The sequence below is a fragment of the Sus scrofa genome, chromosome 2 (genome assembly GCF_054392235.1).
Source record: "Sus scrofa isolate SSC_HxYL_T2T_F1_AM1 chromosome 2, Sscrofa_HxYL_maternal_Yorkshire_Landrace_v2.0, whole genome shotgun sequence".
NCBI classification, from domain to species: Eukaryota; Metazoa; Chordata; class Mammalia; order Artiodactyla; family Suidae; genus Sus; species Sus scrofa.
The window spans coordinates 60788725-60859434 of record NC_139384.1 but is presented as its reverse complement, the minus strand read 5'-3'; the positions used below and the strand labels follow the sequence as shown (position 1 = coordinate 60859434).

General features: G+C 44.8%; 4 protein-coding genes across 9 annotated transcripts; 1 reads left to right on the top strand and 3 right to left on the bottom strand.

Annotated features, from left to right (window-relative positions):
- Positions 1-11918: 11918 nt before the first annotated feature.
- Positions 11919-22020, bottom strand: TRIM11 (tripartite motif containing 11). Of its 4 annotated transcripts, none has more exons than XR_014837317.1 (6): positions 21380-22020; positions 18653-18748; positions 16339-17965; positions 14262-14284; positions 14075-14175; positions 11919-13526 (listed from the first exon to the last, which is right to left on the bottom strand). XR_014837317.1 is itself a non-coding variant. In XM_021083380.2 (6 exons), the coding sequence occupies exons 1-6, from the start codon at positions 21785-21787 to the stop codon at positions 12979-12981; spliced, it is 1407 nt and encodes a 468-aa protein (XP_020939039.1). In that variant the 5' UTR covers positions 21788-22020; the 3' UTR covers positions 11919-12978. The 4 variants fall into 4 exon arrangements, 1 of the variants encoding a protein (XP_020939039.1); XM_021083380.2 differs by having other exon boundaries at positions 17735-17965; XR_014837318.1 differs by lacking the exon at positions 14262-14284 and having other exon boundaries at positions 14075-14201; positions 15739-17965.
- A 939-nt stretch (positions 22021-22959) lies between these two features.
- Positions 22960-30191, bottom strand: TRIM17 (tripartite motif containing 17). Of its 3 annotated transcripts, XM_021083381.2 has the most exons (8): positions 30079-30191; positions 29785-29900; positions 27895-28328; positions 26328-26423; positions 25600-25830; positions 24195-24217; positions 24003-24103; positions 23002-23682 (listed from the first exon to the last, which is right to left on the bottom strand). In XM_021083381.2, exons 1-8 carry the CDS (start codon positions 30120-30122, stop codon positions 23135-23137), a joined length of 1593 nt encoding a protein of 530 aa, XP_020939040.2. In that variant the 5' UTR covers positions 30123-30191; the 3' UTR covers positions 23002-23134. The 3 variants fall into 3 exon arrangements, 1 of the variants encoding a protein (XP_020939040.2); XR_014837319.1 differs by lacking the exon at positions 24195-24217 and having other exon boundaries at positions 22960-23682; positions 24003-24120; positions 25595-25830; XR_014837320.1 differs by lacking the exon at positions 24195-24217 and having other exon boundaries at positions 22960-23682; positions 24003-24120; positions 25595-25830; positions 29513-29988; positions 30079-30159.
- Positions 30192-50330: 20139 nt separating this feature from the next.
- On the bottom strand, positions 50331-61389 carry H2AC25 (H2A clustered histone 25). The gene is made up of 2 exons (XM_085012154.1): positions 60762-61389; positions 50331-50699 (listed from the first exon to the last, which is right to left on the bottom strand). Exon 1 carries the CDS (start codon positions 61333-61335, stop codon positions 60943-60945), a length of 393 nt encoding a protein of 130 aa, XP_084868280.1. The 5' UTR covers positions 61336-61389; the 3' UTR covers positions 50331-50699; positions 60762-60942.
- A 229-nt stretch (positions 61390-61618) lies between these two features.
- On the top strand, positions 61619-63209 carry H2BC26 (H2B clustered histone 26). Its single transcript, XM_085012155.1, has one exon. The coding sequence runs from the start codon at positions 61672-61674 to the stop codon at positions 62050-62052; it is 381 nt and encodes a 126-aa protein (XP_084868281.1). The 5' UTR covers positions 61619-61671; the 3' UTR covers positions 62053-63209.
- Positions 63210-70710: the final 7501 nt, after the last annotated feature.

Here is a 70710-nt window from a genome sequence, read left to right as displayed (position 1 = left end):
AAAAATAGAACTACCGTATGATCTAGTTATTCCACTTTGGTGTGTGTATCTAAAGAAAACAACATCACTATGTTGAAGAGATATCTGCACCTCAATATTCATTGCATTATTTATGGTAGCCAAGACATGGAAACAACCTAAGTGGTTTTTGACAGATGAATGGATAAAAAGATGGTGATATGTACACACACACACACACACACACACACTATAAAATACTAATTAGTCATAATAAAGAAATTCCTTCCGTTTGCAACATGGGTGAATCTTGAGGGCATCATGCTAAGTGAAATAAGTCAAATAAAGAAAGACAAATACTATATGATCTCACATGTGGAATCTAAAAAAGCCAAAATCATAGAAAAAGAGATCGGGCTTGTGGTTACCAGTGGTGGTAGGGTGCATGGGGAGTGGAGGTGGAGAAATTAAGCAAAGGTGCTTTAGAGGTACAAACTTCCAGTTATGCGTGGTGGTGATGTAATGTACAACATAGTTACTATAGTTAAATTAACACTGCTATATACTATATTTGAAAGTTTCTAAGAGAGTAGATCCTAAATTTCTTACCACAAGTAAAGAAAAAATTTTTTACTATATGAGGAGTGGTTATAGATGTTAACTAAATACATTGTTGTAATCATTTTGTAATATTTATGTCAAGTAATTTTGTTGTACATCTTATACAGCGGTGTAAGTCAATTACAATTTGTTAAAATTGAAAAAGAAAACGATAAAACATTGCTGAAGGTATTTTAAAATGACACAAATAAGTGAAAAACATCCTATGTTCATTAATTGGAAGACTTAAAATTTTTAAAATATCCATACTACCCAAAGTAATCTGTAGAGTCAACAAAATTCTTATTAAAATCCCAATGAATCCTAAATATCCAAAACAATCTTGAGAAAGAGAAACAAAGCTGGAGGGCTCATATTTCCTAACTTCATAACATATTACAGTAATCAAAACAGTATAGTACCAGCATAATGCTGGACATAGGCCAAAGGAAAAGAATAGAGAGCCCAGAAATAAGTCCTTGCTTATGTGGTCAAATGATGGGTGCCAGGTCAAAGGGGAAAGTATGATCCCTTCACCAAATAGTAGTGGGAACACTGGACCCTTACCTTAAAGGATCTACAAAAAATAACTCAAAATGGAAAAAAGGAATAAACTATATAACTTTTAGAAGGAAACATAGGAAAAAAACTTCATGACAATAAATTTGGAAAAGAATTTATTGGACATGACACCAAAAGCACAGGAAAAAAAAAGTGAAAGTATACAAATGAGACTACATCAAAATTCAAAACTTCTACATAGGAAAGGAAACACATAACAGAGTGAAAAGGCAACCTATATAATGAGAGAAAATATTTGCAAAGAAAAGGGGTTAATATTTAGAATATATAAAGAATTTCTGTGGAGTTCCCATTGTGCCTCAGTGGGTTATGAATCCAACTAGAATCCATGAGGATGTGGATTCCATCCCTGGCCTCACCCAGTGGGTTAAGGATCTGATGTTACTGTGAGCTGTGGTGTCGGCTGCAGATGTGGCTCGGATCTGGTATTGCTGTGGCTGTGACATAGGCTCACAGCTGCAGCCCCAATTACACCTCTAGCCTGGGAACTTCCTTATGCTGTGGGTACAGCCCTGGAAAAGAAAAAATAACTTCTACAACTCAACAACAAATGGTAACCAGAAAAAAAATGGGAAAAAAACTTGAATAGACATTTTTCCAAAGAAGGTATACAAATGATCAGAAAGCATGTGAAAAGATTTTGAACATTACTAAACATCAGGGCAATGCATCAAAACCAGAGTGAGATATCACTTCACACTCACTAGGATGGCCATTATTTAAAACACACACACATAGTATTGGCAAGGATGTGAAGAAATTTGAACCCTTCTGCTTGGCTGGTGGGAATGTAAAATGGTATGGCTCTTATATAAAATGATATGGAGATTCCTCAAAAAATTAAAAATAGAATCACTATATGATCCACATATCCTACTCCTAGGTATATATACAAAATATTTCAACACGGGATTTCAAAGAGACATTTGCACAACCATGTTCACTATAGCATTATTCACAATAGCCAAAAGGTAGAAGAAACCTAAATGTCAATTGATAGGTAAATGGATAAAGAAAATGTTGATATACATTCAATGAAATGTCATTTATCTGTAAAAAGGAAGCAAATCTTGTCATACGCTACAAGGATGAACCTTGAGGACATTATATAAGTGAAATAATGCAGTCAAAAAAGACAAATACTGAGTGAATATTCTTCTATGGTATCTAAAACAGCCAAACTCTGGGAGTTCCTTTTGTGGCTCTTGCTTAACGAATCCGATTAGGAATCATGAGGTTGTGGGTTTGATCCCTGGCCTTGCTCAGTTGGGTTGAGGATCCGGCATTGCCGTGGCTCTGGTGTAGGCCGGCGGCTACAGTTCCGATTAGACCCCTAGCCTGGGAACCTCCATATGCCACAGAAGTGGCCCTAGAAATGGCAAAAAGACAAAATAAATAAATAAATAAATAAACAAAATAAAATAGTCAAACTCTTAGAAACAGAAAGTAAAATGATGGTTGCCAATGGCAGCAGGGAGGAGGAAAAGCAGAATTGTTGTTCTCTTTGTATAGAATTTCAGCTTTGCCAGATGAAAAAAGTTCTAGAGTTCTATTGAATAACAACATTAATAGAGTTAACACTAATAAACTGTACACTTAAAAAGTTTAAGATGGTTAATTATATGTTATATGATTTTACTCCTATTTTTAAAAAAGTTAGTTGGTCCGTTAATACAAAAATAAAAAGATTTTTTTAAAAAAGTATGATGCCAATGATCCATCAAATAATGAATATTAGTAATAAGATAGAAATTATAAACAAGAAACAAATGGAATTTCTGGAGCTAAAAAGTACCTAAACTGAAGTAATAAATTCATTAGAGTGGCTCAATACAGACTCAAGCTGGAAATAGATATAACTAGTGAACTTGAAGATATATTAATGCAGATGATCCAAACTGAAAAAGAAAAAGAAAAAAAATGGTGAACACTGAACAGAGCTTCAGAGACCTGTGAGACACTGTCAAATATCCAACATATATTAAAATGAGAGTCCCAGAAAGTGAAAAGAGAGAAAAATGTTGGAAAATAATGGCCAAAAACTTTCCAGACTTGATGAAAAACATTAATATTCATATCCAGTAATATGAATGAACTCCAAGAAGGATAAACATAAAAATATTCACACCTATGTGCATTATAGTAAAATTGAAAAAGGCCAAAAACAAAGAGAAAATCTTGAAAACAATAAAGGAAAAACTACTCATCACATACAAAGACCCTCAATAAGATTAACAGCTGACTTATCATCAAAACAGTGGAGGGCAGGTGATATTAGATAACATACTTAAAACACCAAAAGAAACAAAAACTGGCTAAGAAATCTATAAATAGCAAAACTATTCTTTAAAAATAAATGTGAAATAATGACATTCCCAGATATATAAAAATTGAGAAAATCTTTTGCTAGCAGACTTGTCTAAAATAAATACTAAAGAAAATTCTTCAGACTGAAAGAAATTTAAAAGAGATGAAAACTCAAATCTATGTAAAGAAATAAACAGCACTGGTAAAGATAATTATAAGTAGGTGTAAAAGACTGTATCAATACATTTTAACTGATTAAAAGACAGTCACATACAGTAAAAATAATAATAAAATTTCATTGTTGGGATTATAAATAATTATAAAATTTAATTTTTGAATTGTAATTATAGCATAATAACTACATATATATATGCAGAGGAATAGAGCTATAACAGAGAAAGGAATTGATACCAGAGAGTAATGTAAGTCAACAGGAATAAAAAAGTACTCAAAATGACAAATATGTAAGTTAATATAAATATTTCTGAATATGTCTCTTTTTTCTTCTGTTCTTTAAAAGCCCTAAGATTTGAGAGTTCCCATTGTGGCTCAGTGGGTTACAAACCCAACCAGTATCCATGAGTATGCAGGTTTGATCCCTGGCTTTGCTCAGTGGGTTAAGGATCTGACATTGCTGTGGCTGTGGCGTAGGCTGGCAGCTGCAACTCTGATTTGACCACTAGCCTGGGAACTTCCATATGCTGCAGGTGGGGTCCCAAAAAAGGAAAAAAAAAAATCCCTAAGATTGTATAAAGCAATGATGATAACATTATATTGCAGCGTTTAAAATTATAGAAGTCATCTATCTGTCTACACACACACACCAGAGGGGAGAGAAAATGAGTAAATGGAACTCCAATAAACAAATGTTTCCATGTCTTACCAGAAAAAAGTAAGTATGATCTGAAGTAAATTGTGATAAATTAAGATGCATATTGTAATCCCCTAAGCAACCACTAAGTACTCCAATTAAAAAAAAAAAAAAGAATTAAAGTGAACCACTGGAAAACATTTATTTCATATAAAAGAAAGTGGTAAAGGAGCTGTAGAATAACACAGTGAATAGAAAATAAATAGCAAAGTGATGGACCTACATCAAACCATATAAAATAATATTAGAGTACATCACATACTCCAATCAAAAGGCAGAGCTTGTCATTGGGAGAAAAAAACAAACAAAACAAATAGATAAGTGGTGTTTACGAGAGACACACTTTGAAATTGAAATGGATTGATTGAAATTAATAGAATGAGAAATGATAAACCTTCTAAACAGTAATAAGAAAGCTGAAGTCATTATACTAATATAGTATAGAATAAAAAGATACTACTCAGCCATAAAAAAGAAAAAATAGTGCCATTTACAGTAACATGGGTGGAACTAGAGACTCATACTAAGTGAAGTAAGTCAGGAAGAGAAAGGCAAACATCAAATATCTGGACTCTAATAAATGGCACAAATGAACCTATCTACAGAAAAGAAACAAACTCATGGACTTAGAGAACAGTCCAAGGCAGGGGAGGAGGGAGTGGGATGGACTGGGAGTTTGGGGTTAGTAGAAGCAAACTATTGCATTTTGAGTGGATAAATGAGATCTGCTTTATAGAACAGGGAACTATATATAGTCGCTTGTGATGGAACACGATGGAAGATAATGTGAGAAAAAGAACGTATATATGTATGTGTGACTTCACTTTGCTGTACAGCAGAAATTGACAGAACAGGAGTTCCCGTCGTGGCGCAGTGGTTAACGAATCCGACTAAGAACCATGAGGTTGCAGGTTCGGTCCCTGGCCTTGCTCAGTGGGTTAAAGGATCCAGCGTTGCCGTGAGCTGTGGTGTAGGTTGCAGACGTGGCTCGGATCCCCCGTTGCTGTGGCTCTGGCATAGGCTGGTGGCTACAGCTCCGATTGGACCCCTAGCCTGGGAACCTCTATATGCCGCAGGAGCAGCCCAAGAAATGGCAAAAAGACAAAAAAAAAAAAAAAAAAGAAATTGACAGAACATTGTAATTCAACTGTAATAGAAAAAATAAAAATCTTACAAAAATTATAAACAAAGAGGGTTATTTCATAATTAAAGGTCAATTAATTCATCAGAAAGGTATAATAAGTATAAATTAAAATCAGAGCCTCAAAACCCATGTAGTAAAAATTGCCAGGATTAAAGGGAGAAATAGACACTTCGACAAAAATAAAGATTTCAATAGCTTCCTTTCAACAAGGAGCAGAATAATTGGCTACAAATTGGAAGTTCCCATGTGGAGGAACACAGCTCACAGAATTCAGGGAAACTATTTACAAGTTTATTATAAAAGGACTTAATGTACAGATGAGTAGGGCTAGGTATGTCGGAAGAGGCACAGAGTTATCATGTCCTCTCTTGGTGCACCACTCTCTATCACCTCCATGTGCTTACTAACCCAGAAGTTCCTCAAACTTCATTTTTTTGGAGATTTTTTTATGGAGGTTTCATCATGTAGCCATGATCAATTATTAAATCCATATCCAGACCCTCTCCCCTCTCTGGAGATTTGGGAATGGGGCTGAACATTCTCTGCTTTTATTTATGTTTGGTCTTTCTGGTGACCAGCCCCCATCCATAGCCCAACAAGACCCACTTACTTAGGACAAAAAATATTGCTATCACCTAGGAACTTCCAAGGGATTTAGGGACTCTGTGTCAGGAACTAGGATCAAAGACCAAGCATTAGAACAAAAAAATGTTATGGTGCTCTTATTACTTAGGAATTTGCAAGGGTTTCTAAGGAGCTGCATGTAGGAACTGGTTTAGAGACCAATATGTATTTTTTTTCCATTAGCTCAAAGCATCTATTCATCACAGTGCCAAATTGTAGTGACTATTTTCTTGTTTCCTGTAATTTTAATGTTCTGGCATTTGCATCTTTACTGACTGGGGAGAAACTGCCCCTTCCAGGGCTAGCCAAGTTTGAGAGATAGCAAGGGCTCACTTGGAAGCACATCTTTCATATGCAAACTAACCAATCCAGAGCCACATCCCCCAATGACCCCTTTTATCTAACTCTCACACACTAAGCCAATATTCCTCTGCCCAAATCAACCCAGGGCCAGGTATCAGACAATTAGAGATAGCCTCTATGCCCCAAAGCCTACTAGAATTATTCAAACTAGCCAATCTAAAACATTTATCCTCTTCTGCTTCACTTTTCCAATAGAAACCCAAATAAAAACTCTAGCTCTCTCCTCCTGCTCCTTTCTGCCTCCTTATCAAAACTGTTACTTCCCCATGTGGTCCTAAGTGGCCTCCTTCTCGTGAGAACTATAAAAGTAGTAAATTCTTTCAATGGTGTTGTCAGTCACCTCCACAAATTAAGATCCTGTTAGTACAATTATTGATACAATAGAACATTCCACTGAATAGCTGCAGAATACACATTTTTTTCAAGTGGACCTGGAACATTCTCCAGGACAGGCAATATGCTGGGACAAAAAAAAAAAAAAAAAAATGAACATCATACTAAGTATATATTCTGACTATAATAGTTTATTCAAAAGTCAACAACAGAAGGAAATTTGAGAAAGTCACAAATATTTGGAAAGTAAACCACATAATTCCAAATAATCCATCAAAGAATTCACAAAGATAATTAGAAAGTGTTTTGAGATGGGAAGAATAACAGATGTAACGGCATGCAGCTACAGCAGTGTGTAAAGGGAAATTTATAGCCAAAAAATGCCTTTGTTGGAACAGAATAATCTGAAGTCAATAATCTAAGCTTCGAAGTTCCCATCCTGGTGCAGTGGAAACAAATTCAACTAGGAATCATGAGGTTGCAGGTTCTATCCCTGGCCTCACTCAGTGGGTTAAGGATCCAGCATTGCCATGAGCTGTGGTGTGGGTGGCAAACGCAGCTAGGATCTGGCATTGCTGTGGCTGTGGAGTAGGCCAGCAGCTATAGCTCCGATTAGATACCTAGCCTGGGAATCTCCATATGCCTTGGGAGTGACCCTAAAAAAAAAAATCTAAGCTTCAATTTTAAGAAAAATAGAAAAAGAGCAACCTGAAGCCAAAGTAAGAAAAGAGAAGGAAATAATAAAGATGAGGGTGGAAATCAATTATAGAGAATATCAAATGAAATAAAAAAATGAAAAAAATAAAAATAATTTTTGACAAAATGTTAGTTTTACTAACCAAGAAAAAAATACACAAATTGCCAAAATAAAAAATGAAAGAGGAAATATTATCAACGTTTTAATAACTAAAAGGATAATAAGGAATACTTTGAACAACTTCATACTAGAGATTTAGATAAAATGGGTAAATTCCTAGAAGGATAAAAATTTCTTACGAAATTAAAAATCTGAACAGGCCCTAACAAATGAAGAAATCGAAATAGTAATTTAAAATCTTTCCTCAAAGATAAGCCTAGAATCAGAGGGCTACAATGGAAAATTCCACAAAACATTGTACAAGGAAACAACAGTAACCTTTCACAAATTCTTTCAGAAAATAATGAAGGAAGGAGTAAAGACACCACAAGAAAACCACATACGAATTCCTTCCTAAGTATGAATGTAAAAATCCTGAACAATTATCAAATAGAATCCAGAAATTTATTTAAAAGGATCAAATGGTATTTATCTCAGAAATGTAAGGTTGGTTTGACATCTGAAAATCAGATATATAATACTTAGAATAGAATAGGTGGGAGGGGTCTCTTTGAGGTGATGGAAATGTTCTAATATTGGATTGTGGTGGCGGATTTAGCAGAAATCACTGAACTGCATACTCGGAGCTGCTGGATTTTATCGTGTGAAAATTATAACACAATAAAGTAGTTACAAAAAAATGAGTGATAGGGAGAGGAAGGTCTGGACTGAGCAGGGCAGTTTCCAGTGCAGGTGCCCCGGGCAGGGAAGTGAGAGAAGGGGTGCCGGGAAAGGCAGGGGGATGTGCAGAACCACCGGGAGCGAGTGATGAGAAGCACACAGACCGCGGGATTCAGAAGGGTATGGAAGTGCAGCACCTGGGACATGAGGCCGCAGCGGGGATGTGAGGACCACCATGGGCCTATGGGGCATGGAGAGGCAGAGGGCCCAGGGGATGTGGTGACGTGCTTGTGGGACGCTAAGGGAGAGCCTGGAGGGAAGTGGGATGGAAGTAGAAAAGTGCTAGGCAGGAGTGGCGCAAGGGAGGAGGTGAGGAGGAGGCGGGGGTGGGGGATGGGCACAGAGGGCCATGCGAGCACAGGAGTTTGGGGATTAGCGGGTTTCCGAGGGCATGAGCAGGGTGTGGGGCGTTGGAAGGCGCCTGGCAATCGCACAGCACAGATAGAACTAGGTGGGACCTAGACCCTTGCAGCTCCAGCAGCATCCTCAGAACTGCCCACTGAGACAGTTCTCAGGGCTTTTAGATACTGGGGGTACAGCTGCGGTAGGGCAGGCGAGGCAGGTGCAGCCAAAGACATCAGTGCAGGGCAGGAGGCCTGGCCCTGCAGGCAGCCGGCCAGGCTCCATTCTGGGAATGATTCCAACATAAGCATTGCTTATTGCTCAATGGAGAAGTTAATGAAAATCACAGAATTGCATGTTTGCAACGAGTGAAGCTAGGGTAGGAAAATTAGACCCCACTAAAGTGCTCCAGGAGATTTAGCTCCTCTCTCCTTTTGTCTCAGGTGTGAAATGGGATGTAACTGCACAGACTTGTTAGATGCGGTAAGTTAATGTGGAGGAAACATGTGAAAAGAGATTCTTTGTCTTTTAACCCAATCTTGTGGATACATTACATGCTCAGGAGAGGCACAGATTGGAAAGCAAAAGGAACTGACCAGCCACATAGACCCAGGAGGGCTGTTTTTATTTTTCAAATATTCTTTTTACCATACTTACCAATACCTTAAGTATTGTAGTAGCCACAACCTGCTCCTTCTGAGTTCTCCATCATGCCATCCTGAGTATTTTTTTTAGCACTGATCAACCCAGAATGCTTTTTATCTTCACTTCTTTCCTGCCTCCTCATTGATCTGCTGAGTCACCTGAGGGGAGGGGTTCTGGGCATTTTAAAACTTGGTAGGCAATACTTGTTTTGGAAACCCCAACAATAGCTGACCACATCCTGCACTGTCCTGGCTTATTCTACTTCCATCCAGCTTTATTTTTCTCCAGAAGGCATAAATAAGAGCTTACCAACTGATGGTGTATGAACCCAACTATTGCTAGTGCAGGAGGTCAACTGCTAGTGTAAATCATCCATTGCTAATGTAGGAGTCACCAACAGGCAGCACTGTCAGCCCAAGAGCTCCTCTAGTGCCAGTGTAGGAGTTAACTAGAGTAGACCACATACTGCTAGTGCAGGGGCTCACCCACTGCTAGTGTAGGATATATCATAGATTGTTACCCATCACTCACAAAGACATCAGAGCATGAGCAGGAGTCTGTGTGTTCATGGTGGTTTCTCAGTGCCTAGAATATTGAGTGGTACCCCTGGGGATGCAGGAGGTAACTAGTGTAAAGTTGAAATTCAGGCTGTGTGCCAACAGGTGTCACTGAAGCTCATTTTCCCTTCAACTGGTGGTGGGTAGCAGAATGTCACCCCAAAACATCATAGTTGGCATAAAGATTATATAACCAAGGAAGACCCTGCAAGGCCTCCCAGGACAGACCCCACCCCCATATCCTCAGCTATAGTTCCTCTCTGATGTAATTAGATAACAGTATATGATACACACTTGCTGAGTTATTTTGCAGATGCTTAAATCCCCACCAGGAATTCCCACTGTGGCTCAGCGGCTAAGAATCCCAGTAGTATCCATGAGGATGCAGGTTTGATCCCTGGTTTTGCTTAGTGGGTTAAGGAATTGGCGTTGCCAAAAGGTGCTACATAGGCTACAGATGCAGCTTAGATCTGGCGTTGCTATGGCTGTGGCATAGGCTGGCAGCTGCAGCTCTGATTCAACCCCTAGCCTGGAAATTTCCATATGCCTCAGGTGTGGCAAAAAATAAACAAACAAACACCCCACAGGATGGAAGAAATTAACTACTAGATGACCATGAGCCCCCAAACCTACTGGCACCTAAAGACTTATGTTAACCACACTGTCACCTCACCATTAACCAATCCAAGGCAGATCCCATTCTTTGACAGCCATCCCTCCCCTCCCCCAATAAATATGGCTTTTAAAAATCACTTGCTAAAACTCTGAGGAGTTTGGGGATTTAGAGACACCCATCCTCCTTGTATTGGCGCCTTTATAAAAAATGCTGCCATTTTTCCTCACCATAACCTGGTGTTGGTAGATTGGCTTTACTGAGCTCAGGCATACAGATCCAAGTTTAGTTCCATTAACAATTAATTTGAGCTGGAGGCAGTTAAGAAGCAAATACAAGCTCCTTGCCTTTTCCCCTCTGTCTAAAAGCAGCACACACATTTACAGAAGTATCCTTTCCTCTCTCCAGAGGAAAGGTTTGGGGACAACTCAATACCCAATCAGTCTGGAGATAGCACAGGGGGATATACATATAACAAACCTTACCAACTAGTCTTAGCTACCATTTGTTTACCTGCATGTTCTGCCACCCTTGGAAGTCTAAAACTGCTTTCCCTGTCCTGTCATTTCTCCATAAACATTGTTCTGTGTTGAAGATGCTATGTAAGCCAGAGATCTAGGCTGCTCCTCTGAGTTACTCATTTTCCCAGGGTTTCTCCTATGCATACCTGAGATATATGTGTCAATACACTTTTTTGTTTTCCTCTTGTCTTTTATCACAGGGTCTCAGCCAAGAAGTCAGAAGGGTTAAGGTTAATTTATTTTTCCTACCCTATACAAAACTGGGTGTCCAGTTTTGTTCTAAAACTGCAGCCAGAGGCATCCCGGTGTCCTGGACACAGGTGTGTACTCACTCAACCCACAAGGCTGTCCCACAGCCTAGTTTCCAATGGCCATTGTGGAAGTTCCAAACCTTAAAGTCCAACTCTTCCTCCAGGCAGGAACCAAGCAGTATGCTCAGATTCTCAAGTGGGCCCAGTTCCTAGGGAAATCATGTGGGAATAATTCCCCAGCCGAAAAAACAGCCAGACCCTGACTTGATTGAAAAAATACTTTCCCCATGTACATAATTTGGAGGAAGTGTTGTTAAAGATATTCAGACATGGTATATATGTAGTAACAATAAGAAAGAAGTCCAAGAATCGAAGAATGAGTCAATAAGTAACCAAGTAAATGTAAAAGCCTGGCTATTGAACACACTGGAACACGGGAAATGTTTATCAGGTAATTTGAAAAAAAGAAAAAAAATTCCCACAGGGCCTGCATGAAATTAACACACATGTTGAGCAAAGAACATGAGGACCACACCTGGGAGTTGCTGCATTTGTGTGGGCAGCAGCTACATCCCTGAACTTGCCTGTGAGCATCTTGCCTTTGTATCCCCTCCCCCAGGGTGGGCCTTCTGGAGAATTTCCCAACCCATCACCTTAAACATAACAGGACTCAGACAACTGTTAGTTTATTTACTATGAGAATGGTCCTTACAATTAATAAAATCTGGGGGTACAGAGACACTGGATCACACCTTCTTAAGAGGGATGAAGAAGGGCCAAACTTACAGCAAAATAAATCCTGGGTCCTGTAAGCCAGAGCTCTCTGTGGCCTTACCCTCTGCCCCAGGAAGGGGTGAGACTCTGGGTCCTGAGCTCAGGGACAGCCCCATGGGCTAGTGAAGAGATGTTTATGAGGGCAACATCAGCCAACTGTTCTCAGCACAGCCCAGACAGAAACTGTGAAGTTGTGTTATTTCTGAGCTTTGCAGTCACCTCCAGGATCCCAGAACCAAATCTCTACACTGGGTACCAGGGAAGGAACTTTATTCAGAAGCCCCAGTTGACCACCCTTGGGGGCAATTGAGGGTGCCTGTGTGTCCTAGTTAGTCAACGCCTTTATTTAGTGACTTGCTCCCAGTTGTCTTCCTTTGGCCTTTCCCCTATCACCTGTCTCCTGAGGACTCTGTTGCCCTCCCACCACTGCCACCCCCCATGAGGCAACCACATTAAGAACCCCTACCAGTTTTATACGACCAGATTCCAAGACAGGCTGGTGGGCTTGGAACCACCTCTTGGACAGAATTTCACAGGATGGCAGCTTTCTTGAGGTTTGCCCCCACACCCAGGGTTTGGGGTCGGGGTGGGGGGCTCAGACTGCAGCCTGAGAAAATTCTGTAGGCCCTGGTGTCTCATTCCAGACTGAGGCTGGATGGAGCTAGAGTACCAGGGCCCTGGGCTCAGGGTTCTGCAAATGGCTTGGGTAAACACATTGGTGAATGGGGTCTAGGGACCTGATGACCTTGGAGGGCCCCCAGGGAGGACACAGCCCAACCCCCACACACTTGCACATGGCTTCCTGGGAGTGGCAGTGACAAGAGTTCAGTTTTGCTATGCATAATCTGAGTGGTACTGCAAGTGCTTTCCACAGCTCAGAGGACAAGCACCCTCCTCTCAGTTTCCAAGTGGCTCGAAGGCTCAGAAGGCAGGACAAGGGGCTAAGAGAGGCCTGCTCACTGGGGAGCCAGCATGTCCCCAGGCCCACCTTTCAGCCTGCAGATGGTCATAGGGGTCGGGCTGCTGGACAGAGGTGAGAAGAGGGCCCTCAGGGTCCCAGAGAAGGGTGTCTCAGGAAAGGTATACAAGAGCGATCCATCATTAGCACTGTAGAAGGACAGATGTCCAGCCTCGTAGTCCAGAAAGATGCCCACACGCCGGGGTGGGTCTCGGAGAGGGGCAAAGGCCCGCTCAGAGGAGTTGTAGTAGCTTCCCAGGAACACGAGGATCCAGAACCCGTTACCAGCAAATAGCTCGCCCTTCTCCTTACGGTTGGCGTTCTCTCTGCAGACGCCCAGGGCCCAGCTGGCCCGCTCCCCAACCTCCACCTCCCAGTAGTGGCGGCCAGAGGTTAGGGGCTCCCGGCCCAGCACACAAGGCCCAGGGTCAAACCGCTCGGGGCTGTCAGGCAGGGCCTGCCGCAGGTCCCCCCGCCGCACGCTCCTCCTGTCCTCTGATAGGACCAGTTCAGGGTTGGCGGTGTCAGGATCCAGGGTCATGTCGCCTGCAGAGAGAGCAGTGGTCAACCCTCGAAGCTATCTTCCCTAGATATGCACACCCTTGCAGTTTGTGAATGATCACAAACTAAACATGCCACCCTCCACTTGAAAAGATTACTTAACCACTTTTAGCTGCACCTTGGAACATTTCAGAAAGCAGTCCACGCTTCCTTGTGATTCATCCTCCTTCAGAGGACAGAAAGAAACCCCAGAAGCTTTCCATGTCCTTTCTTTTAGTCCCCAGGGGGGAATCGTGTGTGTTCCAGTCCAGCTTACATCCCAGGCTCCCCATGCCTGGGGGCCACATGAGTGCTTTCGCACCTGACACCAGAAGGGTGGTCCCACCTCCGCTTTTCCTAAATGCATCAGTGAACAGCTAAGACCTGACCTTTCCCTAGCTGCTTCTCCTGCCCAATGGCCCTGACCCCTCCTGGTTTTTCATCATAAACCTACCACAGACCCCAGTCCACCAGGAGCTCAGGACTAGCACTTCCTATGGACTGGAGACAGAGGGTGGGATCCCCCTAGCCTCAGCATACTACATGGCACTCACCTCGGAACCTCCGCAAGGCCTCCACCAGCCCTGGGACCCTGCACACTGTCCTCATCTCCATAGGCACTATCTCAGGAGGCTGCAGCTTCACATCCTGGACCCTGGAGAGGCAGCACAAGTGTCACCCCTGCAGTGGGCCCACCTGGAACACTGCCCACCTCCCTTAGAGAGGGACCGAAGCTCCTACCTGCGCAGGGTGTCCCTGATGTCCTGTGGGAGAGACACACACAACATTTAGCACCCATCCCCTGGTCCTGGGCCTGCCCTCATCCCAGCCTGACCCTACACCAGAGTGCCCCTAAGCCTCCTAGATGGACATGCACACACACTCATGAAGTCAGAAACAACTATGGAGCTATCCTGTGTGTGGCTCAAATATGGGGATACTGGAGGGAAGCTCTGGGAGCAACCAGCCCTGCAGACCTGGCCCCATTCCCTCTGCATACCTGGAGGGCACAAGGTATCTGGCTGCTAGCTCTCTCACCCACTAGAACCCTAAGCGCCTCAAGTGCCAGGACAGGTAGGGCAGGTCCCAGCCTCCAGGGACTGAAAGCTGTCTCTACCTGAGCCAGAAGCCACAGCTACATCAGCCTAGCACTTCCTGACCCCCAGGCTCTGGGCACCTGGTTGTCTGGTGCCCTCGGCCTCACCTGCTTTTATCTGCCCACCTGTCCTGCAGGTGCTCCCACCCGGCCTGTGCCGGCTGCCCTCCCTCAGGTCCTGATTCACAGCCTAACTTCCTGATGAGGCCTCTCTGACTAGATCTTCCTCTCTCCCATGATGATATGAGAAAGCATTTTTCTCAAATTTCATAGGATGTCTGTGTCCTCCCAAATCCATATGTTCGAGCCGAAGTCCCATGACCTCAGAATGGGGCTGTATTTGGAGATAAGAGTCTTTAGAGTGGTGACCCTAGACATTAAAATGAGGTCACCAGGATGGTGTCCTTTTATTGTAAAAAGATCAGAACATAGAAACATACAGAGGGAAAACTATGTGAGGATTCAGAGAGAAGATGACCATCTACATGCCAAGCAGAGAGGCCTCAGGAGAAAATGATCCTGCCAACACCCTGATTTTGGACTTCCAGCCTCTGGGACTGTGAGACTACAAAAAAATACTTGTTGTTTGAGCCTCCCAGTCCTGTGGTATGTGTTACACAGCCTGAGCTGACTGAGACTCAAACTTTGGAACACTGGATCCTGGCAGCAAGTGGCCGGATCTCTTGTCTTTTTAGAGTAGCACCTGGTGAACAGCAGGGGCCTGGCCCACACTGTCAAGCAAATGAACCTCACATGTGGTCCTTCCAAAGAACTGTTCACCAGCTACTGGACCAGAGCTGAGACACAGAAATAGACAAGACATTGTGCCCAACGAAGATTTCCCTTGAAGCAAGGGATCTTCACACACAGCAGCTGATTCTGGCGGGAAGGGAACACACTAGGCTTCAAAGAAAAATGGAGACATGGGTTTCTAAAGCTTAAAGAGGGTTCATCAGGAGATAGAGGGGACACGGTACAGGCCTGGGAGAGGCACATGCAAAGGACCTGGGGCACCAGAAGCCTGGGGTGGGTTGGGTGCAAAGCAGTTAGCTATTTTACCTAACAGGAAGGGGTGGCCCACTGCTGGCATTGGGAAATGGGAGAGGTGGTTTTGGTTGCCACAATGGCTTGCCTGCTCAGAAACAGCCTGTGTGGGAGTTCCCGTTGTGGCTCAGCAGAAACGGATCCGACTAGTATCCATGAGGATGCAGGTTCAATCCCTGGTCTTGCTCAGTAGGTTAAGGATCTGGCATTGCCATAAGCTGTGGTGTGGATCACAGACGCAGCTTGGATTCCGCACTGCTGTGGCTGTGGTGAAGGCCGGCAGCTGCAGCTCTGACTGGACCCCTAGCTTGGGAATATGTTGCATGTGGGTGTGGCCCTAAAAAAGCAAAAAAAAAAAAAAAAAAAGAAAAAAGAAAAGAAACAGCCTGTGTGCAGACACACTATATGCGAGAAAGGACAGCAGAAGAGGGACAGAGCAGGTCTCTGCCTGTCTTGAGGGTGGGGTGGGGGGGCGAAGGCCTCATGGAAGCCTCTGGCTTCTCTAGGCAGTAGGGACTCAGACCCATGCCTTTAGGAAGATGCTCTATGGTCATGAATGACAGCAACTGGGGGAAGCCTGGAGGGCAGCCAGAATCCCATTCTCTGCCCCAGCTGAGACCTGTAGGGGTGGGCTCCTGAACTCTCCCAAACTCCAGGGGATGCATGCACAACACCCACCTCCAGGCACCAGGAACCAGGAACCAAGGCTGGGTGCTCCCTGAGTAGGCTTCATGATGGACACTGTGGGCTGAAGGTACAAGCCCACCTGACCTCCCCAACTTGTCCCAGTGAACATGGGCAGTTCAGGGCTGCTCTCCCGCATCCTCTGTGCAGCAGACCCTATCTCCACCCTAACACAGGCAAGAGGAGCTCTGGAGCTGGGGTGGGAGGAAGAAGATAGGGGCCATCCTTCCTGCAGCCAGCTAGCCAGCCAGGGAAACTGAAAGGACAAGGGGGTCAGGAGATATTAGCAGGTGGGGAGAGAAGAGAGGGGAGTAGAGGACAGGTGAGAATTAGTAGGGGGCAGCCAAGGTCAGTGAGGTGTAGATGGGAGCAGTGGTGGACAGTAAGGACAGGTAGCAGGGCAGGCGGGGGCAGGTAGTGAGGTAGTGGCAAGCAGTTGGGGGCAGATGAGGTAGTGAGGAGCAGGTAGGGGGCAGTGGAGGGCACTGGTATAAAACATAGCCAGGCCAGCTGAGATTAACCCCGTCCCCATGCAGGGACATTTCTGCTCAGACTCCAAATCGTATTTCATGTAAATCTGTGGTTCTCATCTCACTTCTGGGGCCAAGCCCTCCTCCTCCCAGAGCCTCTGCTTCCTGCAGCTTCTCCAGTATCCTTCACTCACCCTTGAGGGCTGCTCCCTATCACCTCCCAGCTGCCAGCCTAGCCCCCCATTTTACTGACCACAGACCACTTCTGCTCATTTCCCTCAATGTCTGCTATACACTTGCCTGGGATTCTTCCTGCTTACTGGGCTTAAAAATCACTCAATGGCTCAGCAAAGGCCAAAGAACTCAATTTACAGCAGCCAGGAGCCTCTCACTGGTCCTCGAAAGTCCACTCAGCTCTTAGGCTTCAAGGAAGGTCACCTCCCACAGGAAGCCCCCTGGGTCGCAAAGGCTGTGTTCTGGCTCCCACTTAATGGCACACACTGTTGGCGCCAGGAGCCAAGAAGATTCCCCAAGGGCAGCACTGGGCTCTGGCAAGAATCCCTATGAAAGACCTGCTGGCCTTTCCTCTCAGCCCAGTGGGCCTAAACCTTCAGAGAGCTGGGTAGAGACCCATTGGCCCTGGATCCTGGAATGCCACCTACCCTGTGGCCTGGCCAGCCCCCAGTGGGCTCCTAGACAGGAGCTAACAGCAGTTTGTGCAGTTCAGCATCAGTGTCCAACCCTCATATTTCAAAAGAAGGAGACTAGCTGGTGAGGACCTGGGAGGTCTAGGAAAGCTCCAAAGTCACTTCAGCCTGCTCTGCTCAATGCCTCCTCTCCTTTGCTACTTATCTTTTCCTACTCCTGGCCTTCCCCTGAGCTCCCCACAAACCCACCCCCAGGAATGGGTGTCAGCTCACCTGCAGTAACCCCAGCGCTGGTAGCTGGCAGCGCCCCTCCAACTCAGTGATAAGCTCGGCCAGCTGGGCGCTCTGCTGTCCGAGGCGGGCTGCACTCTCCCGCAATGGGGGCAGTACCTCCAGTTCCTCCTCCTCCAGCCTCTGCAGTAGCCGTTGCTCTTCCTCCACAAGCAGTCGGCGCAGCCTCTCGAACTCTGTCAGCACATTCTGCCGCTGGGTCTCCACCATTTTCTGTGGGGGCCGGGGAGGACAGCTGAGGGCCTGGGACCTGGAGCCACCATGACCCCCAATCCAGGTTCCCCTACATCTATCCCTTCCTGATCCCAAATCCACCACCTAGGGCCCCCATGCCATCCCTCCCTAATCCCCAAATCAACCACTCAGGGGCCTGCAATCCCCAAATCCACCACCTAGGGCCGTCTAACACCAAGTACCTCCCCAAATTATTTTTAAATTTTTGCTTTTTAGGGCTATACTTGTGACATATGGAAGTTCTCAGGCTAGGAGTTGAATTGGAGCTACAGCTTCTGGCCTACGCCATAGCCACAGCAACACCAGATCTGAGCCACGTCAGCAACCTACAACACAGCTCGTGGCAACACCAGATCCTTAACCCACTGAGGGAGGCCAGGGATGGAACCCACATTCTCATGGATCCTAGTTGGGATCATTAACCGCTGAGCCACAAAGGGAACTTCCTACCTCCCCAGCTTCTACTCTCATCACCCAAGCTCCTCAAGCTCCCATTCCCTGTAACTCCCAAATCCCAAACCCACCCTCTAAAGTGGATTCTACATGGGGTCTGGAGCAGGGGTGCTGCCTTATAAGAAGCATGAAGTTGAGTATGAACAGTAGCCTTGTGAGGTAGGGGCCCTCACATTCCCTGCCCCCGACCACACCGGGTGACTGGCCACCTGCCTGCCACAAGGAGCATGTCTCCTCTGCCTGGGCTTGGAACAGTAGCGCATCCTCCATTTGCTTCCGCAGACGCTCCAGAGACTGCTCCAGCTTTCCCTGTAGGGAGGTGAGACCAGATGACCCCAGCCAGTCCAGGCCTTCTCCCTGGTCCATGCCCAACCATAGCTAAGCCTCAACTCAGATGGCGGGGTCACAGAAAACTGGGTCTGGGGCATGACAGGTGGAACAAACTCAAGTTTTCTGGGAAATGCCCTTTAACCATAATGGCCTTCCTACCACTGCCCAAGTCAGCCACCAGCCACTGCCCCTTGTCTGAATTTCTTTCCCTTTTTTTTTTTTTTTCTTTTTTTGCGATTTCTTGGGCCGCTTCCGCAGCATATGGAGGTTCCCAGGCTAGGGGTCAAATCAGAGCTGTAGCCACAGGCCTACGCCAGAGCCACAGCAATGTGGGATCCAAGCCACATCTGCAACCTACACCAAGCTCACGGCAACACCAGATCCTTAACCCACTGAGCAAGGCCAGGGATCAAACCCACAACCTCATGGTTCCTAGTCGGATTCATTAACCACTGAGCTACAACAGGAACTCCTGAATTTCTTTTCTCTGTTGCTCCCACCCCTCTCTCATCTCAGGGCAATCTTCCCACAACCCAACTTGCTAGCACAAAACCACATTTTCTTCTTCCAAACCCCTTTGCCTCTCTGTGCCCTGGGCTTTCTGAGTTTCAGCTAATTGGAACAAGCTGCAGTATTGACAGAAGGGCACATTTTTATCTGGCTGCCAGGTCCAGATTTCAAGCCTATGCCTGATGTTTACTTCAACACAGTTTGACACACTTGGCACCTGGGAGAGCCAGGAGGCCTAGGATGTAGGAGGGTCTGAAGGACCATCACAGAAATTGATAGCAGTGGTGCTTGTGGGGACTCATCCTTGTTCTAGATGCACCAGGCCCCTAGGAGGTTGCACTTTCTAAAGCCAGTACTGCCAGGCTGTGCAAATACCAGCCACAGCCCAGATAAGAGCAGTTTGCAGGGGCATCCCCAGCATTAAGACAAAGTGAGCACTTTGTATAGTGATGGGACTGGGACATGCCATCTCAAAATATGCCACTATGGCATCAAAATTTAGAGCTAAAGGTGACTGAAAAACAGTAGCTGCAGGAAGAGCTCTGCCCTCCTCCTTTCTCCCTAAAGGCAAGGCACAAATTTTCCATGAAAAGGGTGCCCACCCTGTACCAAGAAGGGGAGAGCACTCATCACCCAGAAAAGAGTTGTTGATACTAAGGTGAATCTATCTAAACAAATCTTACTCAAATAACCCCAATCTTAGTCCCCACAATTCATTGGCCCTAGAAGCCCAAATCCCCTTTCCTCTGCCTAGCTGCTTCTCCACAATTTATCATCCTTCCATTAAGTGGTTAATGGAATATTAACCACTTCCTCAGTCTAACCAGTTCTTTCCTATGAAACCCTTGTGCCATATATAATGTAAAACATGAATAAAATTATGTTTTTACTTGTTAACCTCTTTTGTCACTTTGACTTGCAAGCCTCAGTTATAGAACATAACACAGTAGAGAAAAGGTTTTTTCTCCCCTATGCTAGAGAGGGCTAAGTGCTATCCCATGAGACTCTATCAGGTCAGCTGGTAGAGGCCTCTAGAAAGCTGCTGGTTATTCTCTGCTCTTTTGGTCACTTTCTGCCTTCTAACTGGGTACTCAGTGATGGGAGTGCATATATGCTAGACTGACACAAGGAATGAATGTTCCTGTATACATAACTCAGAATGAGAAGAAAACTGTGGATTGTGTCAGGAGAAATCCAGTGATATAGGTTGGGCTATGGGTTTATCCTGTTGTCCCAGAAGCTTTTCTTATGATAGCGACATAGTATTGATTCTAATGTTGACTAAACTGTGTACTTGATATACTTCAGCAAACACTACTGGCTATTTAGCAAAACACAAGCCATAATCAAAAAGTGTGAAAGATACCACCCATGTACTCAATATCTTGCATTTCTGCAGCAAACTCACCAGGAGACCAGTGAGGAATTTGGTAGGCAACTAGCTAGGGTGGGCCAGGTGAGTGTTTGCCCTGAGGCTCTTAGCGGAGTTCTGGTGTTGGTTTGGATTTTAAGGAAATGCATTTCCAGAACAGAGAAATAAGGTATCTCAGCCTGGAGTCAAAGAAGGGCAAAGTATGCCACTGGGAAAGCCTGGGGAGCCCTGGCATCTGCCTCCCAGGGCAATGGCTCATTGTTCCCAGCCTAGAGCTCTGCAGTGGCTTTCTGACTGCCTTCCCCTCTCTTCTCACCAGGACATTAGCACTGGCGTCTGCGCCATGGCCCTGCCTGGCCCACACCAATCTAAGGGCTGAGTGCTCATCCGTGCACGTCCATCTGTGACCAGTCGTCTCTGAAATTGTCTTCCCACTTTTTCCTGTTCCTGGCTCCATCGCTGCCAATGGTCAGTCAAACCCGCCCAGTCCCTGCCTCCGCCCCTGCCCCCCACCTCCCCGGCCAGACAGCCCTCTCACTGTCACTGTGGGACCTAGACCACAGAAAACACACCCACCCCCGCCCCGCCCAGGCCTGCTCCTCACTGGTAGGCGGGGCTCCAGTCCTGCTTGGGTGCCGGTTAGGGACAGGCTGGGACCTGGGCCCATACCCTGAGCCAGGACGCGCCCCCACAACCGCTCCCCGGCCAGGCCCTGGATTTGCTCACACCTTGAGATCCTCTGCAGCGTCTTGCAGGGGCCGCACGCGGTGCGCCCAGTGCTCCCCCGAGCGCTCGCAGGCCGCGCACAGCAGGCGCAGCTCATCACTGCAGAAGGCAGCCAGTGGCTCGCGGTGTGCGGCACACACGCCCTGGGGGACGGGCGACGGCGGGTGCAGGCGCCGCGCCATCTCGGCCATCTTGGCGAGCGGGCGGTTGGGTCGCAAGTTCCTCTGCGGGGACAGTTCGCGACACTCGGGACACGCGTACGGGCCCTCGGGCTGGCCCCAGCAGCGCCGGATGCACTCGCGGCAGAAGTTGTGGCCGCAGTCGGTCATCACCGGGTCCGTGAAGTAGTCGAGGCAGATTGCGCAGGTGGCCTCCTCTTGGAGGTTGGTGGACAAGTCGGGGGCGGCCATAACACCGATGTAACGGAGGAAGGCACCGTTCTCCGCCGAGTCGGGCGGTGGCGGGCCGCTGCCGGGACTTTGGGGAGCGCGCAGGGACGCGGGGTTCCAGGAACGCGACGTGCAGATACCAGGGGACTCGGGGAGCTTCGGGCCGCAGAAGCTCTGGGGTCCGAAGCTGTGTGACTACAGGGATGCGGAGTGTACAGTTGCGGAACTGCGGTGGCTTCGGGGACCCAGGGCCTAGAGCTTCCGTACGAGGACCGGAAGAGGAACCGAAGGGGCGGAAGTAGGAAGCAGCTGTTTCTCCCCGCCCCGCCGCTTGGAACAACCTGTTTTAGCTCTGGATTGGCTGTAGCCTGTCACGCGGCCCGCTGGCGAGACAGAACTGGAGACTCCTCGCCCGGTGACCTAGCCGTGGTCGCCTAGCTACAGGGGCTGCTCCAGTGTCCCGCTGCCCTATGTCTTCCCTCGCACTTGGCGAAAGGTCGGGGTGCAGAGGCCCGGCCAGGGGAGTACCTTGCACCATCACTAGGCTCTCTGCAAAGCGTAGAGACCTCAAAAACAAAAGGAGGCCGAGGCTGTGGTGGGGAGCCTTAATTCGTCCCCAGTGTTCCAGGGTGTCCTCGTGTGCCCCCAGGCCAGGAGATAATCAGAACATATGGGGTGAGGAACTTGGCCTGCAGGGACTTTGGTCTTGTTGGGGTAGGAGTACATTGATCAGAATTCTGGGGTTGCAGGCAACTGTTACCTGGCTTTTAGTGTTTTTGAAACTGCGGGGTGGGGACCACTGAGAGGGAGTGAAAGGAAAGGACCCTCCTTTGATCCTATTCTTTGAATTTTGTCCCTGCAAGTTCCAAGGGTAGAGGGTGCGCAGCTCTGAGGCTTTTAGAAGTTACGCTTGAAAAATCTCTTCACTTTCATTTTCCCTATGTGAAGGACCCAAATACAGAATTTGGAGGAGGCAAAGAAAGTGAACACCTGAGGCCTTGGCTGTACATATAAGCAAACCCTTAAACCTTGGAGGAGCCAATGAATGGCAACATCCCTAAGAGGAGAGTCGGGGACATAGCTAAAGAAAACTGCACCACACTGTGCCTTGTACATATGTGTTTAGAAAGGGACCCACTATGAAACTTATGAAAGTTTTCTATGAAGCATCTCCATATAGAAAATATAGTTGCTAAGTGTTTAACTGCTTTAATCAAGATTATATTTCCGTTTTGTGAAACAACTCTGCACAGCCAATGGCCGGCAGATGCTCCATGTGAGGTAAGGAGGGCAGATGGGCCTTGCTGAGCTGGACCACCTCACCTTCTGGAAAAAACAAGGCTGCCCAAGCTCCCCCTGCTTGACCCTCTATCCCTTCACCCACAGGGTCACTGTAGAGATGACCATCTGGCCCGATTTGGGGGCCCCAAGGCAGAAGAAGGGCTGCAGGGGGCCAGGAAAGGCAGGCTGGGAGTAGGTATGCAGGTGAGACCCATTGTTCACATTGTAAAAGGACACCTCTCCCGCCTCGAAGTCCAGGAAGATGCCCATGTGGCTGGGGGGCTCGGTAAGCGTAATGGGAATCAGGGCAGACATGGTAGGTGCATATCTCTTTCCCTTGCATAGCTGCACCACCCAGAACCCATTTTCAGGGGACTTGAGGACCCTGCCCCTCCGGCTCACGTTGTCCCTGCACACACCCAGGGCCCACAGTGCATCACCAGTGAGGTTCATGCCCACCTCCCAGTAGTGCCTCCCTGAGGAGAAAGTCTCTTGGCCTACCACACAGGGGTAGGCTAGGAACCTGTCCTTGCCACAGGCTGTGCCATCCACTGGGGTGCTCAGGTAGCGTCTCTGGCGGCTCTCATACAAGAGGAGGTAGGGGTATGCAGTGGTGGGATCAGGCATCACATCCTCTGGAGACAGGCCCAGGGTGGAGGGGAGAGGGAACTTTCAGGGTCTAAGAGGGGAGGGCAAGGCCCTAACAGGGGCTGAATAATCCCCCATTCACCCTAACCCCCACCCAGGCTTCCCTTTGGCTGAGTTCAGCTTTGAAACTGGAGTTACTGCATGATCCCATACCCCAACTGTGGATATTACTGGTGCCAAGGAGATGGGCAGGGGAACCATTTGGGCATTGGGCGGTGTGTTTGAGACCTCCCTCATTGGTGTCTCTTGCCTTCAGTGGCTAGGAGCAGGGCGGGGCATTGCCAAGAGCACCTGGGCCCCCACTTACCTTGGAAATTCTTGAGCACCTCTATCTGCCCTGGGACCCTACAGACTGTCTTCAGCTTGGTGGTTGTGGCCTCTGGGTACTGCACACTCAGGTTGTTCTTCCTCCGGTGGGGACAGGTCTCACTCTCCCCTCTTGTCCCACTCGCAGTCCTCCCTGCACCCATCACCACCTCCACCAATGGTGGCCACGTACCTGCTGAGGAGGTCCTTCATATCCTTCAAAAGACATGAACAGGGGAAGAGAGATTGGTGAGGTCCCATTAGGAATCTGGGGCGTTCTGGAGCACCCCGTGTTGACTGGCAGGTAGAGCCTCCTATAGGAGGGGTTTATGATGTTTTCCCATGGCCCCGTTTCTAGTTTCCAGAGTGAAACCCTATCTTTTGGCTGTACACAGCGATCATGCATCTGACTCTCCCAGGCCTTCTGCTCTTCCCCATCACAATGAGTGAGGACACAGGGAAGCTGCCCCACTTGTTATATGCCATGGAGGCATAGAAGACCAAACTTTCACCCTGTGGGCCTTCAGCCTGAGTGGGTTAGGAGTCAGTTAGTTGGAAACAGGATGCTTTTTGATAGAAGACAAAATATTTCCCAAAGTCAGGGTGAGAGTTTAGCCTGTTGTCTATACCAGGACACTTATGGGGGGACAAAACCCATAGAATGCCAGGATAACAGGCATAAAACTGGGTCTGACCCAGGCACACTGGGAGATATAGATACCCTACATGTGGTATTTACTTCAGTTGTAAAAATATGTTCCTATGAATGTGTATGTAATGCAGTGCGAAACGTATTTTTTGCTATGGATTCCACCACTCCACACACTTGATAGCCAGTTACCCACTTTTTGGCTAACATAACTGCCCTTTTCAGAGCCTTGGTGTGCAGGTGTATTCATGGCAGCCTTTTCCCTACTTCCATAGCTAGCAGGTGCAATCATGTATCTTGCTTCTGCATGTGAAGTCAGAAGGTTGTCTGTTTGGGCCATTGTGCCCCATGTCACTGTGTGGAAGATAGCTGCCCTCAGGCCTCATCCCTGGGCTATGAAGGGTATGGATACAGGTCTCTAGGATTAGAGCCTGTCATGGGCTGAATTGAGTAACCCCCCCACCACCACCACACACACACACCATTCATCTTCGTAAAGCCCTAACCCCCTAACTCAAGACTGTAGACTGACTGTACTTGGAGATGGGGTCTTAAAGATGTGATTAAGATAAAATTAAGTCATTAGGGTGGGCCCTAATCCAATCTGACTGATGTCCTTGTAAGAAGAGATCAGGGCACAGACATACAGAGGAATGGCCATGTTAGGACACTGGGAGAAGATGACTGTTTACAAGCAAAGGAGACAAGCCTCAGGAGAGATGATTCTGATTTCTGCCCACAACTTGATCTCAGGCTTCCAGGGTGAGAAATGTCTGTTGTTTAAACCATCTGGTCTATGGTATTTGTTATGCAGCTTGAACTGACTGAGAGAGCGATCCCTGTTGACCAGTATCTGTTGCCACAGGTCAGGTCGCCTTGACTACCACTGAGCCAGAGCTCATGCCCACATCCCCACCCCTAGCCAGGTAAGCAGGTCTGCCCACCTCACCTGCAGCTTCTGAAGTGGTGTGCGCTCATTCTTGTCCTCCAGCTGCAGTAACAGCATCTCCAAGGAGTGACTCTGCTGCTCCAGCAAGGCTATGCTCTTCTGCAGCTTTGCTACCATCTCTTCCTCCTCCTTCTTCAGGGCCTGGAGGAGGCGCTGCTTCTCCTCCATCAGGAAGAGGTCCATCTTCTCAAACTCAACCATAATGTGCTCCCTTCTCTCCTTCACCTTCTCCTGCAGTGGTTGGGGGAAGGATCCTGGAAGTGAGGGACCCACCACCCCTAGCACCTGCTTCCAAGAACTTCACCCATCAACTGAACCCACCAGCTTGGAAAGGCTGCTCTGGCAACAATGGCACCTCTCCCCTGGACCCCAGTGACCCACAGAAAACCAGCAAACTTGGCAGGGGCGGGAGCTGGGCCATGTAGAGGCCCCCTGCCCTGTCAATTTTACTCAGCTCCAAATGGCAAGTCCAAGCATCTGTGCCCTTGCTCCTTGTGTTTCTGAAATGGCCAGTCTGTGCTGAGGGCACTGTTCTCAATCTTGACTCTGCAGGAATTCTGTGACCTGGGAAATGACTGCTTTTCTGGGGTCCCATGTTCTTATCCACACAGGACAGGGATTCCCACCTCCAGAGTTTCCACAGGCTCAGGAGCTCCTGTTGGTGCTCTGGGGGCTGGCTGGGGCTTCCCAACCCTGTTCAGCTCCCATATGTGGTTCCCAGCACCTGCCTGCCACTCTGCCAAGGTCTGTTCCTCCTTGGCCTGCAAGTTCCCGGTTTTCATCATCTCTTCTCGCAGGTATTCCATGTCCTTCTCCAACTTCAACTGTGGGACACATGGGCCATGGGATTTGGGGTCAGTAGGCCCCACATCTAGATGGTGCCCTCTGAAGCTGCGTCCACCCCAAAGACCATTCCAGTGGGGTGCAGGGGATGGAACTATGCCACCTCAAATATGCCAAAGGATTACTTTGAGATGGAGGCAATTGAGAGTCAAAGATGTAGAAAGATGCCTTCCCACGGCTCCCATTATATGATGAAAGCATCTCTCTGGGGATATTTTGTGCTCATGAAGAAGATGCAAAATTGGTGCTAATGGAGTTCCCATTGTGGCTCAGCAGTAACAAACTCGATTAGTATCCATGAGGATGTGGGTTCGCTCCCTAGCCTTGCACAGTGGATTAAGGATCCAGTGTTGTGAGCTGTGATGTAGGTCACAGACACGGCTTGGATCTGGCATTGCTGTGGCTGTGGTGTAGGCCAGCAGCTGCAGCTCCAATTTGACCCCTAGCCTGGGACTTCCATACGATGCAGGTGCAGCCCTAACAAAACAAAACAAAAAATTGGTGCCAAGATAGACTTGTACTAATAACCCTTCCTTTAGTTTCTCCCTATATATTTACTTTTACTGTGGTCTGAATGTTTGTGTCCCTCCCCCGCAAATTCATATGTTGAACCTCAATGTGATGGCAGATGGGGCCTTGGGATTAGTGCCCTTATAAGAGAGATTCCAGAGAGCTCCCTCTCCCCTTCTTCTATGTGAAGACACAGTGAGAAGTTGGCTCTCTATGAACCAGAAATGGGCTCTCACCTGCCTGTGCTGGCACCCTGATCTTAGACTTTCAGCCTCCAACCATGAGTAATCCATTTCTATTTATAAACTACCCAATCTGTTGTATTGTTACAGCAGCCCAAGTGGACTGAGACCCTTTGGCTGAAACCCTTTCCTACAGTCTGCCACCTTTGGGAGCCTGAAACTTCTGCCTTTGTCCTGTTGCTTTGGAATCTACTTGCAATTGTATTCTTAAGATGCTAGATAAGCCAAAGTTCTGACCTTTTTTTTTTTTTTTAACACCTGCTGTTTCTCCCAAGTGACTCTTACCTCATGCACATGTTAATAAATGGTTTCCCTTTCTCATTGATTTGTCTTCATTCAGTCTAATTTATGGGCCCCTGGCCAATTTTTGGGTGGATGGAAGAAAAAGACTTCCCTCCCCTGCCTAATATAAGGTTGCCTGGCCTGCCCACACAGATGAACGCATAAAGACCAGGGAATGTGGATGGGCTTGAGTAGGGGCTCTGTCAGTCTGGACTCCTGAATAATCATAGAGGTGACACTGTGATGGCCTGGCCACCAGCCTGCTTTGTCATGGGAGTGTGGGGACACATCCACTGTATGGTCTTGCATGTGGGGCTGTTTGTTACAACAGCTATTCTCCTGCCTAATACACTCCTTGACACGTGCACACACTTGGACCGGACTTATCCCCCTGCCCTTGCCCGCAGCCCAGGCCCACCTTGTATTCCTGCACAGCTTCCTCAATAGGGACCACCCTGTGGGGCCGGTGTTCCTGAGACTCCCTGCAGATGACGCAGATGGGGCTCTGGTCATCCTCACAAAAAAGTTTGAGCAGCTCCTTGTGCACCTGGCACAAGTCCCTGCTGTGTAGGCTGGGATGCTGCCGTGCCATCTCAGCCACCTTGGTCAGCAGACGGTTGGGTCGCAAGTTCCTCTGCGGAGAGAGCTCACGGCATTCAGGGCAGGGAAAGGAGCCCTTCTGCTTCCTCCTCCTTTTCTGGCCTTTGGCCTTCTCCCAGGTCAGCTGGATGCACTCTCGGCAGAAGTTGTGGCCGCAGGCAGTCATCACGGGGTCTGTGAAGTAGTCGAGGCAAATGGAGCATGTGGCCTCCTCCTGCAGTTTTCTGGCTAGTTCCACAGCATCCATGGCTCCTATGGAAGGAAAAGTGTCCCGCCACACCCTCTGCCTGGAGCTCTGGGCTCTCTGCAGCATTCTCTCGGCATCCTTTTGCAGATGGAGTGAGAACATGAGGTCATTAGGGCACCTCGGCTTATCTTCAATAAGAGGCACAAATGTTTCCCTAAAACTGACCAAGACTCTCTCTTTCACCAACCCCAGTCAGGTTTCCTGGAGCAGTAGGCCAGTCTTTGGCCAGCTCCAGAGTTTTAGAATGGGAGTACTGAGAATTTCACAGTACTCCCATTCCTCATCCCCCAACTTTAATGAATATATGCCCTTGACCCTATATTAGGCCAGTTTAGCAAGAAGCCCCCTCCTCTGGTGCCTCTCAGTGATTTTCCATCACTGACCCCATCATCCTGCTCCTTGGATACAGATTCCCAGCTGTCTCAGCTGCATTCAGAGATGACCCCTGTTTCCCTCTGCTGTTGCTATTGTCTTTCATAAAGTCTTGCTTACCATTTTAACAAGCACATCATAGTAAGTTTCTCTTTAACAGAACACCCACAGGACAAAGGAAAAAGGGAGTTTAAGAGGGAAAAAAAAATATCTCTTCCGTCAGGGAGCAGGTTTGATAAATGTTCTCTCTTTGACCTAACGGCTCAGGCTCCCTGACCTTTCCAACCAGGACTTTGGCTTCCATTTTTATCTCTGCATTATTCAAGTTTAGCAAGAATCCTGCTGGTTGGTTTTAACCATACCTTCTGTCCCCTGCTACTAAGGTGTTTCCTCTTAGTAATTTCCCATCACTCACTCCCTACCACCACTCTACTCTTTGGCTATAAATCCCCACTGGCCCATACTGTTTTCAGAGCTCTACTTTACATGGGGTTCTGCACAGAACCCCAGGTTCCATGCTGATCACTTTCCCCCTATTTCAATAGTCCTTAATAAAATCTGTTTTTACCCCTCTACCTACCATCCAGCTCTGGTTTTCCTTGATAAAGTGCAGTGCACAAAAGACAAAGGACAGTCATTTCAGGCACACATGCACACAAATACACATGCTGGCACATAAACATACTGACACATGCACGCATATGTTTACACACATGCATACATACACAAGGGCATATGCAGAGGCACCTACACACATACACACACACACACACACACATTCAAACACACACACATTCACACTTTGGGGTTGGAATACCCATGGCCTCAGGCAATGGCGATCCAAGTCTTCCTTGGCACACTTCACAGGGTGGTCATTGGGGCCAGAGTTAAAGATTGGATTTGAATATCATTTCTGAATTACAAGCACCGTGGTCCAGGTTCCATTTTCTGCTGGATTTTCTGCTGGATTTCACAGATTCCTGAGCTCCTAACATTGGTTCACTTTGGAGCTATCTCTGTGAAGAGCCTTTGGGGTCAGTCTCTCCCTCTGCTCTCAGCTGCCCTTATTTAGGCTCAACTGCTACTCACCCAACAGAAGGTGGATCAGAGTGGGGCAGTCTGGTGGGGTGGGGATCTGGCTTAGGTTCTGCAGGAAGCCATCCAAGGGTTCTGGGTCAGTAACGGTGCATGGTTCTCCCTTTGACCTGGAATATTCCTCTATAAACGCAGGGCCAAAATAGTTGGCTCCTCAGGTTCCAATTTATAACCACCTTCAAAGCTGGGAAGGACAGTCTACAAGGACAAGAGGTGCATGAAGTCCCAACTTGAGCCTCAGCACCCACAGAGTGACCACCTGCCTGTCCCTTCAAGGGCTGTACTCACAGGAGGCAAAGGGGTGCATGCGGCAACTCCCCAAGTGCCCCCATCCATGCCTGCAAACGAGGCCCAGGAAAGCTTGCGTTTGCGCGCTGGAGACCATCCCGGCCTGGCGCCAAGGCGCCAGGGCTGCAGGGCTTTATGGCGTCAGCAGCAGCCTGGGGGCCCAGGGGGTGGGGGTTGGAGTCTCTTATCAGAGTTGGGGCAGGAGGTTTTCTTGGTGGGAGATTGTTAGCAGCCTGAGATCCTCCTGATGGGCAAGGAGCCACACGGAGGTCCAACTTCGCTAGAGGGTTGGGAGTGGAGGAAAGTGGGGAGAGCAGAGGGTTTTGGTAGCTAAGCGGGGAAGGGAATGGGGGATGGGAGCCTTGTCATTCGTGGAGGGGGCGAAGGCATGTGGGGAGGCAGGGGATGGACTCCATGTTGGGAGGCGACGTGAGGACAGAATAGGCGGCAGGGGTCGGGCATCTCTTTGGGGAAAATAAAGGGCCCCAGGTCTCCAGCAACCCCTCCTCCCCTCCCTCCCGCACCCCCATCCCCCGCCCCCGCGAGTGCATGGTTTAAGTATATTTCTTGTGAAGTCTCTAGGATTGAGCATGGTGGTTCATGTTGCAGTGAATGTGAATGTGTGTGTGCCTGGGCAGTGAATGGGCGTGGGGGTCAGAAAGGTTGTTGAATAAGGGAATATTTGTTGCTAATTCGAACCCCCTTGAAGCTCCTGAGCCTCCTCTGCATGTAAGGTGATTCTGGGCTGAGGGTTTCTTTCAATTTAGAAAATAGAACCACAGGATTTTAAAAACATTTCTCTATCTGTCCTTTTCAAAAGTTTAAATCTTTTTAGTGGTTAAATAAGCCTCTGGTCCATCTCACTGTCAGGAACAATTCAAGGACCTGGGAGCCTCTCCTCTCATTTTCCAGAGTCCAGAGAGGAGATGGACCTAACTTGCCATCTGACTTCAAATCACCTCTAGTCATAATCATAGGAGAAAATTAGCAACTTTATCATGAAGACATGAAAGTAATAGGTTGTATCCACTTAGCCATAGAAAAGGATGAGGTTCCCTTCCATCTTTGCAATCCCTTTAACTGTTGCTTGTGGTCAGCATCACATTCTAGTTGAACACTCATTCAATAATAAAATTGTTCTCTGTCTCTTCTCTCTTTGTGGAGAGGTTTTCTGAGTTGGAAGCAAATTTTGTTGTACACTATATTTTCCCAACATCAGTGTGCAGCAGATGTTGGGAAGAGTAATAGGTTGTATCCACTTAGCCATAGAAAAGGATGAGGGTGTCTATCTGGAGAAAACCTTAATGGGAAAAGATACATGCACCCCAATGATCATTGCAGCACTATTTACAATAGCCAAGACGTGGAAGCAACCTAAATGTCCATCAACAGAGGGATGGATAAAGAAGTGGTACATATGGGTTACCATAATGGGTTATACTCAGCCATAAAAAGAAGGAAATAATGCCATTTGCAGCAACCTAGAAACTATCATACTAAATGAAGTTAGTCAGGCAATGAAAGACAAACATCATGTGATACCACCTATTTGTGGAATCTAAAAAAAAAAGAATACAAATGAACTTATTTGCAGAATAGAAATGGACTCACAGACTATGAAAACTTATGGTTACCATAGGGGACAGTTGGGGGAGGGTGAGAGGAATGGAATAGGGGTTTAGGATTGACATATGCATACTGACATATATGCAATGATTGGCCAATGGGGACCTGCTGTATAGCACAGAACTCTACCCGGTATTCTGTGATAATCTATGTGGGAAAAGAATGAGAGAAGGTGGATATGTGTATATTGATGACTGGGTCACTTTGTTATACAACAGAAATTATCACGGCCTTGTAAATTAACTATACTTTAATAAAACTTAAAAAAAAAAAAACATGGGAGTTCCCATCGTGGCTCAGTGGATAGCGAATCTGACTAGGGACCATGAGGTTTCAGCTTTGATCCCTGGCCTTGCTCAGTGGGTTAAGGATCCGGCGTTGCCTTGAGCTGTGGTGTAGGTCGCAGACACAGCTCAGATCCCAAGTTGCTGTTGTTGTGGCTCTGGCATAGGACGGTGGCTACAGTTCTGATTAGATCCCTAGCCTGGGAACCTCCATATGACGTGGGTGCGGCTCTAAAAAATAATAATAATAATAAAGACAAAACAAACATAGAAATGAGAAAAAAAAATTCTGTTATGTTGAAACCTAACCCCTGGGAAGTGGGGCCTTTAGGAGGTGATTAGGTTGGAGGTGGAGCCTTCATGAATGGGATTGGTGCCCTTACCAAGGAGACTCCACAGAGCTCCTTTGCCCCTCCTACCAGGTGAGGACACAGCAAGAAGATGGCTATCTGTAAACCAGGAAGCAGGCCCTCACCAGATACCAGATCTGTTGGTGCCTTGATCTGAGACGTCCATTTTCTAGAACTATGAGAAATAAAGTTCTGTTGTTTATAAGCCACACTGTCTATGATATTTCGTTACAGCAATCTGAGCAAATTGAGACATGGCTGCTGCAAGCTGTGGGTCAGAGTTCTCTTTTTATATATGGTCTGTCCATTTGAAGCTGCAGGGAGCTTGTCTGACCCTGGGAAAGCTCATCTTATCACTGTGGCAGTTTCCAGAATGTTGTTAAAATATCAACTGCCTCTGTACACTGATGCTAAATGGAAATGCAGAGACAGAGTTGGAGGAAACAGAAAAAGTAGCTTTAATTGCCAGGCAAAGAGGGGAACACATCAGGCTAGTGCCTCAAGGACTGTGCCCCCCTTGGAGGGGATAGTGAGGAGTCTTATAGTGTTTGAGGAGCAGGGTGTAATCAGTTCATGGACATTTTCCTGATTGGTGGGTGGTGAGGTAACTGGGAGTTAGTGTCATCAACCTTCTGGTCCCATCCAGTCTGGGGTCTATGTGCTTGTGGGCAACATACAGTTGGCTTCTTCTACCTGGTGGAGGTTTCAGTACCTGTAAAACAGCTCCAAGGACATGGTTTAGACTATTTCCTATAGTCTTTGAAGAAGAACTAACTAAAAGTCCTTGACTTAGTCGAATGGCTAAACTATTATTCTGTCTTGCTCGACTGTTTTCCTTTTCCTCTGTATTTTCTCACTTTTCTGATTAAATTCATCCTTTTACTAAAGTTCTTCTATAGATAAAAAGGCAGGTGGCAGACACAAGTAGGGGTCCACTCTGGGAAGGCCTCCTAGTGTCCTGCTTAGTTACAAGAGGAACACTTTGAGACCACATGATGGGGAATGGTCTTCTGCTCATCTCAAACTGTCCTGGGTGGTTCCCTCCACCCTGCCTGGCGAGGTGGGGAGCTCAACCTGGTGGGGCAGCTGCACAGAATCAGCTCAGGCTGCGGTGCCTGTAGATAGTAGAGGAAGGCTGTGTACCCCAGAAGAAGTTGGATGGAAACCCAGGTGGTAAGGCTAAGGAGTACTTGGTGCTGAGCCTGTGGCCTTCAGATCCTCACCTCAACTCATGCCTGATGACATGGGTGCACAACTGAATTTCTAGCTCTTTTTTCTACCTAGTTACTTCTGTAAAAATTGAATCATTTTATTTTGAGTTTTTGTTTCCATCCATATTTGCCACTCTTAGAGGGCCAGAAACAAAAAATTTAAATTGAACAATCTTCTTTCAAAATCTATAAAACTAAGCATAAAAAGAAATATAAATAAACTTTAGAATAGTAATTTGTATGTGTTTGTAGCATTTATTCTTCTGAGGTGTAGAGGGGGAAAAATATTTTCCTTTACCCTCTTAGATTATGTACCTGGGGAATATGAACTAATCTGATAAAAGACAGAATAACAAGAAAAGCATACACATTTTTCCTGATGTTAATTTTTAAAAAATTTATGTGCATGGGGGCTTCAAAGAAAATAGCTGGAGAACCCAGAGAAAGGCACTGAGGGGCTTGTGTCACCTTTTACAAAGGGTGATAAATTGTGAAGTAACAACAACAATGACAAAAAGGGAACTTGGGCTTCTTGGTGTGGTGAATTGTGGGAAGGTAAATATATGAGAAAATTAATGATAGGTAGGGGTTATTTGGCAAGTTTTGCTTATGCCGGCTCATCTCTGTTGTCTCCCTCTTAGGTGGTCAGGGTTATTTTCTCTTTTCTGATACACGGATTGTTGGGGGGGACACCTACACTAGTGGGATTTATATGCCCTGCTTTTAGGCATATAGAGGGCAGGAAGCTCATCCTGTGTCTACTTTATCTCGGTAGATTTCAGTTCAAAATTATCCTATGGCAAGTAGGATTGTGGTGTAAAACCTGACAGTTACCTTTTCTTTTTGTAGTGCAAGTGCCTGACTTAAAGTTTTATTGCTGAGGCATCCACTTAAAAGTGACATTCTGAAGGCTATCTCAAATAAATACTGCCAGCCACATGACTAGATAAAGAGCCAAGACTTAAGTATTCCCAAAACCCCTCTCCAAGAGGCTTCTTTGTTTTAGAGATCCTGGTTGTTTAGTTAACTGGCCATTTGGGCTGCTTGGTTTTTGTTTTTATGTTTGTTTTCTCTTTTCTTTCCTTTTTCTCTTTCTGCAACTAAATTCTTACTCTTACATTGTACATTTACACACACAAAAGTGAGATAATAAAAACCTAACCCCCTATCCTTGACTCCAATAAAAGCAGAACAAGGCCACTAGGCCATTCATTGCCCCCTACACCAGAGACCTTGCTGTGTGCCCCCTAGCATGACTTCTATGCTCCAGGAACTGTAATTAAAATAACAAATTCTTTTTTTTTTCTTTAAAGTTTCCTAATGGCTATTGATGAAGAACATCTTGCAAAATCGTAAGAACCACAAGGGTTGATTTGGTTGTAACATGACATGGAAAGGGATGATGTATACGAAGCTCACAGGGCTCAGGTGAGTGCCCCCAGGCATTTCTAACCAATAGCATTACTATTAACAGGCTGAGAACTGGCATGAAATAGTTGTATTTTGAATGATGTATTCAAATCCATTTCAGAGGTCATTGTCAAAGACAGAGCTAGACACAAGTTAAAGGCGGTAAAGACAGATTTCCTTCTGTTCTATTGCAAGAGGGGAAAGAGACTTCAGTATAAAATTGACCTCAACTCTGAATACAGCAAAGACAGCTGGGAGTTGTGGCCTGTGAGTGGAGAGAGGGTGTCAGTGAATGGAAAATTACTAAGAAGAAACATCAGCAAGAAGGGGGGACATTGATAGAAATAATCAAGAAACAATCTATAACAGGAATAAAAAAAAAAGAGTTTTATTTCAGTCAAACTGAGGGCTATATCCTGGGAGACAGCCTTTCAAATAACTCTGAGAAAGTGTTCTGGGGAAGCATATTTTTCAGCAGAGTTTTACATCTTGTCAGAACAAAGAACATCAAACAAGTCAGAGGTAACTTCATTCAAGGCTTGGGAAAAAAAAAAAGATCAGCACCTTCACAGTGAGTCAGTATGTCCTTGGTGCCTAGGAAGGGCATTTTAGCATTCAAGGAGTACTAGCACTGTTGTCTCAGGAAGAGAGGCATTTTGTCTTTATCTTTTAATTAGACTTCCTTTACTTCTGGTCAATATACTCTTTAATGATTGAAGCAGATGTACAATGTACGTTTGATAAGCCACAAACATAAAATTAGCATAAAATTCAAGTTAAATCATGTATAAGCCAGAATGACTCCTCCATAACTCAGTATGTGAAAATTCCATCCACCAGGGGGATTCTTGTTGCTTAACTTGTTATTCTTAGTCAATCCAGTCGGCTACAATAGGATGTCATAGATGAATGGCTTATAAACAACAGACAGTTATTTCCCACAATTCTGGAGCGTGGAAGTCCAAGATCAAGATGCCATCAGATTTAGTGTCTGATGAGAACCTATCTCATGTTTCATGGACTGTACATTCTCACTGTGTCCCCAAATGGGAGCTCTCTGGGATCTTTTATAAGGTCAGTAATCCCATTCATGAGGTCTCCACCCTCTTGAACTATTTGCCTTCAAAAGGCCCCACTTCTTCATACCAGCACCTTGTGGATTACATTTCAATATATGAATTTTAGGGAACCATCAGGTGATTGGCAGCACTGACCTAACGGGATTCTTGCTCAAGGCAGGTCAAGGTTACACATATACACCAAAGTTGGGGGAAGAAGAACTAGACCAGATATCATTGTAATAGAAGAAAAAGCATACACATTTTATCTTATGTTTTTTATGAGTATGTGAGCTTCCCAGAAAATCACTGAAAACACAAATTGATGGCCAGAGTCTGGGGCCATCATGCCATCTTAACAAAGGACAATAAATTGTGGAAAAGTGACTAGATAAAGGAAAGGGGGTCTGGAGTTCTGGGGTAGAGGTGGGAATTGTGGGAAGGTAAATAAGGAAATGTATGGGAACTAGTGATAGAAAACTATTGTTTATGCAGATTCATCTCAGTCCCATCTCTTGATGAGTCCCTCTCTTTCTGGTGGGGGGGGCATCTTTACAAACGGAAATTTTCTTTACAAATGGGAAACTTCTGCCCTGCTTAAGATGTTAAGAATCAGGTAGTTCTTACATGTCCTAATAAATTGTTAGATTTCACAAAAGGCAAGTTGTAGCACAATATGCCATCATTTAGATAAAGATAATAATTAGATTATTGAATATGTACCTATTGAAGTATAGATAAGAAATACAAGTAGGAGCTGAGGAAACCCCAATTGAAGAAGACTCAAATTTCCTGTAAACCTTTTAGAATTCTAAAATTATATACCATTTTCTCAGTTGCCTTTCTGAAAAATAAATATTTAAGGAACAACAGCAATGTAAATTCTGAAACATGTCTTATTTCTACTTTTACAAGTAAGTATCACTTGAAATTACTGTACTCTTTACTTGAATAAAGCCAACACGGGTACATGTTTAAACAAAAGGCCAATGTCTGCTTTTTCAGGTGTTCCTTCTTTTCCTTGTTTTATGTCTAACAGACTAACACCGTGAAGTTACTTAAAAACCAACATTCCCCTTACTGTCATCTGTAGTCACTGAGCCAGCTTGTCTTTTTGAGTTCTCACAGACTGGTTATCCCCCATGGCATCTTCACAACACTTGTGCCTTAAAGCTGCAGAAAACCAGCATGATTTACACCACTAACCATGTTTGCGGCCAAAATGTGAGGTTCTTCTCCTCTGGAGTGACATGCTGCCCAGTGCAAAGAGCTGTTGCTTCCTTTTTACTCCAAAGAGACTCCAAAGAACCTTCTTTTATATTTATTTATTTGTTTGTTTATTTATTTTGCATTACAGGGCCACACTGCAGCATATGGAAGTTCCCAGGTTAGGAGTTGAATTGGAGCTGCCGCTGCTGGCCTATGCCACAGCCACAGCAACATGGGATCAGAGCTGAGTTTGTGAACTACACCAAAGCTCATGGCAATGCTGGATCCCCAACCCACTGAACAAGGCCAGGGATCGAACCCATATCCTCATGGATACTAGTCGAATTTGTTTCTAATGCACCACAATGGGAACTCCCTAAATTTATTTTTATTGACATATAGCAATGCATAAGTGTAAGGTGTACAATGACTTAATTTGATATATTTATATATTGCAACATGATTACCACCATAGCGTTACCTTAACACTTTTATCACATTTTATTCTTTCTTATATGTGGAAGGAACACTTAAGTAGTCCTTTAGCAACTTTATAATACAGAATTTGACCATAATTGCTGTGCTGTGCTTTAGACCTCTAGAACTTTTTATCTACTGGTTACAAGTTTATACTTTAAACAGCATCTCCCCTTATAGAACCTTATGGGCAACTCCCCTGCCCTCTCCACAGGAGCTGGGCCCAGGAAGCTGGGAACTGGAATTTCATGCAAAACAGAATTTTTCCAATGGGTCACTGCCTGCAAGTTCCCCCTCCTTATGAGGACATGCTAGCTGCCTATCTGATGGACCCCACCCAAGGACTCTCTCTGATGGCATACCTGCCCTGTCCTTAAAACGGAGTACAGATAAAAACTAGACTGGAATAAGGAGCCCTGTCTCATGTTCATCACTTCCTAGGTAGAAAGAGTACAAACTGGACCAAGAGGCACAGTGGATTTTGGTTGTGAAGAAGGGTCTCCAGAAATGAGTAGCAACAGATCCTGTTTAGACAGGAAAATCTCCTATGTCTAATAAAAACAACTCTGGACCATCATTGACTAAAGGTTCTTCTATCATCATGCTGTCTTTTTCCTAGGAGACCCTGCACAGCCCCTCTGCTGTTGCAATGAGCCCACAAATCCAATGGGAAGTCCAGGCAAATCTCCATGTTCTCAGTCTGCTTGGTCTGGGAGGTCCACTGGGCTGCTGCCACTTCCTAAGGTATCTGAGGCCCAAACAGATGCTGCAAGCCTTCACTAAAGAGCCCTGTGGCTCAGGGCCCAATGGCTCTAAATAATTGAGAAATTTGTTAAGCCAGTGACCTACTGGCATTGTCTGGAATAACTGGCTTTGAAAGCTGTTGACCTCCATTCTGGAAATTGGCAATATTCCAGCTGGAAGAGGCCATGAACTGGCCTCCTGAGGAAGGACACCCTGCAGAAAAATTCCCAAGAGGCTGAAAGGGATCAGGACATGCTACCCAAAAATATGCTACTTTGGTACATTGATGGTTTTGAGCTGAAGGCAACTAAGAAATGGCAAATATAGGAGGAGCTCTCTCTTCTCTTCCTCTCTTAACATCTTCATAGTTTCCCCTTTTGAAGCTAATAAGATTGTTTCCAGTTTACCATGAAGGTGATATATTTCTCAGCCCAATAACCTGGGACATCCAAATAGGGTATTAATAATGAATATCTGGGATTGAGGCAGCATTTTTACAGCTACTTCTTGAATATCCCACATCACACTGGTGTGAGGTTGAAAGGCAGAGACCTATGTATAAGGGAAAATACAAATTAAAAATAAGAGGCTTATTAACCCTTTTGACATTAAGGGAACACTTCCTTCCTTCTCCCTTTTCTTTCATAAATTCTTCCTCTATCCTTTTGAAATGTATGTAAATCTTTTCAGTGGCTAAACTTGCCAGTCTCACATCTTAGGAGTATTTTCCCAGGGACCAGGAAGCCATCTCTGAAATGTAATTTTAGGGGAGGAAAAAGTTTTTCCTCTATCCTCTTAGATTCTGTGTATGTGGCCTGCAAATTAACAGGACCAGTCAGATGAACAGGAAAAAAAGGCATACACATTTTATTGGTGTTAGTATTTTTGACATGTTTGGGGGACTCACAGAAAAGAAGTAAAAATCCAAGAAATGGTTAGTCTCAGAAGGTTATTTTTTTTTTTTTTGTCTTTTTTTTTTGCTATTTCTTGGGCCGCTCCTGCGGCATATGGAGGTTCCCAGGCTAGGGCTATAATCGGAGCCGTAGCCACCGGCCTACACCAGAGCCACAGCAACGCGTGATCCAAGCCGCGTCTGCAACCTGCACCACAGCTCACGGCAATGCCAGATTCTTAACCCACTGAGCAAGGGCAGGGACCAAACCCGTAACCTCATGGTTCCTAGTCGGATTCGTTAACCACTGCGCCACAATGGGAACTTTTTTTTTTTTTGCTTTTTAGGGCTGCACCCAAGGCATACGGAAGTTCCCAGGCTAGGGGATGAATCAGAGCTGCCACCTCCAGCCTGCCCCACAGCCACAGCAACATCAGATCCAAACCACATATGTGACCTACACCACAGCTCAATGATTGATCTTCAACCCTCATCCTCATGGATACTAGTCGGGTTCATTACCGCTGAGCCACAATGGGAACTCCAGTCTCAGAAGTTTAGATACCATTTTACCAAAAGGTGTTAAGTGGTGAGATGGTGAGTAGGTAATATGTGGTAGAAAAGTGTTTAGTAATTGTTTTATACTTACCTTGATGCTAACTATCCATTTTCTTCATGGCCATAAAACTCTCCCAGAGAAGATAGTCCTAATTTCTCAGAAGATTTTACTTTTGGTTATATAAGAAAAGCTCTGAGAAGATTTCTTCCTGCAACTGTTGGATGGGTTGCATCCACTCAGCCCTGTGAAAGAGTGAGATTTATTTCTGTCTTTGCAATCTCTTTGCAGGTTGCCTGTGATGCACATCATGTTCTTGTTTTGTGCTTACTGAATAATAAAATTGTTTTTCTTTTTTTACTTTAATTTTGTTTTTTTATTATATTTCTCCAAATGCAGAGTGGAATACTGGCACCACCACTACCCTTTCTTTTGGGGGGTCCTCTAGGCACTGGCCACCAGAGCTCACTGTACTAAAGTTAGAATGCATTTTAAGTCCTTTATCTTTTGTAGTTGTGAATCATTAGAGGAAATCAGTCCAGTCACCATATATTACCATATGTCACAATAAGGACAGTGTTATATTTCTTAGGACTCTTGGTTGCAAATAATAAACCCCAATTTAAACTGGTTTAAAAGTATGGCATGTTTGTTAAAGACTATTAGGGCTTTCACCAAATAGGCCCCTGGAAACAAGAAGAGCATAGTTCCTAGTACCAGCCTTCTCTGTCCGTCGTCTCCCATCTCTGGTATTTCAGTGCCTACTGATCCATTCTGATTTTTTCCACATGACAATAAATGCTTTGACCAACAACTCCAGAGTCTCATGCTTTTGAGCTTTATCCACTATAGCAAGAGTAAAGAAAATACCTTTTGTTCCCAAAGTCAAAGCCCCACCACTGGATAGGATGGAGAGAAATAACTAATACTAATGCTAATTTTAATTATAATTTGCTAGCCACCTCAAGCTGGGTAACAAATACTACACACAGTGCAGCTCAAACAACGGACATTCATTGTCTCCCTGTCTTGGGGGCTGCAAGTCTGAAATAAAAGTGTAACAGCCCCAGTTTCTCCTGAAGAATCCCTCCTTTGTGTGTAGATGGTGGTTGCTATGGAAAAACACACTACTGTATGGTTTCCTTTACTCTCAATTTTCTAGTTCACTTCTGGTACTTCTGAATACTAAATGTGTGTGTGTATGGGTATGTGTGTGTGTGTGTGTGTGTGTGTTGGAGGTGGTGGTTCCCAAACTATCAAGCAATCCTCCACACCAACTAATGTCCTACAATTCAACTCAGTTCTGATGCTATCCACCTGGAGAAAGATCTTGATCAAAAAGGAGTAAGGTAAAACTCCTTATCTCCTCCTAAGGAGGTCTCCTTATCAGACCTCCCCCACTCCCCACAACCAGTTAAGGGCTCAGTCCTAAAGACTCCTCCCCTTCAGATGCCAAGTGAAAGTCTAAGTTGTCTCCTGTGCTTCTGACCAACTGGCTACAGATCAGAAATTCCCATGAGCCCTCCTTGGATTCAATTAATTTGTTAGAGTTGCTCATAGAACTCAGGAAACCCCAAGTTTACTCACTAGATTATAGGTTTATTATAAAAGATATGATAAAAGGTATGGATATAAATCAACAGCCACATAAAGAGATATGTAGAGTTAGGTCCCTGAACTCAGGATCTTCTGTTCCCATGGAGTTGTGGTCCCCCTCCCCTTTGCACATGTATGAAATCTTGTTAACCAACCTGGAAACTGTCTAATTGTACTATAGGGATTGATTATCATGGAAGTTTTATTAGGCAGATTGATTCAATCATTGACTAAGGTGACTGAACTCAACCTCCAGTTACTGTCTTTCCTGGAGGTAGGAATGCAAGTCTAATCACAGGGTTGTTTCCTCTGTGCAACCAAGCTCCCCTTGTCCTTTCCAAAATCACATAACATAAACTCATTAACATAAACTCTGAGGAGTGGAAATGAATCTGACTAGGAACCATGAAGTTGCAGGTTTGATTCCTGGCATCGCTCGGTGGGTTAAGGATCTGGCATTGCCATGAGCTGTGGTGTAGTTCATAGACACGGCTCAGATCCCGCGTTGCTGTGGTTGTAGCATAGGCTGGGGAGCTGTAGCTCTGATTAAACTCCTAGCCTGGGAACCTCCATATGCCAGGGGAGTGGCCCTAAAAGCAAAAAAAAAAAAAAAAAAAAAAGAAAAGAAAAGAAAAAACATTAAACTCTGCTGTGATTGAAAGGGGTTTGTTATGAGTAACAAAAGACACCATCATCACTCTAATCACTTAAGAGATTCCAAAGGTTTTAGGATCTCTGTACCAGGAAAGGGGAGGAAGAACAAATATTTATTTCTAATTGTAAATCATAACATTACAGCTGTTTTCTCCCTGTGTGTCACCTGGCCTTCTGTGTGTCATAATCTCCTCTTCTTATAAGCATGCTAGTGATATGATATTAGGACTCACCATAGTGACCTCATTTTTACTTGCTGACCTGAAACAAATAAACTAGTTTTCTCCAGCAAAAATGAGTTTATTCCAGATTGGTAGAGAATTTTAGTTCTGGGTCTGCAACCATGGTAAGCCATGTGCAAGTCTCCCAGAGGCAAAGGAAAGACAATGCTTTTATAGAGAGGGAAAGGAAGTTGGAAGGGCTATAGTTTGAAAAACAAACAAACAAAAAAAAAAGTCCATGTATTTTCATTGCCTGAGCCCTTGTTGCAAAAGGAGTCTTTCTTTTCCCCCCGGAGTCTCTGCTGTCATCTCAGGGCATGAAAGCTCCCCATTCTGTTTTCCTAAATATTTAATTGACGTTTCTGTTAATTTTTTACCTTACTCCTTTTTGATCAAGATCTTTCTCTGAAAGCATTGCTGATCATGAGTCAGGTTTTCTAGTTTCAGTGACTTTTGTCTCAGTATCAGGAAGTACTCTTCCTAGGTGTATATTCTCACATCAGAAAGAGAGTGAATAGACTGAAACCTATTAAGGTCATATTTGAGTAACAGGGATGGAGAGCAGGGAGACCTCTCAGGAACTTTTAATCTAAACTCCATATCAATAGGTTCTCAGGAGAATGGATGAAGCCTGGAATGTGGCCTCGAGAATTGAACAGCAAAAGGCAACTGTCTATGGGAAATAACTGCATATAAAGATTAACCACCTATAAAGATTAACTGCCTCCTATACATTAATTCCTGTTGTTGCACATATCTGGTCGTGAGGCTGAGACCACAACCATATTCTCACATTGTGTAATTTTTCCTTTCCCTTATAATTTTCCCTGCCACAATCACTTGGTCATGGGACTTGACCCCTCCCCCCACTCCTTCCCCAAATTGTGTTACCTTTCTTTCATTGTCCTTGCCACAAATTCCCACCATGACCCCTTATAAGACTAACTTCTCTTCACAGTCGGGACTAATGCTACCTTCAGCTAAGCCCATCTGCCATTTATGGGTGCCTTAATAAATCTCTCTTGCTTTATTGACTTGGCCTTATGCATTCCTCTTTGGGTGAACCCAACACATATGCTACCAAGATCATAGACATGGGAGATAATCTGCAGTATGTCACCAAAGGCTTGGTGACAAATTTCCAACAGGCCTGGTCTGGATATCTTGGGAAAGCTTCAGTTCTAAATGTTGCCTGTTTCACTGCAGGAAATCTTTACTTTCACGTCACCAGGTGTTTTCTTTAGATATGTCAAGTGAATTCAAGAGTTCATTCCTTGCAAGATAAAGACTTCATAAAGCAAAGAAAAGGCACAAAGTACAGATTTAGACTTACTTAAAAGGAGTCTAGTGACATTAGGCCAGAACATAGCTGTCCCTGGACATTCTTGACTTTTTAGATGGCCCTTCAAGGACTTGTCACCCATTAACTTATATATAACCTAAAATTTAAAAGATACTATTTTCAACCTTCTAAACAGTTCTGTGTGCACTACTTTAATTGATGAAGATTTTGAATCTTAAGTGTGCTGGCTAACAAACTGGGCTCTAATAAAAAAAATCCACCCTTGCATATTGACAACATTGTGCTATGGAGTTCCCATTGTGGCTCAGTGGAAATGAATCTGACTAGCATCCATGAGGATGCAGGTTCGATCCCTTGCCTTGCTCAGTGGGTTAAGGATCTGGCGTTGCCATGAGCTGTGATGTAGGTAGCAGACAAGGCTTGGATCTCACTTTGCTGTGGCTGTGGTGTAGGCCAGCATCCACAGCTCCGATTCAACCCCTAGCCTGGGAACCTCCATATGCTGCAGGTTTGGCCCTTAAAAAAAAAAAAAAAAGACAAAAGCAAAAACATTGTGCTACCACCAAAACACACTGCATAGTAACTGCTTCTACATACATGTTTCCTTCACTCAGCTGTTAAGCATCCCCAAAGTGAAGACCAAACAGGGACAGGAGGGAACAGATTTTATCCCCTTTCGGCAACCTGGCAGTGTTTAGATTTTTATCAAGTTAAAACCTCAACTAATAAAAGCTTCCAACCATCACCAATGGAGGAACAAGTCCTTACACTCTTCCTGAAAACCATGCTCAGGTTGTTTACACACAGCTCTGCTTTGGGGAGTATGAGTGACTGCTCTCATAGAGTTTTCCAGCAAGTTCAGACAGTCTTATGGGTTGAGAAACTTTTTGCTAAGTACATGCGCATTGATCAGCTGTTGCCACGGATGCTCACTTCCAAGGCAACATACCCTCTTCAAACATTAAGACTAGGGGCTACGCAGCGACTTGACATAGTTAAGTCTCAAAGGCCGTGTTACCACGCAACACAGTTAGGTTTCTGGTAGGCTGGAGATAAGGGGCAACCTAAATGTTTTGTGTACAGTGCACTTTGTGAAGAAGTAGTGGCTCTGAAGAGTCTTTGGGGTAAGAGCAGCGGCTGTGTGCTGAGAATCTAGACACGCTCCCCACGAATACGCCGAGCCAGCTGGACATCTTTAGGCGTAATAGTGACACGCTTGGCAATGAATAGCACACAGGCTGGCATCTTCAAAAAAACCCACCAGATATGCCTCGCATGCTTCCCGCAGTGCCATCACAGCCGAACTCTGGAAACTCAGATCCGCCTTGAAATCCTGTGCAATCTCACGTACCAGCCGCTGGGAACAGCAGCTTGTGAACCAAAAGCTCTGTAGACTTCTGTCTGGTACAGACGGATCTCGTGCAAGGCTACAGTATCAGGCCGAAATCTGTGTGGCTTCTTTACACCACCTGTAGCTGGAGCACCCTTTCGAGCTACTTTGGTAGTCAGCTGCTTTCGTGGTGCCTTGCCGCCGGTGCACTTGTGCGCCATCTGCTTTGTGTGGGCCAAGGCCCTTCAGCTGCTATTACAATTCTTCCTCTTAGTCGCCTGAGTCGCGCCCATTTTTATAGAGGTTGCTACCTTCCTATTGGCCAGTTTTCGGGTGGCGTGATGGCAGGCTGAGCACTGATTGGTGTGTGAGGTATTCCGCTCAGCCTCCTGCCCCTTATCTTCATATTGCTTGGTCTTGGTCTCACAGTCAGCCTGGCATCCTGGACTTCGCAGATCTGCTTGCAGACTTCTAGGGTCTAGTTGGGAGTTCTCTCCTTGTGGGTGTCATGGACGGTGTTGCATCTCCGTGCACAGCTCCCTTGTTTTTCTTGAGCACTACCCTTCTCCTCCTCCATGAGCTAAGGAGGGCAGAAACTACTAGAAGCTTGCACTCTGCATTTGGCCTGTAGGTTGGTGTCAATTTGAATTTTCTCCACCTATGATTAAAAGAATTCTCTCACCCTTTGTGTCTTGCAGAGAACCTTTTTCCCCATATGACTCAGATGCGATTGATGATGGCTGCTTGTTGACCCATGGTGAGGCCAGGCACAGACCCTGCAAATCCCCATCCTTACTTCATGCATGATTATCTGAACTGCTTGTCCCCACTGCATTTTAATAACGTTAAAAAGCAAAACTCGGGAGTTCCATGTTGATCTAATGGTTAGGACTTGGCACTTTCACCACTGCAGCCCCTGCAGTTCAATCCCTGGTCTGGGAACTGAGATCCCACACCAAGCCACTGCATGGAGATTTAACTGAATAAATTTGATCTAATTGGTGTAGATTCATGTATCAGGAAGTATTCCATCTTAGCAGATAAACAGGAACTCCCAGGAGCTGGAGCTGTACAAAATGGAAGGCTTTTACAGGCAGAAGGAGTCAGGGCAAGGAAGTTATTCTAGCAAAGTGCTGATTGTTTCAGGTAAGGTCACCTTCCTTTGGGGAAAGGTGGGGGTCTATCATGCAGATTACCTCACTATTGCTGACCAGGTAATTTTAGATTGATTGGTTAAAGGTCACAATCTTTGGAGGGGCTGAAACTGCAATAAAGTTAGGTAGTAAGTCTTGGTTTGGTTTATTGAAATGGAACTAAGCACAAGTGACTCTATTTGTGGCCTGGTATTTCTTTTTTGATGATAATCTATCAACATCACAAGTCATATTTATAGATTTCCCCATGTTGAAAAGTCCCTGCATTCCTGTGAGTAAACCCAGCATCATTCTAGTGACAAAAATGAAGGGGTGCCCTTTAAAGGGCCTCTGGAAGTATCTTTGTTCTAATTGGCTGATGTCCCTAGCTGTTTTATCCAATTAGAGAGCTGAAATGCTGATGTTCATTTAAATGTGCTCTTTAATTCAGTCAGGTGTTCAGTTTCTCCAAGTCCTCATTTCAATGCAAACCATTTAAGTAGGCGCTTTTGTACCATCCACTCTTTCAAGGACTGTGCTGTCTCCACTGGAAGTATGTTTCTGCACCTAGGAAGGCTTAATTGTGAGATGTGACTGATGATCAAAAGAATGAATGAGCAGTGCCCAGTGACTTTGTATCCCACTCAGATCTCTTCCAGTTTCACCAGCTGCAAGAAGGCTCTTATTTCTAAAGCAAAGTAAATTCCAAGGCCCTGACTGTGAACCCAACTCTCCTACCTATCTATAAAACAGACTGCATGGAGTTCCTGTCGTGGCTCAGTGGTTAACAAACCCGACTAGTATCCATGAGGACGTGGCTTCAATCTCTGGCCTTGCTCAGTGGGTTAAGGATCTGGTGTTGCTGCGGTGTAGGTCGAAGATGCGGCTCAGATCCAGCATTGCTGTGGCTGTGGCATAAGCCGGCAGCTACAGCTCGGATTTGACCCCCAGCCTGGGAGCCTCCATATGCCATGGGATGCGGCCCTAAAAACACAAAAGACAAAAAAAAATTTCCTTAAGACCTATATGGTTGTCTTTTATTCAAATCACTGGGGATACCTAGTAAAAATGAAACTCATTCCTTTACAATGGTAGAGTTCACATTCTCATCAAAGACGTTTAGTGATGCCTCAACAATGAAGTTGAACATTTCTTTTCGGAAAAAAAAATAAAATCACATGTTGATATTGGGGTGTGCCAGAGAATCCTACCGCAGAAGCAGAAGGTACTGTTATTTCTCTGAGTTTTTTGAGGGTAGAGAATTTTTGCTTGCTTGTGTGGAAGAATATGACCATTACTAGAGACCTATGGGAAGTTGGGGTAAGAAGCTATTATGGTTATATGTGGATATAAAATGTATTCAAAGCAGAGCTCATCTGCTCTCAATGGAAAGTGAAGATGACAACAATAAAAGTACACCCTCCTAGAACGTATGCTAAACATGACTTTGGTTATTACCATATGTATGATCAGGGTCATGGCAAATAAGGTTATTTCAGTAAGTCTTTGTGATTCAGACTCAAGAAGAACCAAAATATTGTGTTAAATGGGTTATTTTCTTTAAAGAAATAAGAAATTTAAAACATACAAAAGTAGACAAAATAGTAAAATAAACTGGACTTCAGCAATTATCAGCCTAAGACTGATATTGACTCATTTATACCTCTGCCCTTCTCTTGCTCAGATTATTTTGAAAAAAAAAATTAATCCAAAATACTATATCATTTCACATGTAAATATTTCTCTGCATTCTTAGGCCATCCAATTCAGCTGAAATGATTTGGTTTAATATTTCGGGGATATAATTAATCATGCTCATCAACAAATCACAGGTCCTATCTTCCATGTGTTTATCACTCACAAAATTTCGTAAGAGTATACTGCACAGAGCGCATATAAGCCTGAGTGTTTTCAAAGCAATGAGGAGAAGAGTGTTTACCCAGAGTTCTGGAATATTAATTTACTAGGACTGACAAAACAAAGTACCACACTCTGGGTAGTTTAAACAGTAGGAATTTTTAGTCCCACAGTTTTGGAGGCCAGAAGTCTAGGATCAAGGTGTGGGCACGGCTTGTTTCTCCTGAGAAATCTCTCCTTGATGTGTGGACTCCATCTTCTCCCTGTGTCCTCATGGTCATCCATCGGTGGAGGTCTGTGCCCTAATTTGCCCTTTTTTATAAGGATACTCGATTAGCTCACTCCAAAGACCTTGGACGTCCTTGAGACTGGACCTGCAACACCAACTCTTCCTTGGTCTCCAGACTTCCCTGCATATTTCAGACTTGCCAGCCTCACAGTCGTGTGAGCCAATTCCTTAAAATAAATCTCTTTTTTTAAAATATATGCCAGTGGTTCTGTTTCTTTGGAGAATCCTGACTGATAAAACCTGGAATCAGTATTCTCTCTTTTCACTTTCACCTCTAATTGTAAACAAGCCAAGTTATTTTCTAAGCCTATCTTTTTTTTCTTTCTTTGTCTCTTTCTTTCTTTTTCTTTGTTTCTTTGTTTCTTCTTTTTCTTTTCTTTTTTTTAATAACATCAAGTGCAGCTAACAACATTCTCTCGTGCACTAACACTCTATATCAAACAGTGGTTTCACTACACAAGGAGAAGTGTAGGTTTCCGGACTCTCGTTTCCTGTCATATGATGCAGGGACCACCTTCCCAGCTCACCATTTCTTCTACGATAATGCTGCATAATGACAGACTTGGTGACCTTCAGCAGGAAGCCCCAGGGCTACTGGTCACCATGGCTGCTGGCTCTAGCTTGCAGCTCCTACACACTAGATCTCTCTCTAGGCTCAGGAAGCAGTTCCTCTCCAGGGTGTGCAGTCTTGGAGTGCAGGATAGGAGTGCAAGGCTGGTGACGACTCATTGCACCAGAAGCCCTTGCTCTGGAAATAGGCATAGTCGCTTTTACCTAACTGCCATCAGCCAATGAGGGCCCAAGATGTGCAAGCTTCCTGGGGCTGCCCTAATTACCACAAATGGAGGGGCTTACTACACAAATTTACTCTCCCAGTTCTGGAGGCCAGAGTCTGAGGTCAAGATTTTGGCATGGCCTTACCCCTTCCAGAAAATCTAGGGGTAGATTTTTTTCTGCCTCTTCCAGTTTCTAGTGGCTCTAGGCATCCCTTGACTGTGGCTATATCACCTGAGTCTCTGCCTCCACCGTCAACTTATTCTTGCATGTGGCAATGCTCCCTCTGCGTCTTGCCTATAAAAAGATATTTAGGGCTCACTTCAGTAATCCAGGGTAAGCTCCTCCTCTGAAGATCCTTGATTTAGTCACAACATTTTCACACAAAGCAATAAAACAGATTCTGGGGTGAAAATGTGACCATTTCATTGTGTGGCCATTTTTTGAGCCACATGCAGCTGCACCCAAGGTTATGGGGGGGTACCCCTGGAAGTGAGGAGTGGGGCACATGATTGGGGAACATTTGCTGAACTCAAATTAGCACAGGCAGATTTAGTGCAGGGCAAACCCTCCTACTATCATAACTGAAAACTAAATTAGGGAAACAACACAGTGGTGACCTTTCTAAAACTGTGTTGCCAAATGGAGTAATTTGCATGGAAAAATATGTATATAACTTAGCTGGCTATGCCAAAGGGAAAAGCCATTTAAGAGTTAATGTGGATGAAAGGAATGTTCTTAGCATGAGTGGTGACATCAAAACCCAGTTTTACCCAGTGTCAATTTGTGCTGGGTAAAACTGCATGGATGACAGAAAAACTGCCAAATTTGCAGTGGTTTTCATGAAATAACACTAACATATTCTTTCTCTTGAATCTTTTGTTATTCACATATGGAACACTCGCCAAAACCGCTAGGCGGAGTCAAACTCCTGCTTTTAGAAATACTTTGTACAGTGCCCTACAGAGACAAAGTCCTGTGAAATTTTGGAGGACAGCTAGTGATTGCAGTGACTATGAAGATCAGTCTCCACAGGATGGATACCATTGAAAGACAGAACAATGAACAAGAGAAGCAAGATGGAGAGTCTCAGCTCTCCACACACCAACAAATATGGACAGAATAGAAGCAGCATTTGTTCCCCTTCCTCTATAGCCAACATCATGTATGTGTCTAGCTTTTCAATTCTATCTGAAATACTAATTTCCATAAAAAGAGAAACAAGTTATCTACAGCTTCAGTACAAAGAACAACAACAAAAATAGTTGAATCCATCCATGTCTTTTTAAAAAAATTTTTATTTTTTAATGGCGCCACCTAGGGCATATGGAAGTTCCAGGCCAGGGCTTGAATCCAAGTTGCAGCTGCAGATTTTTTAATCCACTGTGCCAGGCCAGGGATCAAATCCCCACCTCCACAGTGGCCCCAGCTATTGCAGTCAGAGTTTTAATCCACTGCACCACAGCAGGAACGCCAGATGAATCCATGTCTTCAAAAACCAAAATCTGATGTGTGTTTGTCAAGGTTTCCATGCAATTCTCCAGTTCTTAGTAGACACTGAGTGTCCCACAGATTTAATTCAATTTTGACACCATGTACCTGGAGATAATGTCAGACTCCACAGGTTAAGGGCTCAGTCCTACAAGACTAAATTAATTAAAAAATTAATAAAAGTCCCACAATTAATTTAAAAAATTAACCGATAGTCAAATCTAAGAAAGAAATAGAAAATTTTATTTGAACCAACTTGAGGATTATAACCCAGCAGACAGTCTCTTAGAAAGCTTTGAGGACTGCTCCATCCATTAGAGGTCAAAGCACAATTACATAAATTTTTGAGGCAAAGCGTTATACACCAAAGTGTTATATATCAAGGTAGTACACTGGCAGGTTTTTTATGTTAAATCTTTCTTTTCCTGTCCTAAAATAATTTTGTTTCATCACTGCCTTCACTTCAGAAGCCAGTCACAAGTCCAGGATGTCACCTGTGCTTTTGACTGACTGGCTATAGATCAGAGGTTCCAATGTACCTTGTGTTTGATTAACTTGTAAGAGAGGCTCACAGAACTCAGTGATAACACCTTCCTTATTAGACTGCTGGTTTATTATTAAAGGATATAGTTCAGCAACAGCCAGATGGAAGAGGTGCACAGGGCAACAAGGTATGGGGAAGAGTCACAGAGCTTCCATGTGCTCTCTGGGCATGCCACTCTTACCAACCTGGAAGCTCTCTGAACTCATCCTCTTCCGTTTTTATGGAGGTTCCATTATTAGGCATGATTGACTAATTCGGCCATTGGAAATTGTGTTAACCTCCAGCACCTCTCCCCTCCCCGGGGGTGGGTGAGGGGAACTAAAAATTCCAACATTCTAATTACTTGCTTTTTTCTCCTGGTAATCAGCATCCAACTTCAAGGACTTTCCAAAAGTCACCTCATTAGTGTAACCAAAGACACATTTATGGTGCTCATCACAGGAAATTCTAAGCGTTTAGGAGTTCTGTGCCAGGAATAAGACCAACTATGTAACTTCGTATTATAAGTCACAACATCACACAAAACAAAACAAAACAAAAAACAAATCAAAATTCCTTGATGGAGCTGAAGTAACTTGTTGCTGTCAGAAAGTAAGAATGCTTTCAACCATCTCAGGGCTGTGCTTAAAGGAGAAAAGAGCCATTTTATTTTGAAGGGTCTCCTTTCGGCCAAATTTAAGAATTTGAGAATCATGTAACAGTCATAATGGTTAATTAGAATGTGTTTATAAAAAAAGAAAAGTTAACGTATACAATAACAAACAGGACAATTAAAGATGTAAATAATTCTGTGTTGCATTTTTACAGATTTCAGTAAAATAGAAAGCAAGCCTTTGACATATATGGGTATTTGGTCTTAAGCCTATGTCTGCTTCTAACGTTCAGATGTGGAAGTGTGTGTATTCCTTTAAGCGGGAAAGAACGAACAAAAATGAGACATAGCGCAGAAGAGAGATCGAGGAGATGCCAGGCAGAGAGGAGGCGGAGATAAATGCACTTGGAGAGAGCCAGGGGAGAGCACGTTTTGCTGGTGTTGCTAAGTAGGGTATTTGGGGTGTTCCATTCCCGAGCGCACAGGAACAACGGTGACAACCAAACCGTCATCATACAGAGGAGAAAAGGCTTCCCTTTCAGGAAGAATACGCCATAGCATTTATGTATAGGGAATGGGTTACCCTGTGAGAAATCGATGACACCAAGTGTGCAAAACCTGGAGAACTTCCAAGATTCTGAGCCGGGGAAGGAGCAGCAAGGCGGAGTTCACCGGGCTCAAGACAGTGGCCGCAGCGGGAGGCCAAGAAGGCGGATGCGTGACCAATGCGGTCAGGCCGACAGCCTTTGAATTGAACAACCAGGAAACGTTCCCAAGTCCAAGCAACAACAACGGCTTTGTTTTACGCAGCGAGCCTAGACCACAGCCCACTGGAGCCAGAGCCTCCAAACCTGCGACCTTCGCTTGCGCTCTACGCTGTCCACACCGCTGTTATCTCCACACCCGCCCCCACCCCGACACTTGCACCCCTGCATCTCTGGCCCTGTAGCCCTTACGCCTCCATCCCCGAGCCCCTAAATCCCCTCCTCCGTACCCTCCCAACCCCTAGCCCCTACATCCCTGCATTCCTCCTGCTCATATACTCCCGCCCCCTGAACAGCCACATTCCCTCAAGGTCCTGTATCCCCCACTTACTCACTTCGGTATCTCTGCAATTCTGCGCCTCTCTATCCTGGCGCCCCCTGTATTCCCACAGTCCTGCATCCCATAACTCTGCACTCTTGAGCCCATGCGCCCCTGAGTCCCCAAGGATCCTCCTCAGAACCCACCACCCACCAAGGACTGCTGAGCCTCCCTCTCACTCGCTACCCCCCCAGCGCACACAGCGTCCCGCCACCTAGGACCCAAAGACCAAGCCTCGCTGGGTCGGCACCATGGGAGGGTCTCTGCAGTCACTACGCGTGTGTACCACCCCGCCCAGCGCGTCCCAGTCACGCCCAAGGACCACGAGCTAACGCGCGGCATCCTGGGGAGGTAGCGGGAAATGGCGACCTGAGCTCTCAGTAACATTAAGCCCTTGGCCCTTTTTATGTTGCAACAAAAACAGCTCTCTCCTGGGCCGGTCTCTGAAGAGGCTGCGCCTTCAGAGTCTCTGCGGGAGGTATCCCTCATCCTTGGTTCCCTAATTTTCTTTTCAGGGTTAATATCCTGTCAACCGAACCTGGAGTCCGGCTCAAGAACTGTTACGGAAAAGGATCCAGTGAGGGAGCGGGCGGCGCCCAGCGGTGGCGTGGCGCACTTCCTCCCCACTCTGGCTGTGTAGCCTTCGAAGTTCAATTTCATCATCTGCTTCCACTGACTAGAGGGAGAAGCATTCCTTTGGTTTTCCTTTTTCCTTTTATTCATCATATATTCACTTGGTACCTATTGTGTGTGCCCTGTAGAGCTCTGAGCACTTGGGAGAAAAGTGCCTTCATGGAGCTTACATCTAGTGGAGGTTATGACCAGTAAACGGAAGATAGAGCCGTAGAGGTTTACACACTAGGCGGAAATAGAGCACCATTGGTTTGGGGCATGTTGCCCAGGACCATGAGGACGTGAGCGGAAACTTGAAGGTCTTCGGAGTGGGGATGGGATGCGGTGGGCTGGGTTGCAGCTCTGGGGACAGTGGGACCCCTGGTTTGGAGGGACAGAGACAAACAAAGGGTAGGAGGAGCCAGGGCGGGTAAGGAAGCCTGGTTCAGGTAAATGGAAGAGGGACTCCTGCTGTGCACGGAAAGATTGGGGCTGTTACTTGGAGAGCAAGAAGCAGCAGGCACTATTGGGCCTGCTAGAAGTGACCACCTTCAAGGGCTTTGAGGCCCTGCACCTCTGCAAAGTTCTCTCAGACCACTCATGTGACATTTGGGGGGGGGGTTATAAATAGGAGGGTGATGGGGATTTTACACACAGCGTTCATGTTCACTCATTATCAGACTCAAGGAGCCCTGTGTACAGCACAGCTGTGGTGCTGGCTGGGCTGTGCCATTCCAAATGTGCAAGTGTCCTTGGAATTCTTGGACATGTCCTTGGTTGGCTACAGTTTCTCCCGCCCTCTAGGAGTTCAGCTTGAAAGTCATTCCCAGTGCCCATTGGTGAGGGGAAGAAACAGAGCTGTTCCATGGAAAGTATCCTGTCTGGGTCACCTGCCTGAGTGGTGTCCTGCAGCTCTCAGCTGGAAACATTAGGGGCAAACCTGCCTTCCAAGTTCACTACTATGTTGTGGAAAGGCTCACAGACCACATGAGAAGACTCAAACTACACCATTGATTAAATTGATTTAAAACAGGCCACAAGAAGTAAGGGAGAAGAGAAGGGGTGAGCTGACAAACTTGGGACAGGCTTCAGTGAGGAGGAAAGCTGCATCACCTGGTCCTGGGCACACATGGACATGTGTGTGTCTTGTAGTTCCCTGCCACCTTGCCTCCTCACTTATTGTCCAAGTGACACCAGGGGCCCTGAGCAAAGGTGTACAGGTGCAGCCACACAGGGAAATGCTCTTCTGTTGAGAGTCCCAGCAGTGACTGCTTAAGATTTATGAAAACTGAGTGCCTCAGGGGTTCTGAATGCTTAGTACCTACTACATACTTAGTGATCCTGAATATTTAATGTCCCTCATGCATTTACGATCATGAAAATTTTGAGGCTTTTGTGTAGTGATCAAGGATATTTAATGCCTCTTGTATACTTAATGATCACAAATATTTAGTGACCAGATGCCTCACATTTACTTAACCTGTGTCTGCATCCTCCTATCCTATCCATCAATTTGGGGAGAATTAGAATATTTGCTACATTATGTCTTCCAAGGCACAAACACTGTATGGTCCCCTATTTATTTAGATCCTTTTTTCTTTCTTTCAGCATCATTATGTACTTCAGCAGCAAGTCCTGTCCATGTTTTGTTAGATTTATATGTTTCGTTTTCTTTGGAGTGATTTTACATGGTATTGTGTGTTTTTGCTTCTTTGCTTGTTCGTTTGCTTTTTTTTTTTGGCCACACTCACGGCATATGGAAGTCCTCATGTCACGTCAGGAATTGAATCTGAGTCAGAACTGCAAACTATGCCACAGCTATGGCAACGATGGAACTTAACCCACTGCACTGGGTTGGGGATCGAACCTGAGCCACCACAGGGACAACTCAGGATCCTTGACCTGCTTGCCACAGTGGGAACTCCCATGGCATTGTTTTTACTTTTTTCACATGCTCACTGCTTATATACAGAAATGCAATTTTTTTGTGTGTTTATGTTGTATCGAGATTTTATTGAACTTAGTTATCAGTTTTAGTTAATTGTTTCATAGATTTCTTGGGATTTTCTGTGTAAACAATAATTTCATCTGCAAATAGTTTTTTTTTTTCTGTTTCAATCTATATGCTTCATTCATCTTTTTTCCTTCCCTTCCCTCCCCCTTCTCCATTTCTTTTCTTTTCTCTCTTTCTTTTCCTTCCTTCCACTGCCTCCTCTCTCTCTCTTTTCTTTATGGCTTATTGCACCAGTTAGAACTTCCAACACTTCACTGAATGAGTGGTTAGACAGACATCCTTTCCTTGTTCCTGATCTTAGAGGGAAAGCATTTGGTCCTTCACCATTAATCATATTGTTAGCTATCAAATGCATTTTTTATACTTTTTCTGCACCAGCAGAGATGATTACATGATTTTTCTCCTCCTCCTTCTTCTTTTTTCCCTGCCTGTTGATGTGGTGGATTCCAAGTGTGGCCATTGGGAGATCAGTATGGAGTCAACTAAAGTAGTTCAGGTATGAAATGATGTTTATGAGTTTCCTGTGGCTTCTGTAACCAACTATCGCAACCTAGGATGGGGGTAGGGAGGCTAAAACAAGAAATGTTTTTTCCTCCCAGTTCTGGAGACTAGAGGTCAGGGTGTCGGCAAGGCTGTGCTCCCTCTGGAATAAGCAGGGAGGGAAGGATCCTTCCTGCTTCTTCCGGTTTCTGGCACTCCAGGCATCCCTTCCCTTGTGGTACTTCACTCCCGTCTCTACCTCTGTCATCATGTGACCATCTCCCCATGTCTCTGTGCCTTCTCCTCTTCTGTCTCTTATAAGAAGAGTTGTCATTTAATTTAGGGTCCACTTCCATCCCAAATTACCCCCTCATCTCAAGATCCTCAGTTTAATTACACCTGCAAAGACAAATAAGATCACAGTCACAGGTTCCAGGGAGGGAGCACCCTTCAGTCACTGCAGGTGGAATCCTGGACTAGGGTGGTAGCAGCTGACATGGAGAAAAATCTGCTGTCTTGATGTTTACTAACTTGCTGTTGATCTCCATGTGAGCAACCATGGAAAGGAATGAGTCAAAGACAGCTTTTAGGAGTTCCTGTTATGGCACAGCAGAAACGAATCCAACTAGGAACCATGAGGTTTCAGGTTCAATCCCTGGCCTCGCTCAGTGGGTTAAGGATCCGGCATTGCTGTGAGCTGTGGTGTAGGTCGCAGATGCAGCTCAGATCTGGCATTGCTGTATCTCTGGTATAGGCCGGAAGCAACAACTCTGATTAGATCCCTATCCTGGGAACCTCCGTATGCCATGGGTACAGCCCTAGAAAAGACAAAAAAAAAAAAAAAAAAAAAAAAAAGACAGGTTTTATTTGTCTGTTTATTTTACTTGAGTCACTAGAGTATCACAGGACCATCTACCCTACTGGGGAATAAATAACTGGGGAGGTGTTTGTGTGTGTGTGGGTGGGTATGGGTGTGTGTGTCTTCCAGTGTTGGGGGTAGTGTGGTGGTGGTGTCACCCAGAGTGAGGTCCAGGCACCACAAGTTTATGGAAATCCCAAGCAGGGGTGTTGAGCCTGGCACTCTGGAAAGATATCTGCCATCAGTGATGCCTGGGTCCACTGAAGCCCGGCCTGGATGAAATTATGAGCAAAGAGGAAGCTTCTGGTCCAACCACAGAAACTGTGGTGGATGGCAATGTGACTATTGCTGCTCCTAGCATTGAGAGTAGAGGCTGTCGGTGCACACATGGGGTACAGAGGGCCTTGTGATTTGCTGTTGACTCCCAGCTTGGGGCCAAAGTGACAGTGTGCAGGCCAGGCCTTTAGGGGTCCTGAGCATTTGTCTTCTTGGGACTGTGTAAGGAATTTTGAATTAGCCACACAGAGATACTGTGAGAAGCACCAAAATGTCCAGACAAGTAAAAGAGGCTGCCAGATCAGTACCTTTCCAGGGACCCCTCCCACTGACCCATAACTGATCAATCAACTGAATGCCCCAGCCCCCAGCACCAGAAGGCTCCAAATGCCTATGAGCCAGCCTTCAGCATGTTTAGTTTAGTTTAGCCTGGCTCAAACTGCTGACCCACAGACCCATTATGACATTTAGGGGTGATCTGCCTTTCTGCAGGAGAAACCTGGAGGGACATGACCCAAATAAGGCTGCACATGGCTGGGAGTGAACTGAAGGCAGGGCAGCAGGAGACAGAAGTGGCTGAGAGGCCCAAGGGCAGCATTTGCTGGGTCTAAAGTTGAGAGGGAAGATAGAAGTGCCCTGGTGTCCCCAGAGACCTGTGTAGTAGGCAGCAGGACCGAGTTGCCCAGGAGGGAGGGAGGGAGGGGAGTGGATGGAGAAAGATGCGGTTTAAGAGCTTTGGCTGGGCATGAACTGGAGAAAAGCAAAGCCTTCAATGAGGCTTCGTGAGCAACGCATGGAAACAAAGCCCTGGTGAGGGTGCAGGGTGGGGGCTGGGGGCAGATTGTGATGACCAGGGCTGGGACAGCCATGTAACAGGGTGACAGTATGAGCAAAAGAGCTCAGCTCAGCCCAGATCCAATAGCACTGGATGTCAGATGCTATGGGACTCGGGCCAGCCTGAGAATTCTGGAAACGGGATATTTTATCTGCAGTGGGCATGGATGTTTCTGAGGCTACCCAGGCTATATTCTTCCTCTGGGACCTCCCACCTCCATAACTCATCTTTCTTTAAATAAAGTACCTACCCTTAAGGATGTGTGCAGAATGACCAAGATAATTCAGGTGAAGGGAATGTGTGACATGGCAGCTGGCTGGGGAAAGGTCTTGAAGCTCCACTGAGGCAGACAGAGGGAGAGGCTGCTGCTACTCAGAGGGACTCCATGGCCCTCTTTCCATGAGGTCCCATGAGGTCTTCAAGGGATACAACAGTCCATTTCACACTTCACCTACCGATAGAAGGGACGGAGACACCCGGTCTCCTCCTTTTCTTCTTTTTGGTGCATATCTATGTATTAGGTTCATGTTTCTTTTTAAATTGAGGTGAAATACACATAAACATAAAACCATTCTAAAGCGAACAATTCAATAACACTTAGTGTATTCAACAGTCACCTCTTCCTAGCTCCAAAATATTTTCATCACTCTAAAAGGAAATAGTCACTCCATATTCCTCCTTCTACCTCCCAGCCTTGCAACCACTAATCTACTTTCTGTCTTTCTGGATTTGCCTCTTTCAGATGTTTCACATAATGGGAGCCTACAATATGTGACTTTTTGTGTCTGGTTTCTTTAACTTAGCACAATGTTTTTGATGTTTGTTCATGTTGTAGCATGTGTCATGCCTTTTTATGGTTGAATAGTATTCCACTATATGGATAGACCACATTTTGTTTATCTTTTTGTCTGTTATGGATATTGGGACTGTTTCCACCTTTGGAATATGAATAATACTGCTGTGACTGGGACGTGGGTGTTATGGACATCTGAGTCCTTGTATATATCTGGGGGTGGCATTGCTGTGCCATACAGTGCTTTCTTTTTTTACCATGAGTCTGATGAGTTTTCTCTAGCAAGGCAGGCAGCTCTGCATGTTTTATCAAGTTTCTGAACCTGATAACCCTGATAAATGATCAGATTTTGGATCTGAGTTGCCTAATAGAACTTTCTGTAATGATGGAGACCTAAATCTGTTCTGTCCAATGTGGTAGCTACTGGCCGTGTGTGGCGAGGGTGATTGAGAAATTGTGTCTTTGTATTTACTTTTAATTAATCAAAAATTAAATAGGCCCTGGGGCTGTATATACTCAACATTAGAGATGACAAATGACCCCTTTAAGCACCTCGCACATCACGGCTCCTCTTAACAGGAATTAAAAATCTGGAGCTCCATGATGACACTTGGAACACTCAAGCCCCCTGTTCTTGAAAAACCTTTTTTTCTTAATTAAATACCACTGAAGAGGATGAAGACATATAATAACCTACAGGAGAATCAATGCAAAAATCGAATTTAGGCTAGAATGAAGGCTGTCACTAGAAAGATAAGGTATTGGTCTCCAGAAGGCTCTATAATTTCTTGCCTCATCCTTGGTCCTTGCACTGAAATAGGTTCCACCTGGCAATGTGGGTCCTGCTATCTACCTACACTGCAGGTGAGTCAGGTGTTTTCCACCCACACTGATTGCAGTTCCTATCAATTTTTGGTGAAAGTCTCATAGCGCTAGGATATTTTCTAAAGACTAACAGATATGTGATTAACTCAATGTCTAGGGAGCCCTGGTTTGAGAACATCTAATTTTAGTAAGATACATATTTATTAAATATCCCTGAATTATCTCACCGGCTTGTATTTATTGTTGTAATAAAAAATAACGACAGCAAGAATAACTAACATTCACTGAACTCTTATATTGTGCTAGAGATTTTTGAACAAGGGGATTATTATGGATTAATTCATCTAATCCCTTCATCTCACGAAGTAAGTGCTAATTTTCATCTCTCAGTTGACTTTGCAGGAGCATCTCTAAAATAATCAAACCCTCTTTATAACAGAAGGTACAATTCATGAAAAATCATCTTCTGAAATATCCACATGTATATTACTTAATCTAGTCCTCTAACAATGTTCATTTTAAATATACTAAACCCATCAATGTAGTTTTCCTTATCAAACTCAATGTGCAAATTATTTTATTCTGATTTTAGCTGTCGATTTAAGGTGATCTCTGATTAATGTCTGGCAAATCCAAATTTAACAGTTTAAATTCCTTTAAATAACTGTTCTTTTTTTTTCCCTTTTTTGGCCACGCCCACAGCATATGGAAGTTCCTGGGTCAGGAATCGAACCAGCGCCACAGCGACCCAAGTCACTGCAGTGACAAAGCTGGACCCTTAACCCTGTGCACAAGGGAACTCCAATAATTACTCTATTTTTCTAATTTACACCTCTTTTCAAAATAATTTAATACTTCTCAAATACTGTACATGCTTCTAGCAAGACAAACCTTTTCTAAGACCTTAGAATTTTCAGTGCAGTAAATTAGACAATTGTAGTAGACAGCATGTTCTTTAAAATACTAGTTCATACATTATACACTTAGAGATCATGTCTGCCTATCAGAACCTGAGACTACGATTTTTCTCTTAAGTTTAAATATTTTCAATACCAGATCACTCTACACGTTTTTCCTGGTATAAGAAAAGTCTGTATTGGGCATCTAAATGTCACACAGTGACACTTTACGGAGCTAAAGCTGCTTGTCACTGGTAATAACATACACATCTTCAGGATGAATAGGACTGAAACCTCATGAGGGCTTGGGAGAAAGATTCAAGGAAACGAGTTGCATTTTCGGCGACATTCCTCGCAGTAAATGAACTCTCAGCCCTCTGTGCCACTAGGCGCACCCCAATCGTACCTCAGGTTCGATTTCCCGCGAGCCCTGCCTTGAGCAGGTGAGCTGTGGAACGCCATCACTAGTAAGCAGCCCTCAGCCAGTGCTGCTCTTTTCTTGAGACTGTGGGTGGCTCTGAAAAGAGCCTTTGGTGTCACGGGGCCCCCAGGGGGCGCACGGCCGTTTCCGACCCGCCTCCGCGGCCTCACTTGCCCTTGGCCTTGTGGTGGCTTTCGGTCTTCTTCGGCAGAAGCACGGCCTGGATGTTGGGCAGGACGCCGCCCTGAGCGATGGTCACGCGGCCCAGAAGCTTGTTAAGCTCCTCGTCGTTTCGGATGGCCAACTGCAGGTGGCGCGGTATAATGCGAGTCTTCTTGTTGTCGCGCGCCGCGTTGCCTGCCAACTCCAGGATCTCAGCCGTCAGGTACTCCAGCACCGCAGCTAAATACACAGGCGCGCCCGCACCCACGCGCTCAGAATAGTTACCCTTGCGAAGAAGCCGATGCACTCGACCCACAGGAAACTGCAGGCCTGCGCGCGAGGAGCGCGACTTCGCTTTTGCGCGCGCCTTACCTCCCTGCTTGCCTCGGCCAGACATCTCTCAGTCAGGCGCGGGGAGAGAAGAAAGTCGAGAAATAACACCCCAAGTAACGATGAAGCAAGCGTCAGTGAGCCCTTATATATGGTCTAGAGGTAGGTGAGTCGGAGCCTTCCCATTGGGTGGTGATAGAAGCCAATCAGAAAAGGAACCCGCTATCCCCTAATTTGCATGTGCCTTTTGCTGTGATGACGTATGGGGCGCTGGATCCTATCAGAAACTAGGAGCTCTTGATCCTTCATTTGAATACAGGATGTATAAGTTGAGTGGTTTAGGAGGTTTGGAGTTTTTTGTGTGTGTGTGTGTGTGTGTGTGTGTGCGCGAAGATCTGCCAACATGCCTGATCCGTCCAAATCGGCTCCGGCACCCAAGAAGGGTTCTAAGAAGGCTGTTACCAAAGCGCAGAAAAAAGATGGCAAAAAGCGCAAGCGCAGCCGGAAAGAAAGCTATTCCATCTACGTGTACAAAGTGTTGAAGCAAGTACATCCCGACACGGGCATCTCTTCTAAGGCCATGGGCATAATGAATTCCTTCGTCAACGACATCTTTGAGCGCATCGCCAGCGAGGCTTCCCGCTTGGCGCACTACAACAAGCGCTCTACCATCACGTCTCGGGAGGTGCAGACAGCTGTGCGTCTGCTGTTGCCTGGCGAGCTGGCCAAACACGCCGTGTCTGAAGGTACCAAAGCCGTCACCAAGTACACGAGCTCCAAGTGAGGCGCGCCGAGGCGCCCGGGAACCCAAAGGCTCTTTTCAGAGCCACCCACAAGATCGAGAAAGGGTTTTGAACACGTGAAGTGTTATGTAAACGCATCCTTTTCTGCTCCATAGCGGTTCTTGTGTTCCTTAAGAGCACTAGACCCGTTTATCTCTTTCCCCCACAAACGTGTGAGCCCGTGTGAGCAGAATGCGAGAATGCCCCTGCTTCTTACAGTGGTCGGATATGGGAACGAAACAGCTGGATTGTGGGGGAGGTGATCAAAGAACCGATGTTGACTCTCGCCTCCGCCCAGAGCTATTAACGCTTCTCTAAGCAAAGTAGGAACCTTGACCTCAAGTGCGCTTTTGTGTTTTGAGTGTGCCACTTCCAGGGATTAAGCGCAAGAACCCCACCTAGGTCCAGTCCTTTACTCCCCTGGCGTTCACCTGTGGCTGAGGGGCGCGGGTCGACTCCCATCTCCCGCCCAAGGGGCCTCCGCCAGTTGCCCTCACTTCCGTTTCCCTGATGGGTGAGTCTGAAGGTGCACTATAAAGGACCACTTGATGAGGCTCTGGGTATTGTGGCGCAGCTCTGGCGGTGGCGCCTGGCGATGCATCCCACCTAAACCAGACATCTTTGTCCTAAGGCAATGAACACTTACAGGAAGATGTTTGCATGTCTGGATCCTTCAAGGGCAGGATGTTTGAAACCGAAAGAAAAATGGACGCTTGGTGGAACGCAGCGCCCTGTGCACGGGAGGCGGATATAATAAGCCGACCCCCTGATGCAGGTAGCTTTAATCTTTATGGGGGACGGGGGCGAGCGGCAATTTAAGAGGAAAATAACCTTTTCCCCAGCAAATGTAGCTCTCTCCCACTTCACCTACATTATTTTCTGTGATGTGGTTAATGATGCAGAATTTTCTTTTTTTTTTTCCTTTGAATTCATGGCATTCATTTGGTCAAATGTCATCTTAGCTCGGGGATGCTTTGGCGTGAAGAGACTTCAGTCTGAGAACATCGCCTACCTGTTTTCTTGCTTTGGTTTTTATCATTTGTAAGAATGAGATTCCAAATAATCACTTTCCTGAGCTGTTTTTGAGAATTACATGTATTGAAAGATTATGTCATCATCTCAGGCAAGGAGCAGAGCTCATTAAAATGTAACAATTGTGTTTTTTTGCACACCACCTCCAAAGGAAGGGGGTTGCATGCTCGGGCGGGCAGGGAGGGCTGGGCTGGGCTGGGGAAGAAGTGTTGCCAACCACCACTCAGCCAAAGCGGCTGGCTGGAAGCCCTTCTCCCCCCATTCCTTTTCTTAAGTGGGTCCTCTCAAGTAATTTATGAAACCCTACACATTTTAAAGTTGCCATCCAAAATATTTTTATGATTAGTTCAAATAGTTGCAAGGATGCAAATCCCAAGATACAACTTAAACAAAACAAAACAAAACAAAATGGTTTCACATCAGTTTTTTGAAGGTATCTGTTAAAATAGCAATTCGATATAATAATTCATAAAATACACTGTTAAATTCTTTGGTAACACTGAGCTATTTTAGATGAGCTTTTTCATCCTGAACTCCTATTTCCATTCCACTTCTGCCTAGAATTTCATCCTAATGTAAGAGATATGCACACACACACACACACACACACACACACACACACACACACACACACACACACACATTTTAAACTATTTTATCTACCTACTTTCTATACAAAAATGGAAAGTGAAATTTAGAAATACTCTCAGGTGACCAAAAGTCAATGTTTAAAAATTGTCTGGACACTACACAATTATTTAAAACCTAAATAAGTTTTTATAGGTTAATATAAAACAAAAAAGAAAACTTTAGTGAAACCTGTCCCGTTTAATGAGATGGATTGTTGTCCCCCCACCACCACCTTTTCTTTCTGCCTCAGTTAGTTCATGTATCCATGGACATATATAGTATTGTTATGGTTACGATGATAGCAGTGTGCAGCATCATTTCTTTTCCTTTGTTCTCTTTCAAAGATAAGGGCTCTGAAACAGTATTTACAAAAATAAGTATATAGGAAAGGAAATTACATCATAGCTTTACTCACATCTTTGCCTTCCTAGTTTTAATGCAAAAATTAAAGTCATGTGTCATCAAAAGTCCATACCTTTAATCTTCTCAATCAATAGCTGATTCATATTAATAACTACAAAATCGAGTCCTCCACTTTTAAATGAGGGCCTGCTGACTAGGTCCAAGCCCTCAGCCTCCTACCAAAGTAGATAAGTCAGTATCTTAGCGAGCATTTATGATCACATCTAACTAGTCTCATAGATCCACATGATTTGTTACTTTAATGACCTTAAAACATAAGTTTAATAAATGAAAATTGTCTCCAGCAGAGAATGTGATAGATTGTCCTAGCACTGCTAAATACCAAAAATAAAATCAGGAAGTAAAATGAACATTTTACAATAATTTGCAAATATGGTTTTATAAAAAACATTTTTCTGGGAATAATGTAAAATATCAAATTATTTCTTAGTACTTTTGACCCTTCTGGCACGTAGAAATACCTTGAAGTAAAAAAGACTGCCTCTATTTGCTGAACAGTCCAGGGGAGACTATATAGATAGTACAAACACAGAATGGGCTGACTTGACCCTCTCCTAGGAGAGGAATCAGTTAAGAAAGGAGCAAGCTGCTATGGAGTCCCTGCTGTTGAGATTTTATGATTAAGAAAAATCGAGAGAAACTGTATTCACAAACTATGTCTATAATATTGTTAGAACAGAGAAAGACCCAGAATATCCAAGCCATGTTGAGAAGAAAGCTACAGTAATCAAAATTAGCATGGTACTGGCACAAAAAAATATATATATATCTATGGAACTGAATGAATAGAGAGCCCAGAAATGAACTCACATTTATATGGGTAATTAATCTATGACAAAGGAGGCAAGAATATACAGTGCGAAAAAGACAGCCTCTTCAATAAATGGCATTGTAGAAACTGGTGAGCTACATGTGAAAGAATCAAATGAGACTACTTTCTCACACCATACAAAATAAACTCAAACATAAACTCAAAATTGATTAAGGGAGTTCCTGCCATGGCTCAGCAGAAAAGAATTCGACTAGGAACCATGAGGTTGTGGGTTCGATCCCTGGCCTCAGCTTAGTGGATTAAGGATCCAATGTTGCCGTGAGCTGTGGTGTAGGTCACAGATGTGGCTTGGATCTCATGTTGCTGTGGCTGTGGCATAGGCTGGTGGCAACAGCTCCTATTAGACCCCTAGCCTGGGACTCTCCATGTGCTGTGGGTGCAGCCCTAAAAAGACAGAAAAGACACACACACACACACACACACACAGAAAATTAAGGACTTAAATGTTAAGACCTGAAACCATAAAACATCTAGAAGAAAACATAGGTAATATGCTCTTTGACATCAATCTTAGCAATGTTTTTCTGAATATGTCTCCTTAAACAAGGGTGGCAAAAGCAAAAATAAACAAATAGGACTATATCAAACTAAAAAGCTATTTTGCACAATGAAGGGAAACTATCAACAAAATGAAAAGACTGCTTACTGATTGGGAGAAGATGTTTACAAATGGTATATCTGCAAAGGATTATTATCCAAAGTATACCAAAAACTCATACAAATCAACATTTAAAAAAAATACCCAATGAAAAATGGGCAAAAGGCATGAATAAGTTTTTTTTTTTTCAAAAAGACTTACAGATGGCTAACAGGCACATGAAAATATCTTCAAAATCACTGATCATCAGAGATATGCAAATCAAACCCACAATGAGATAATACCTCTCAGCTGTCAGGATTGCTATTATCAAAAAGACAATAACTAGCAAGTGTTGGTGAGGATGTAGAAAAGGTAATCCTCATACACTGTTGGTGGGAATGTAAATTGGTGCAGCCACTATGCAAAATAGTATGGAATGTTCTCAAAAATTTTAAGACAAAACTACCATGAGATCCAGCAATTCCATTTCTGGGTATTTATCTGAAGAAAATGAAAACACGAATTTGAAAACACTCCTGTGTTCATTGCAGCATTATTTATAACAGCCAAGATAAGGAGGAACCCTAAGTGTCTATCAATAGATGAATGAGTAAAAAGATGTGGTTTATATATTCGATGGAATATTATTTAACCATAACAAATAAAATCTTGCCATTTGCGACAACGGGGATGGACCTAGAGGGTATCATGCTAAGTGAAATGTCAGACAAAGACAAATTTTGCATGATTTCACTTATATGTGGCATCTAAAAAACAAACCAAATGAACTAACATAACCAAACAGAAACAGAGTCATAGGTACAGAGAATAAACAGCTGATTACCAGGGAGGAGGAAGGTTGGAGGAAGAGAGAAATAGGTAAGGGAGATTAAGCAGAACAAACTTTTCATTAAGAAATAAATGAGTCACAGATATGAAACATATAGTATGAGGAGTATAATCAATAAATTATGTAATTTTTTGTATACTGACAGATGATGCCTAGATTATCATGCGGATCATTTTCAAATGTATAGCAGTGTCAAATCACTATGTTGTGTACCAGGAATTAACATAGTCTATGTCAATTACATTTAAAAAACAAGCAAACAAACTCATAGAAAAAGAGATGAGATTTGTGGCTACCAGAGGCAGAGGTGGGGATGGGATAGGGTATTGAATGAAAACAGTCAAAAAGTACAAACTTCCAGTTATAAGATGTAGTATACAACATTATGAAAATAATTAACTATGCTTTATAAATGAAAGTTACTGAGTAAATCCTGAGTTCTCATTGAAAGAAAAAATTTTTTTCTCATTTTTTTAGGCTAACTTCAGTTGTTATCAGAATCTCTCTCTCTCTCTCTACACACACACACACACACACACACACACACACACACACACACACACACATTTTTTCCTTCTTTTTATGGCCGTGCCTGTGGCCTATGGCAGTTCCCGGGCTAAGGGTCAAATCGGAGCTGCAACTGCCAGCCTACGCCACAGCAACATAAGATCCCAGCCACATCTATAACCTATAACCTTGTGGCAATGAAGGATCCTTAACCCACTGAGTGAGGTCATGGCTCTAACCTGCATCCTCATGGAGACTACATCCAGTCCTCAGAATGGGAAATCATTTTCTATTTATTTAATGTTGTAGCTACACAAGATGATGGAAGTTCACTAAACCTATTGTGGTAATCATTTCATATATGTAAGTCAAGTCATTATGTTGTACATCTTGAACTTGTACAGTACTATGTCAATTATATTTCAATAAAACTGAGGAGAAAAAAAACTTAACTATTTAAGAGGCTTATGTTTTTTCAAAAAAGTATACATGCATTTCAGATAAAAGAACACTAATATCCTAGTTTGAAGGATTTTAGCTGAATATGAGGGTTTAGGTTAGTGTCTGTGCTCCTATCTTTTTGATATTTGGAGCAGGACAACCTTAGTGCTCATAAAGAGCTGCTCAAACTCAGTGCTGCTTAAATGTTCTGGTCAAGAAGCTCATGCTGCTCTGCTGTTGTAAAGGCGAAATGGATGACCCCAAAAATCACCACCTGGCTTGCCTTACATCACCCTGGATCTCATCAAGTGTGATGTTCAGCACACCCGGGGCTGACCCGCGAAGGGGCATACGTAGAGAAAGAGGCTGGCACTAAGCCTTCTTAGAAGTGACCGGCGCCCCTCACCTGCAGGGCGCCTGTCACACGCAGACAAAAGGTGCTTGGACAGAGTCCAAGCATTCAAACATCAGGACTACATCCTGCTAATCCTTTCAGGCTTGTGGCTAGGGCCAAGGTCCTTTTGGTGACTATGCCGTTAAGAAGCTAGGCTTAGTTTTATTTCAGGATTTACACTCCCACCAGCTCACTTCAGCTCCCCTATAACCTGGACTGAACAGCCCTTCATGACTACCCCATATGGCATGCCCTTTTTTGAGCATGGGGGTGGCTGTGATAAGATACTTTGGTTTCCCGGGTGCCAATGCGCACCTCACTTGCATCTGGTGTACTTGGTGACCGTCTTGGTACCTTCTGACACAGCAAACTGCTCGAGTGGCAGCAGCAGGCGCACATCCCTCTGCACCTTCAGGAACGTGACAGTAGAGTGATAGTTGCCCTGTGCTAGGCAAGAGGTCTAGCTGGCTCCAGAGCTTGAAAATGTCCTTGAACAACGAGTTCGTGATACCCATGGCCTTGAGAGATGTCAGTATTATGCTGCATCTGTTTCAACATTTTATATGCGTGCGGATAGATACGCTCTCCTTCTGGCCGCCCCTTACTATTTCTGTCAGCCGCGTCTTTTCGGAGCGTGTTTTGGGATGAGCCCCCTCATACATAAAGGCTGAGGAGCAGGCAGTAGGTTGAGGGCACCGCTATTTATTTTCTCCTTATTCAAATGAAGGTTCCAAATTTCTACAATATGATTGGACAGATCATCCAGCCTGCTTTTCTTTTCTATTGGACAATAGCCTAGCCAATCCGAAACGGCGTCTGTTCTGCGCTTGGAGTCAGGTGGAGCAGTTGTTCGAACCCTTTGTTGTAACTCGAGAGGCGTCTTTCTTTGTTACTGTCTGGACCCAGGACAAAGAAAATGAAGAAGGTAATAAAAACCGATTTTAATCCCACTTCTCCACATTTTCTGGATAGGAGACAAACACAAGGAGACATTTATTCTTTAGCCCAAGAGCTTGGGATGGGATGCTCGTGCTTATTCAGCAGGCGGAAGGGCGTCTTAAATCTCATCTACATCATACAGTGACAGTTGTATGCTATGTTTGCTATGTATGATCTCATGTACTCTCCTAATAACTCCAAGAATGAGATACTGTTATTGTTCTCTAATTAGCCATCGGACGCAGGTTATGAAACCGTTAAGGAATGAATTGAGGTCTATTACATTTTTTAAGTTTATTTGAGCAAATACCGGTTTGAATCTGGCAGCATCTAATCTAGCTGTTAGAAATTAGCTTGGAGGTGCCATACAAAACGAAAGACTTTTATAGCCAGGAGGGAGCGGGAACAAGGAAGGAACCAGGCAAAAGAGCAGGTTGGTGACTCCAAGATTACTTCTCTTTAGAGAATGGCAGGAGTCTGTCAGGCAGATTACATAACTCGTGCTGTCAGACTCTTCCTGATTGGCTGGTTTAAGATTCTATTTCTAGGAAAGCCAAAACTATAATTATAAGTCAAGTCTTGGTTTGATGAGGTGGGGCTTAGTATGAAGAGATTTTATTGGGGGTCTCTCGTCTTCTTCTTAACTGAAGTCACCAGTACCCAAGTTGACTTCTTATTAAATTAATTCCTATATACACAATGTTAAGTTCCACTATTATATTAACTCCTAAGAAAGAAACATAATTACTTATGAATTCACATTCCTCTCTAGCTTCAGCACAGCAGTACCTGGGGAGCCAGTTAGAAATGCAGACTCTTGGCCCCACCCCAAAGGTATTGCGTCTGAATCTACATTTTAAATAGATTCCTGGAGTTCCCGTCGTGGCGCAGTGGTTAACGAATCCGACTGGGAACCATGAGGTTGCGGGTTCAGTCCCTGCCCTTGCTCGGCGGGTTAACGATCCGGCGTTGCCGTGAGCTGTGGTGTAGGTTGCAGACGCGGCTCGGATCCTGCGTTGCTGTGGCTCTGGTGTAGGCCGGTGGCCACGGCTCCGATTCGACCCCTAGCCTGGGAACCTCCATGTGCCGCGGGAGCGGCCCAAGAAATAGCAAAAAGACAAAAAAATAAAAATAAATAAATAAATAAATAAATAGATTCCTGTGCACATCATAGTTTTCACAGTTATGGTCTGGAGGTCAATTACTTGCCAATTTTGACCATCCAGAGCATTATCCAAACAGGTCAGGTATTGTAATTGCACACACAAAAGAGCAGCTCACTGCATTCAGAGCAGTTGACAAAGTGTTTCAAGATACCTACAGAAGCACAAGTTTGAAGAAATCCAAACAGGATACTTTTTGCCCTAGTTTTGGGAATGAAGAAAGTGGAGGAAGAGAGATGCCTGGGGGCCACACTTAAGAGAGTCTGTGATAGGCCCCCTACCTGGGGCTAATAATTATCTTCTTTGCCCCTCTACTTCCAACCATGGGATTTCTGTGAGTGAATGTTGTGTTAGGCAGATGGCAGGATGTGGGCATGTATTTAATGCTCAAGTCCTGTTGGCTCCATTTTATCCTTTCCTTTTCAGAACAGGTGGGGCTGCCTCAGCTGAGCTCTCTCTGTGCCATGGACAGCTCCATCCCCTCAGTATGGAGCCTTTCTCTTGCCCACCAGAACACGAACTCTAATCTCCAGGGTAAAGGATGTGTCTTTCACTCTACATCTCTGTGAGGGAATGCAGAGCTTGGCACATAGCAGAGATTCAACCAGCATTCCTTGAATGAATAAGTTCATGAGCCGAGGCAGCACTTTCTACTTGCAAGTCTGTCCTCTGAGGTGCATCAGGTGTCTTGAAATCTTAGGTCCCCTGAGCTGCTCTGGACATGCTCAGTATTAACCATTTTTTCTGTTTATTTTAAAAATAGGTAGCTGATTTAACAAACCCTTCTAGAGAGCTCATCATGAGCTAGGTAACCACTTAATAAATATTTAACTCATTTTAATGTTCATAACATCCCTTCTTCCATGTAT

Bases quoted from the DNA above. Each gene is read 5' to 3' on its own strand.
- TRIM11 (XM_021083380.2), bottom strand. From the start codon at position 21,787: ATGGCCGCCCCCGACTTGTCCACCAACCTCCAAGAGGAGGCCACCTGC. The intron at 18,749-21,379 runs GTGTGAGCAAAT...ACCTCCCTACAG, and splicing joins ACGCTGCAGAGGATCTCAAG to GGAAAGCTGGAGCAGTCTCT. The intron at 14,176-14,261 runs GTAGGAGCTTCG...CTGCCTCTCCAG, and splicing joins ATCAGGGACACCCTGCGCAG to GGTCCAGGATGTGAAGCTGC.
- H2AC25 (XM_085012154.1), bottom strand. From the start codon at position 61,335: ATGTCTGGCCGAGGCAAGCAGGGAGGTAAGGCGCGCGCAAAAGCGAAG.
- H2BC26 (XM_085012155.1), top strand. From the start codon at position 61,672: ATGCCTGATCCGTCCAAATCGGCTCCGGCACCCAAGAAGGGTTCTAAG.
- TRIM17 (XM_021083381.2), bottom strand. From the start codon at position 30,122: ATGGGGGCACTTGGGGAGTTGCCGCATGCACCCCTTTGCCTCCT. The intron at 25,831-26,327 runs GCAGGTGCTGGG...CAACCACTGCAG, and splicing joins AGACCTTGGCAGAGTGGCAG to GAGAAGGTGAAGGAGAGAAG. The intron at 23,683-24,002 runs GTAAGTGGGGGC...GCCTGTCTCCAG, and splicing joins GGTGCTCAAGAATTTCCAAG to AGGATGTGATGCCTGATCCC.